The sequence below is a fragment of the Myripristis murdjan genome, chromosome 24 (genome assembly GCF_902150065.1).
Source record: "Myripristis murdjan chromosome 24, fMyrMur1.1, whole genome shotgun sequence".
NCBI classification, from domain to species: Eukaryota; Metazoa; Chordata; class Actinopteri; order Holocentriformes; family Holocentridae; genus Myripristis; species Myripristis murdjan.
The window spans coordinates 25,113,589-25,185,677 of NC_044003.1; the positions used below are offsets into that span (position 1 = coordinate 25,113,589).

The window sequence follows — 72,089 nt, forward strand, 5'->3', positions numbered from 1 at the left end:
TCCATACAGCCTGGAAAACAATCAACGAGGGACATGCGGCACGCAAAGCTATGATTGAGACATTAATTACCATGCAGCGAGAGAGCCGTTATAGACGTCTGCTTTATTTACCTGTCAATAATGAGACTGGAAGCCCTAAAAGCTCCAGTGGCTGCCACTGTTTGTCATATGTGGGCAAGTGTGACAGCTTTTAAAGCAAAGGATTCCTGCACTGCGTACCATCCTATAGAGAGACGCAACAACCCATCTCAATAATTGGACTGCAGAACGCCATCTAGCAATGTACCTTCCAACTAGGAATACAATTTGAGGGTGATAATGACTTTTTCTTAATGGCTCTCACTTGTCCTCCTTGATTATCTTTGGTATTATCCACAGACGCAGGCAAGAAATAGCTCTTGAGATGATAAAAACTGACTAATCTTGAAGGAAACCCGGGGAGCCAGCTGTCTGACAATATTGCTGTGAGTCAGCATCGAAATGAAGTTAAAATATTTCTATAACTTCAGCCAGATGGTAATTTGGCAATTTTTGGTTGCTCTAACTGGATGAGGATGGAACACATTCATTTTAGCAAAGGGAATTAAAAAAAAAAAAAAAAAAAAAAAAAACTGTTTCCAGAAGGTGTAGAAGCCTGTTTTTGGGCATTTCTTGATGAGACCAAACTTTATAACTCATGGCCTTTGCTGCTATGTTGTGGCCTTGTCCTGTTTTGCATTCTGACTGCTATTTTGATGGTTCCCCACCTTTTTTTTCTTTTTTTTACTGGGTGCTTTATGTTTGTCAAGTCAAAAATAGTCCAAAAATATTTCTACTCCTAAATGGCTCAAAGCGTGAGACAGCTCTGTTGTGTAACCAGAAAATGGCAGGACCTTTTCTTCCCTGCAAACTATGACTGAGGAAAACTTTTGTAAATTCACAAATGATTTTTTTTTTTTTTTTCCAAGGAGACAACTTGTGCAGTTCCTCTTGCACAGTATCAGCTCAGACAGGGCACCGGGGGATGAGGCTAAATATTTTCCTGCTCTCTGTCTTGTTTGCTCAGGCAAACACACTGAACGCTGGGAAACACAACAATGTTCTTTGATCTTCCATGCTTATTAATTCAATCTGCTGCTGTGTCTGCTGTTGAGCATTGTCTGCTTACCATATGTGGCTGGAAAGAAAGAAAGAAAAAAAAAAAACGGAGCATGCTCTTATGTGTGTTGTTTAGGGGACGGTTTTTCCACCCCTGATGACTCAGTATCTGTGATGAACATTGTGCTGCAGGAAGTTCACTCACAAAGACATCAGTGTGTGACTCACTCCAACTCCTGTAAGAAGTGCTCTTACCCAGCTGGTGCTGCAGTCCCTCCCACTGGCCCTGCATAAACACAAGCATCGCCCAGCCATGTTAAACCTACAATACCCACAAGCTGTAAGTGCAGCGTGCACTGACATACACACATGCACACCCTCGAAACAGAGACAGAAAAGCATTGTGGACTGCACGATAAGGTTCAGTCCATTCAGGAAGTCCTGGTATGCGATGGTTTTGTGGCAGATCTGCTGCGGATAATAAGCCACATACCTGACAATCCCGACACCCACAGAAAGCCCAATTGCTGTTTTGTGAAGACTGTGACTATCAATATGACACGGCATGCCGTGAAATCTCATTTTGTGTTTTATCTTTATTGTTCAGCGCTGAAACACTGAGCTGGGGGAGATGTGTGTTTAAGCCCAATAACCAGAATGGCAACACCGTTCTGAGAAAGGTGTGCTTTCTTGAACCTGATGATGAGAGCACCAAAGCTACAAATTTCTGCGCTGCTGCTCCATCTCTCTCTGGCAAAAACACCCACACTTTGTGACTCAGTCCATGTTTTCGCTTTAAGAACGACTCAGGCATCTCAATTATACAGCCTGTTCTTCTAGGTTATGAGATTTTTTTTTTTTTTTTGTTATACCTTTGCATCCATATAACTGTGTATTTTCATGTTATATAAAGCACAGAGAAACAAGGGATTTCCTTTAAGAAAGGTCATCCTTCCTTGTTGCTTTATTTTTCATTACATTTGAACATTTCTTTATTTGCACTATGTACATCTTGTCTTCACACATGATAAGAAACTTCAAAACCATATATGGAACCAAAATAAACTGAATTTTTTTTTTCTTCAAATTTTGCTGAAAAGCACGACACAAAGAGAACACTACCACCCTGGCATTGAGGAATGCATTCAGCAAACTTCTTTGTCACATGGATGTGTACATTGGCCCATTACAAAGAGGAGAAACAGCATCAACAGCCACAAACTGTTGTAACACATTGCACAATACCAGGTTGCCAAAAAAGCCAGGTAAAAACACATCATCTGAATGACACGCTATGTAACATAAAGCATTTTATCATTGTCAGCGATGGAGCTTTCCTCAAAAGATGAAAACATACATTGCCTTTCAGTATAGTTACAGTGATGGTCATGGTGTGTGTGCACACAGACATTTAATCAGGAGCCCATGGGTTACCACTGGAATGCGTGGTCAGAGTCTGTAAGGCCAAACATATATAATAACCAGGAATAACTGGAGCTTCAGATGATGGGAAGCTAAATGAGGTAAATCCTAGGGCCCCACACAAAATACATGAAAATCAATCAGCACTCAGCACTTAATAGTCTTTGTCTGACCACCCGCTATCAGGAGACATCTGAATGTTTACTGATAAGGGGAGTCAGAAAATTACTTCAAATAATAAACGTGTAGTCTTAGCTGCATTTGTATTTATTTAAGCAAAGCACATTAATTTTCCCTCATGGAGAATATGGGCAATGTTCACTCTTCATTGGCACAACAGGACTGTCCTCCATGTTTATTTTAAATTGTTCACAGAGTTGAGGATGTATAAATGGTTTGTTTACTCGCAGGGCTTGACGGCAAGCAGGAATGAGCAAAGTGGCTTATTAGTGAAATTCATTTGGTTGTGCTATTTTAGGCCTATGCTCCTGAGAGGACAGATTCTTTCAGGAAAAAAAAAAAAAAGAAAAAAAGCCACAACGAAGAGCTAATTGTGCACCCATAAATGTCAGGTGTGACTAATGCAAGACCTGTTTGGGGAAACTAAGTGTATGATGTCAGCTCTTGAGGCTCTGCTGCTTACTTGTCTGTGCTTGGCTTATCATCGGCAACATAAATAAAACCAGCTGAATGGAATCCGCAGGTCTGAAATTGGACGGATCGGAGATTGAGTGTGGTAGCATATGTTACACAAAACGGCATTCTTTATCACCGGAAATGTACCGCTTGTCAATAGTTGATTTGAGGAATGTGGATAAAAGTACTGCACATGTATGCCCCCTTCACAGTTTGATCAATCTGAAGTCACCAATTTATTATTATTTTTTTTTTCAATCTTACAAAAAAGCGAGTTCGGAGAGAAGAAGCCAATCAATCATGCGTAGCAGTACACTGCCGGCATAGCTAGAGTCATGCAAAGAACAATCGATTACGGCTAAGTTCAAAACTGTCAAACTGAAACGCTTTGTTTGTGTGTGTGCAACCCTGGAGGATATTTAAGGCCCGCCTCTTTCAATATCTACCTGATTAATAACTACACCGGTTTTGCTGGTGTAAGCCTGACATGTTAGCGCTCGATGCTGCCGTGTTTGATATTGACTTCGGATTCCGTCTTGACGCCAAACTGCTAGAAAGCCGTGTTCGTTGAACGGCAGATGCTTCATTTCATACTGCCTCGCTGGATTCAGCAAACCTTTTTCTTTTCTTTCTTTTTTTTTTTTTTTTTTTTTTTGTCTTTTAGAGATATCGGACTGGACGACTGTTCCCTGGACGTCCCGCTGCACATCTGTGATTCACTACAAAGACCAAGTGAATTTTCCTTAAAGCAAGGTTGGGGAAGGTGCCTTTAGACAGAAGGGGGACATAAAAAGACAAACATCAAAACAAAACATGTTTGAATGTATGCGGCAAAATCCCTTTTCTGGCGTGAACAGATTTCGTTAGAATTCGGGGGTGCAGGTCTTTGATGGATCGACGGTGGCTCGTTTTCAGAGGTAAGACGCGGGGCCGCTCCATCGCTAGATCAACCCGGAGCTAACCAGCACGCCTGCTGAGTTTGATTCTTTTAATTCATGCCAGTGCTTTTGCCTCAGTAAGAAATAAACACCGACACCCTTTGTCTCTGATAATGTTCGCTTTGTACACCCTCGCGAAAGCTTTACTCTTAAATAACAGAATCATAATCAGCAGTTCCTCTGTAGATGAAAGCTCTCCCCTGGCCAGGATTTGGGGAACTGTGGCTGTGGTCACCTCTTCTACCTCGTCCGCTGTGAAGCAGTGAGCCCGCAGGCAAATGCAGTCGTGTTCTGAGTCGGTGGAGAATGCGTGGTTAACTACCTGTGCCATTAAGGAAAGCATTAGGTAGCCAATTGAGATGAGAGGAGTCTACATTATTAATGGCAGCTCAGGTGACAGCAACAGAGATGGGGAGGGACGCAGATCAAGAGCAGTGTCAGTATTGAGTCCTCTGCTGCGGTGACGTCCGTTGAGGATCGCTTAAGTTCTAGCAGTAGTTGAGCATGTTTCTTTTTTTTTTTTTTTTAATCATCTCTGTCTTCTCTCCTCTAGGTTTCTACTGGGGTTTTGGATGTTAAAAACACCCCCGAGAACGCCGGTTTAGGTCAACAGGATGCAAACTGGACTCCGACACGGAACGATTCCATTACTGAACCCAACAAACTATCTCCACCAAAAAAGATTCCGCATTTCCCCTTTTTCTCACGCTCTTTCCCGCTCTCTCTCTCTCCTCCAACTTGACCTCTCTCTCTCTCCTCCAGTCACGGTGGCTAATCTTGGCTGACAAAGGGCCTGTAGGGACGGAAGGCTGGAAAGAGAGGAAGGTGGAGGAAAACTGTACACCCCCGCCCCAAAAAAAAAAAAAAAAAAGAAAGAGAAAAAAAACCAAAACACTTTCCTCGAAATCTGCAGCAGCAGTTCTGTTCCCAGAGGGGTTTTGCTCTCCCTAGTCTCCCTGGCGGTGTGGCAGGAAGGTGCTGCTGCTATATGTGTCCTGGTTTAGAAAGGTAGGCAATGAGGGCTACCACAACCCCCACGTACACACCGGTGCCTATAGTGATGGAGAGGGCAGCCAGGAACAAAGCCCTTCGGGAGGCGATGTTGGCCAGCGGGAAGTCACCTTTATTCACCGCCTTGGTGGTCTGGAAAAGAGAGAGAGAGAGTAAGAAAGAAGAATGTAATGAGATATGGAAAGATCCAAGGAGAAAGAGTGACCCATTTTCCACAGGACTGATAATTACAGAAGCTGGTGTTGTGAAGAAAAGGGATTGGAATGGGAGGGTGGGACCATTGACTGAGGGCACAATGGAACTAAGGAGTACTCATCATGTATTGTTGGACTGAAACGTGGCAGCTGGAAAATGTCAAAAATTGGAGGTTATGATTAAATCAAAGGCCAGCAATGAACGAAGAAAGGCAAATTATTCAAGTGGATGTGTCACAAACTTTTGTTAAATTAAATTAAAAAGGAAAAAAAAACACGGCATAACACGGAGCACTTCTTGTCAGACTGAGTAATGACAGAGCATTTTTCAAAGGAATTTCATTTTTCAAAGGATGGAGCACATTTTGATAGCAGCAGTGTTCTTTGTGTTCATTTTTTTTTTTTTTTTTTGAGATGTGAGGTAAAGAGATAAACAAACCATATGTGTAAAGGCAAGGAAAATATATTCCTCAAAACATGGGACCTTTTAAGAGTATGCATGGCATATCGGCAACTTACATCAGTAAATAGTACTGACATTCTCTCAATGAAAGTCTTGGGGCGGTAATATCATTTTCTCTCTAACGTGGTTTTGTCTGCCTGAAACACACAGCTTTGGCAGTTGTTTCTCCGTACAATCAAGTGCAGAGAAGCACCACCACATCCGCTGCTTTTGATCATGTGAGCCACCTCGCCTCAGCCCCTCCTCTAAACAGCGCATTGTGTCTCCGCCAATTGTTTGAATTAGGCGGCTGAACAAGAACAGAGCCATTATGTTTTTTCTTCTCTGCTTGTTCTTCCCCCTCGTAGCTGGCCTTTCGCCTCGCAATCTGCCTCCTCTGATGGCTCTCGCAAAAACTGATTGGTGCCACTAACAGACGTGGAGCTTCGAAAGCCTTCACGGTGGAAAAACTGGCAAAACTGTAACAACTGTCAAATGGTGAAGTAATTATTTAAGATTTATTTATGATTACTCAGTGACCAACAAAAAAAAAAAAGCAAACTGATGACTGGTTAAGTTTCTAAATTATTGGCTAATTTATGATAAACAATATATTATTCCATGGTTGAAATGCCGTGTATTGCCCTGACCGCCCAGACATGTGCTGCTGCAGATTCTGGCTGTGAACGCACTAATGCCTTCCATCAGGGGCGCCGTATGTGGGGGAAAAGTTAAGACAATTCCAAGGGCCCTTGCCTGAAAGGGGCCCCAAAACATAGGTAAAAACTCATATAAAATTATTAAACCATCATCGAGTAAATAGATATACATATATTTTTTTTCATGGGGCCCAAAATTCCTGGCCGCGCCCCTGCCTTCCATACACTAGAGGACTTCCACAAGACCTTGAAAAGACTCAAGTCTGACCCTCTCACATCTACAGACAAGGAGTCACAGAGTTTTCAGTCACAGTCACTATAATATTTTGCAGATCTTTTTGTAAGACTACAACTAGATTCCTTTTGAGAGTGTCTGACAAATATTATAAGAATATTATAGGAATATTACAGTGATGCTTCTTCAGGTAATCCGTAAGGGGTGGCTTATGAGTAATACTGGTGTGTGTGTGTGTGTGTGTGTGTTTGTGTGTGTCTGGGTTACCATGAATACTGGTTGAACAGGGTACGGAGTCTGATAACAATCCTGGTTATTATGGATGCAGCAGCATAACATGACAGCTGGAGGATGGTGGGAGCCTTCAGTGACTTTAACACACACACACACACACACACACACACGAGACGTCTTCACTGAGATTTCTTCATGTTCTTGTGCCTCCCTTGAGGTACCTGCCATGTTTACTATCTACGTGGTTAACCTGTTCCCTGTTTGGTGCTGGAGAGAGCGCTCCTATTGGTTGTTGACAATGTTCATGTCATTGTCCTTGACTGTTTGCATGAGCCGAGACTAAAGACAAGAAAAAGACCGAGTCGGAGTGACTTTTATGACTACCTTCCACCGAGCAATTGAGGTGATGAAATGAAATTTGTCTGTGCCAGTGAAATCGCTTGAAAAGTCGTTTAGTGTAAAGCTGGTGTGATTCAAATACCTTTCATTTGAAGCTTTTCAAATTTGCCGTGCACATTCAGGGCCCCGAGAGGACGGTGAACCCGTGACCTTTCCTCTAGACTTTCTGGTGTCTGTTAAAAACACGCTTTTCGCAAAAATATGAAGACTTTAATTCTCTTTTTTTCTTATTTCATCCGTGATAAACAAGATGAACACTGAGCTGCATTGTCCAGCTCGATCATACCCATCACTCAAAAGCAGGGAAAGTGGGTGAAATTGGCAAGAGCACAGCAGCTTTCACATTACAAAAACAGTGCTCTACTCAAAACTAGTGTCAGAAATAACAAAGAACAAAACTCTCCAATAAGTGATGTTAGCTGCACATCACATAACAAGATAAAGTTACAAAAGAAAATTCTACTCTACCAACTAGTTAAAGAGCCTTTTCATACCTCTGATCTAATGTTCCCTCAGCTGCTATCATAGCCAGCAGCGAGTGACAGAAGTTTAAAAGGATGTTGAAGTATTTTTTTTTTTATATAACATTTTGAGGGATTATTTTGTCTTATTGGTTAAGGTTAGGGTTAGGCTTAAATTGGTTATGTAGAGACTGAGTGTAAGTCAATTAGGTCATGCCCTGGCCATCCTAGGAAAAAAATATTGCTTCAACTGTGTACTCTTCCCTGGCCTGGTGGGTTGGTCAAATGGCTGTGATTGGCCGGGTGGCCGTTCAGTCAATCTAACCTGACCAATAGGTTTTCATATCTGGGGAGCTCAGTTTGGTGACTACCTCAGGACTGGGGGGGATGGAGTCAAACCACGCTTCTGTGAAAGTGTGTCGCAAAATCCATAACAGCCTGGTTGTGACCAATGTTTACAATGCTTGGTAAAAACTATTTTAAAATACAAATGAAAATGATTTGGGACCGTTTTATAAAGTTGTGTGTGAGGACCGCTCAAAATCTCAACAGGCGTTGAGAAGGACAGAAACAGAACAATAACAAGTGATTGTTGCTGCATTGCCTTTTTACTTCCATCTCTCCCATATCGGCTAAATGATTACTATTACTATTATCATTGTGATTGTACTACTACTATTGCATTAACAATAGACTTGATGTGATATGTTTGCGGATGCAGTTGTACGCAGCCAGAATGAGGATCAGCACCACCACATCTCTCAGGTGGCGCTTCTCATCCAGGTGGGGAGTGAGCAGCTGCAACAAGTGGAGGACTCAGGCTATCTGAAGGGGAGGGTAAAAGGGACGGGGACACTCAAGTGCAGCGGCTACAGTAGTGCTGAAGCTGTATTTGACCATGGCGGTCAGATACAGCAACACAACGCTGAGCAACAAAGCACAGCTCTCATTTCTTGCCTTGACCCTCGCCTATAGTCACCAGCTCGGGGTGGCAGAGGAAAGAATGAGATTGCGGACACAGGCGAATGAAATGAGCTTTGTCCGCAGGGTCGGCGAGCTCACTCCTCCTGACAGAGTGAGGAGCTCAGCAATCTGGGAGGACCTTGGTGTCAAGCCGCTGCCTCTCCGCATTGTGAGGAGCCATTTGGTCAGTGCTAGCCTCATGAGCTTATACTTACTACAATAAAAAAAGAGACCAACTCACTGAACTGTCTGCAAAAACACACCCAGAATATAGCTTACGTACACACGTCTGAAAGTAAGTCAAATAAATAATCAAATAATACGTTAAATAATCTGAACAGACTATAACACACATGGCACCCACTGAATATTAAGAAGTAAATACTCAATAATTATTGATTCAGCTTTAATTAAAGTTACATTATGCAAAATTGCTGAGGGTCAGCTGAAGTGAAGACAATTTATCAGTGAGAACTATGTAGACTCAACTTGAAATTATGTGCTTTTGTGTTTGTTTCACGTCAGTCAAAATTTGCATGGTCAGCCTTTGATAATGGTCCCCAAATAATATTCACAATAACAATAAACCCTGTAATGTATAACCGTATAAAAGTATAACAGAATTACACATGGAGTCATTTTTCATTTTTCAGCACTGTCCTTTTTAATCTTCCTCCAGAGGTTTCATTAGTGCAGAAAAGGTATTAGCAGACAAAACATCCAAGACAAAGACACACATGGATTCTTCAGACACCTTCCTGTTGAGGCTAGAAAGCAAATCTAAAAGGATAGGAAATGTATTCACGACAAGGCCACTGGCTTCTGTGTCAATACAGTAATTATTGAAACAAAAGCACCGTTACGGTGGTCTTGGGGGAAATTAGTTTTGAGTTTGCTTTCAAAAACAGACAGAATACATACTCCTTTGGAGGTTGTAATATGCCCTTAGCAAGGTCTTTTGGGAGAGAGACTCTTAAAAAGAGTCTTAATGTGACAGTGGACGGCTTAATTAAGTCTCTCCATCACAGGCGGGAAACTGAGTGAAGTTGAAGGGCATGGGCTCAAACGGCGAAGGGACTGTTATTTAATTTCTTCAGTGAAGACATTTGTTAAATACACCATAACTGATTAATCAATCAATTGCTCCGCTTCACACCAGTAATTAAATCAAAGCATGTTTTGGGCCCCTCTAAGGACTGGGATTCTGATGGACTAAATATAATGCAACTGTGGAGAAAATAGAGGAGAGTAGGCATGTGAATGTGTGAGCCTGTGTGTACTCATACCTCTCTGTGCAGGAGTCTGTGTGTATGTGTGTGTGTGTGTGTGTGTGTGATAGCATAACAGACCGTCTATGTCAATGTGAGGATTTTTCCTTGAATCCCCTTGAGACGAAAATGGTTAGAAGCATTAAGGCTTTATCTCCACAACCTTGACAAAATGATTGAAATGTGGTGTCATAGAAAAAGATAACATCTCAGACTTAGCTGGATGGAGACTCATTTTGAGATGTGCTCGCGGAAGTCAATTCAGCACCCTTAACAGGTTTTTCTTCCAAACAAACAACGGATACAGCGCCGACTCCCTCTCTCCCTCCCTCCCTCCCTCCCTCTCGCTAACAAACACACACCGCAGTGCACACACAATCAGTATCTTCTAGCACACATCACAATAGTTAGTCCTTTCATTTACATCCATTATGTTGACTTGTATGCTGTACAATAACTTCAGGGGAGGCTTATTTGCATAATCGTGAAAGGAATCGCTAAGGCTTCTCAACTCTACGCTCTCTCCAGCACAGATGTCTCAGAGCTGACAGAAACATTTATCAACATCCCCAAACAAAGCACTCACCCTATTAGTGGCAATAATTGAAACTCAATTCCCCTTCCCAATCTAATACTCAAAGCTAATTCTCCCCAGATATTCATGGTATTCCGAGTCATTATCAGTTTTGTGTGTGGGTGGCGGATGCTGAATCTTTAAAACTGCAGAAGTTTTCACGGAGACAGTTGCCACAGAGAACACCACACCGAAAGAGAGATTGAGTCCTCAGCAAGTGGGATGTGCAATATAAAGGAGGTAAAGTACATGTGTGTGTGTGTGTGCGTGTCGAGTGTGTGCTCTGTCTGGTCTGCTGGTGCACATGTGTTCCTCTGTACTTGTCTGTTTCAGTGCGGGTTTCCATGATGACACCCACACTCAGCTCTCTCTCCTTGGGATGCTGCGCGTTCCCTCTGTTTGACTGGGCCTGACCTTCCGACGGGAAGAAAACACTATCGATCTGACGTCCGCGGACTCTATTACAGTCACTAACCTGCTCCTTTGTAAATGTCCTCAGAGTGAGACGCGAAGCTGATGCGCTATCATTTCTAAACTTTTCCTCTTTGGCTCTTTTCTGCTGCCACTGCAAAAAAAAAAACTGCTTGTCAAATCCAGCTATGCATATGACTACAGATTCTTGCATACTCTCTGTCTCCGTGGAGGCAGAGATGTGTTAGGTGCATGCAGATAATCAAATCTGATTCCCTGCTCAGCTAAAAAAAAAAAACTCACAATATCCATGTGTTAACTCCTACTTTGTGCGGAATTAATTTATGTAGCTGTGGGCTTCTTGAATGGCTATATATGAAATGAAGACCAGCGAAGTGGGTTATTGAACTATAAAACGGAGCACTCCCACCCTCCCACCATATCTTATCCTGACAGCTCCGGACTGCACTTTCTAAAGGAGAGAGATTGGCAGAAGAGCCATCCATCCCTAAACACAGCCATCACTTCCCCATAATTACCCAGGAAGAATCAAATTAGCTCCTGACAAGATAATTCACTGACTACCTTCATCTGACTCAGACTACTTGCATCCACAGATAAGACAGCTAAATGCTTTAGCCTTTGATAAAAAGGTATGGCCAGACAGAGGACCAATTTACTAAAAAAAAAACCTCAGCAGTTGTCTATATTTAGTGTGCAGGCCTATGTGCACATCTGCATGTCTGCATAAACATGTATACTGCACGTCTGGCTTCTGTTGTGCATTTTCACACATTTTTGTATGTGAGTGTGAGCCATAATGGTGCATTTCAGAGGGAGATTAAATTGATTGGTGGTAAGACAAGTGAAGATGCTGTGCACTGTGCCGTGTGTTTGACTGACACACTCATTGGAGCGTTTTTTGTACAGTATCGGCAATATGTGGAAAGCAGACCCGGAATCAGTTAGGCGTCCATTATGTTCAGTCTGTCGATGTTAGTGGCTAGGAACATATTGATTGAGGCTTCAACATTAACAGCGCTGCCCTATTGTCCATTGACTGAAAGCAGTGAACTATTGTATGAGCTTGTTCTCAGCGGGAAGGAAATGCTGTCATTTTGAAGAAAGGCTGTATCTCCATGGTTCAATAGTTAAAAAAAAGGCAAACATACACAGTGTTATTTGACATATAAATGGGTCACTGAGGCACTCAGCGACACACATTTCCTTGAAGTGTCCACACACAATATGGAACTGTTCATCTCTAAAAACTAGGAGACACAATATTGTTCTATTCCTTGTCTCTGTATTCTCAAGTGCCAAGATAAATGTTGGGATCCATTGAAAAAGCTCTCAATCAAGAGTCTAATATTCATATTGCAAGGCCATCAGACCCCCTTTACAAATGATATTAACATGCATGGCGAATCCAGATTGTATCTCGATATTTTACATTTACACCTGGTATTAATTTGAGTCTTCAGTGTCCACGTTTAGATCCGATGGCAATCTAATGACACTGCACCACACGTGTCACATCCTCTGGTCAGGGCTTATGTATTAATTTTCTTTACACACAGTGACAGCAGCAGCTCTGTGTCGAAAACTACGAAAACTACGTGCCTGCTTGTTAGGGAAACACTCCTATTTAAGTTTCACTTTCATTTTCACCGTTTAGATGACATCGCTCTCTGAAAGGAGATAGCAAAATACAAGAGATCGATTCCAATCAACTTTATACTTTATACATGGACGCTGTGTGTGTGTGTGTGTGTGTGTGTGTAGTAGTAGTAGTAGTAGTAGTAGTAGTAGTAGTAGTAGTAGTGGTAGCATGGAGGGGTGGCAGTGGCTGCAGAACAATATACTGTTATGCAGCAACATGAGCGGCAGCAGAAATTAAAATGTGGCGTCCTGTCACAGTTAAACACATTAACAGAGAGCCCTGCATGTGGACTGCAGACACATGTCCATTGACACTTGTGTCCAGTGCAGCCACTACGTGTCCCTGACCGCGTCCGGAGGCGGTCTGGGCGATTGCATCACAATCCATCCTCAACGCGTCTTTGGTGCATTCACGTAAGTGCTGTCCAAATGAAACCTGATCACCCAAAACACATTTTAATTCAGGGTGTAAAGGGGGTCTTAGCTGAATTCTTAACATTAAAAGTCAACCAAAGTATGCTGGTACATGGCAACAGTGAAGCAAGATGATGTACAGTAGATGTACAGTTTTTATGAAAAGCCTCTTGTGTGCCTTCCAAATAGAAAGTGGACATAATGAGTGAAATATTCAACATGGAACGGATTTACAGATTCAAAGCACAGTATGCATCTAGGTTCCCAGGAAGGTCCACTGATACAGAACTTTGTGCCCAAATATGGACAATATGCACTGAATAGCAAGATTCAACAGATTTACATAAAATTAGACATTTTATTTAGATGAGGACTAAAAAAGGCGGTTTTTATTTGGTGTTTTTTTTTTTCTTTTTTCCAAGTTCTCCTATTCAAACACCAAAATTCATATTCAGCGAGGTGCTTTAATGTTTCTGGGAGCCTGAATGCTGTTTTCAATTATTTTGTGCATGTCAGCATACCTGTTTGGGTTTACCTTCAATCCCCGTGCAAACACAACTACTTCAAAGGCCCGTTGGCGTGTGAGTATTTTCGAACGCCTCCCTTCTTAGAGTTTACAGATGGAGCCTTGAGTGTGATTTATAAGCCTTTCCTAAAGGCGGCTTTCAGCCTGTTTACAGAGCATCGAACAGCCATTAGAGATTGGCCTTGAGTTATTGATGGGTAGCTCAGTGAATAAGTGGCCTTGACTGGCCGGTAAGAGAGTCAGTTATCACTGCTGTTTTAGATGTGATAGCACCTGACATTTCGGTGATGATTCATACGCACAGAGTATGCGGACACGAGTGTGTGCACGCACCTTATGTGTGTGTGCAAGTGTGTAGAGCTGCATAGATTAGTCAAATAATCAGTTAGTCGCAAACTATTAAATTAATTGCCAACCATTTTGTTAATCAATTAACAGCCAACTATTTTGTTAATCGATAAATCATTTTTAAGAAGAAAATTTCCAAATTCTCTGATTCCAGCTTCTCTGATGGGAGTATTTTCTGGTTTCATTATTCTTCTATGACAGTAAACTAAATATCTTCAGGTTGTGGATTGTTCGCTGACATTTGAGGATATCACCTTAGGCTGTGATCAACATTTTTTACCATTTTCTGACATTTTATGGACCAAAAATATCAATAATGAAAATAATTGTTAGCTGCCGTTCTGAAATGGGTATTTGAGTGCTGCTTGCTCATTTCATGGCTGTGTATCCAGCCATGAAAACGGATGTTTCTGGATGCACCTGTTTTATATTACTCCCAAAAACAGATGCGATGTCACTCATGTGTCATAAACAACTGAGTCTGAGTGTGTATGTGTGTGTGCGTGTGTGTGTGTGTGTGTGTGTCCTTACCCCCTGTGAGAAGTAAAAGGCTGCAATTCCCAGAGGCCAGAAGCAGCAGAGCATAGAGAAGATGGCCAGACCCAGGTGGTCTCGCGGTGGGACGACTATGAAGTTATCCTCACTCTCGCTGTCACTGGAGCAGTCTGTCTGCAGAGAGAACAGCAACTCAGCTCAAACCCTCATTATGCGCCGTAAACATGGACAAAAGTCTGGAGTCTAGTCATCTGTATCAGAGGCTTCAGAACAAAAAGGAACGGCATTTTGCAGGGATCAAAAACATAACCAAAAACAAAATCAAATCCCATTGATTCAGAACAAGACCGTTACTTTGAATTCTGTATCATCAGTTAGTACCATCTTTTTTTTTTTCGTTTTTCATGCCATCTAATATTTGAGAAAAAGTTGAGCTTGTCCTCTAGTTTCTGTTTGGTCGCCTAACTCCCAAAAATTAGATAAATATCATAACTCAAGACAGGGAGTAAAAATGTGACAGCTAGTTGCCATGGTGAGATGTTTTCCAATCTATTCATTTGAATGTTTGAATACCAGCTTAATGAGAGAGAAAAGAAGCTATTGTTTTTTGCATTTAAGTGACGTGTGGTTCTTTACAATGCATGAATCTTATCAAATTCCAACCTTTTGAATAACAAATGGAAAAAGAAACCACATTATTTTTTTACTGCCCAGGCTTTTTCAATTAACCTATCTGTGTTGACAGTATCCTTAATATGATTTGGAAATGAAACATTTTTATATGACTATGCTGAAAATTAATGTGAAGGACACTAAATCTGTTTTAGTTTTTCTTTGCCCAGGCCTGCCTCTGCAACACAGGACTATGCTAATCTGATTCCTGTTAATAGCTTCTTATAGAAATGATAATGCGTTTTAGGCTTATTGCATAGATGACTGTAGGAAAAAACAGTATTAAGCAGTATTAACTGGAGAAAAAAAGATCTTTTCCTAAGCCCTGATTTGGATTCATCAAGTCCTTTTCATGTACACACACTGATAAATTAAAAAGTGGGTAAACTATGGATACTATGTTATTTTCTGAAAGCCTAAGAGAATGTTTTTTTTTTTTTTTTTTTTTTCCCCAAACACCCTCATCTCACATAGCTTCACAGTTTGACACAGCTCACTATAATGTATGATGTATGAATCTGTGGCACAAAGATTATTGTCAGTATAAAAAGGTGGATATTGTACAGATAGCACATGGATAATCTGGCTTTGGATAGCTTTATTCTTCAGTATAGCCAAAGAACTGACTTGGTCTTATTCATTTTACAGGATATATTGTCAGGCAGGATGTGCTGTAACATACAGACAAAGGGAGAAGTAAAGATTATAATAGTTCACAATACATTAAAAAAAAAAAAAAAAAAAAAAACAACAACAATGGAAGTTTTTGTCAGTGCTGTACAATAACAGACAGAGTGAGAGAGTGACAGTGTATATCTATGTCCAGGTCCAGGCAAAGACTCATACACACATAGACACATATAGGCATACAAAAGTAGGTCTTTATGTGCAACAGCAAAATATAGAAGAATAATGTCACCGCTCCTGTCTGCAGCCTTTTGGTGACGGCCCATTAGTTTCTCATTAGGTTTGAGCTATGCATTCCTACATTTCTGCATCTGAACAACAGATGGCATGAATATATAAAAAAAAAAAAAAAAAAAAAAAGCTCGAGTTGAACCTACACTTCATTTCGGATGTGAAATAGTTATGAATCAAACAAACATCCTCCCCAAAGCTTTATGAAGCTATTTCACGCTCCACGCAACATTCCTCACATGCAACTGCAACACCTTTGGAAACAGAGTGGCAGAATTTTCATTTTGCCACGCTGGTACGCCGATGTACTGTTTAGCCAGCACTGAACCACTGCCAAAACACCAGTGCATTACATTTTAAAGAAGCTTTTTTTTATGGTCGTGTCTTGGCTGAAACCCTTTTCATAGAAGGGCATAATCACACACATACATTTATATCGTCCCAGCAACAAAAGGGCACAGTGATCCTTTGTGGTGAGATACGCCTGTAATGAAAACATCACGGATTCAGGGCACGGTGCTTGTACAAACCAATGAGCTGCAATAATCCTGTGTGAAGGATAATGCTCAGGTAATAACAACGATGTAGTCTGAGGTGGAACATGAACAATAAATGAAGAAATGGAGACTAAGAACAGTGTGTGAAAGAGATGGGAGATAGATTTTTAGTCAGCACGCTAGTGCTTAGTCACTATGTAATCCTTATTTCCAGTGGCCTGAAAACACTAAATCGTGCATTTTCTCTATAAGATGCTGCAAGATGCAAAAAGTATCCTAAAACCCAGTAGGTAGACAGGGAGGGCAACACTGCAGAAATCTATTGTAATCTGTTGTAATCTAGAGATTAACTACAACTATCAACCCTTAAAAATAAAGGTATGAAAACCCTGGATTAAAACAATATAACTAGTGAATTTAAGCTACTTCCTGTAAAATGAGGCACTAGGAACATTCTCACTCCTCTTGAGGCAAAAACGGAGCCACTCTATGCTGATGATTTTGTGCTTAAAAACATCCCCAGCCGAGGAGATCTATATTTCGGTTTTCGTTTTCTACATAGAGCAAGGCTGAGGCGAAAAGGTCACAAGACATGAACATAATGCAGCCCACATTCTGCATAATGACATTCTGCTTTCATGGCCTTAAGCGAGGACTGGGGCTCCATGCTGCAATCTGTACGCAGCCAGGCCCGCTCTGCTATGCCTTAGAGCTCAGTGATAATATCTGCACAGCATTCTGGCTGTTTGGAGAATGAAAAGGCATCAACCATGGATCCGAGCTGTTTGGCTGGCCTAGGCTACTAAGGGAAGAGGGAAACAGGAGTTGGAAAAGCAGAGATAGTCAAACATGGAACCGATGTGGTCGAGTGGAGCCGGGGTGCACAGACAGACTCGGTGCAGGCTCCGTGCAGACCGGCAGGCGAGCCCGAGTCTCAGGCTGACTGGACATACGCAGAGGTCATTAATCATAAATTTCCCAAATGGTTGTAAGAGATCCAAAGATGATGAAGAGAGGAAATTCATAATAGTCCACAATCCCTCAGAAAAGCTGTCTCATGCAGCAATTATCATAGTTTGATTACAGCATTATCTTTTTATTACTCCCCATATCCATGTAGGGATGGATGAGGAGGACAAAATCAAATATCACAATATCGTTGACTGAATACCTCAATTTTGATGCTGCTGATGACAAGTTGTTGTTTTGTTTTTTTTTTAAACCAAGAAAAGACAACACTTATGCAATACAAAAATGTAGAGTCAACTCAATATTGTTCACAAATTTGCTACTTCGGTTTTAATACTGTAAGCACACGTGTGCTGTCGTTCATTCACAACCTTCCATATGCTAAGTCCTAATGACTGTGCACTGCTTGTGCTAGCCACTCTCAAATATGTCTTGTGGGGTGTACATCCTGTCAACATGAGGCAACAGGCTGACAGGTAACGAAGAACTAATGGATGGTTTCGCCACTTTACCATGACAACATAACCAGGAAGAGGGCTTGTGTAATTTATTTGTTGCCAAATTGCCTTCACAGCATGCAGGAAATGAGCCCCAGTCTCCTTTTTATACCCCCTGTTCTCCATTCTCTCCACCTCGAAATTTCTCTTTCCTTCTGCATTCTCCTTCCCTCATTTTATGTCAAGAAAATGTTTGTGTGTGTGTGCATGTGTGTGTGTGTGTGTGTGTGTGTGCATTGCTAATTCATGAGGCAGCTGTAGAAACAGCACGATGGAGACAATGCCTATTCATGCTTCCCAAGACCACTGCTCATTTGTGACAGATACTTTCACAATCACACTCTTGCTTTGTGTATGTATTTCTGACATGCTTATAAATGCAGACTCATGTAATGAGGTCTGACCTCTTGCACGAGACTGCAAAAGTATTTGTAACGCTTAAATGTTTGAGGGAAAGGGGTGATTTTATCATTTGTTATTGTCATGTCAGAGCACAAACAAAGGTTGTATAGTGGAGGCAGCCAGTTTCCAAGCTGAAGGAATGCAACTGCTTGCCTGGATGCCTGAGAGAAAACTGCAGGTGAAGCTCATGTGGAGGAAACACCACATCACAAATACATTTAAAAAAACAATAAACATACAGGATCAAAACAAATCACCCAAATAAATGATATGATGCTGTCTTTTCCTCTTTTTACTCTCCCAGCACTTTCCATACAGCCAAACCCAGAAGTTGAGATTACATAATATTCATTGCATTGCAGTGTTATTTTACTCATTAGTTACTCTCTAATATTCTGCGGTTGTACAAAGATAAAGTGGTACAGAAGGGGGGTTTGGCTGCAGAAAGAGGGAAATGACTTAACAACCCAAGAGAATTCAATTACTTGCCTGAATGCATAAGCAAAGTTAATCAACAACAGTCATTTAGAAGAATGCAATACAGTTCAAAAAGACACGCATACATGCACTCACCACTCCACAGCTATATATAAATATATTTATGTAAAATGACTAAAATTATGCACGATGTTATGTTATGATTCCTGGTATTTTGTCACGGTGTCAAACCCATGGGAAAAAGTGTCTGTTAAAAAAGGGAGATGGCAGAGGAAGAGGTCATGCAGATCTGTGCCCTGTTAATAGTCTTCTCTCAGCTAATTACATTTCTACAAAACGGGGCGCATGTTCCCTCAGCACAAGAGTCATCTGCAGGTCATCTCGTCACAAGGCAGATCCAGCCAGAACAACAGCCAGTCACACCTTCTATGCATCCTAATTCAACATCAGTGCAACTTAGCCCCGCTCTGCCTCGCTCCCTGCTCCAGATGGCCGTGTTAAGTTATGCCAAAGCAGGTGCCCGTGGCCCCAGATGTGACTAGGGTACTGTCTTGAGGGTTTATAATTTATCAAGTAGTGTGATAGAGTGCTAGCAATAGGGATGGCTGGGATAAAAAAAAAAAAAAATACAAGCTTTACTGGGCTGTTAATAAGGCCGTTTGATTTACAGGGTGGCTGGGCTCGGCAGCCGTATGAGGTCCACCACACTCAAGGACCTCAGTGGGACACTCAGTCACCGAGTGTGTGATCACAATGACAAGGGCCTGCTCATGATACACTCCTCCTGAACATGTACTACAGCCTTTATAGCAATGCACTCCCTGCTGCGAATTAATGAAGAAAATATTTGCTTTTTTTTTTCATTTTGTGACGGTTATGAAGCTTGCTTTGGACCTTATTTTTGGTGCTTTATCAAGCACTTTATCAAGTACTTTGGGTACTTCACTTTATTTTGGGTACTTGAAGAAACTCTTGCTTCTTTTTGATGGCAATTAAGCTTTTTGGAACTTTCTTAATCCATAACTCAAAATGGGACTGATGAAAATATTAAAATTGTAGGTTAAAAAAAAGGAGAGAAAGAAAGACTTACTGAAGCAAAGTAGATTTAAAGCTCAATTTTGGCTGACAGACCCTGTAAGTTCTTCCTTCAAAATCTCAAATGCTTAAATTGAGCATGGAAAAAAAAAGTTTTCTGTCTAATATAACTGCTGTTAAAAAAAAAAAAAAAAAAAAAAAAAGCCAGTAACAGTGTTTCCACGGTGAGTATACGGCATAATGCAATAGATCTTTTTCGCAGCAGCCATTTTGACATGAAATAGCAGGGTAAACACAGTAACACAGTTGGTACAGTTTCACTCAGCTAGAACAGAGAAGAGGTCCTGGTGTTGTGTACACTTAAATAACACAGAACCGTCAGTAGTAACGCCTGTGTTTACCCTGCTATTTCATGTCAAAATGGCTGCTGTGAAACACGGTATAATGCGGTTTTTGTCTGCAACACCGAAATAAAGCACCTTTTTTCCCCAAACTTAAAACCTAAAAAAACATGCACACAACCTTGGGACTACAAAGACCATGCACATGCAAACAACCCACCGCAGAGCAGAGCAAGCAAGCCCTCACTCTTGAAAGCATTTAGCAAGTTAAGACCTGAAAAGTGAAGCGATTCACACAAAGCAGCTGAGCAGAAGAGAGTGAGCCTCCGTCTGAGTCTCCTGGGATTTCAAATATATCCAGAGCCAACAGCCCCCTGCATGCTGAGATTAGTGTACCACCGCTCTGACTGAGATTGCAGCAGCATTAGGGTGAAGCGGCTAGCATCAATAATTTAGCGGGTAATTGATTAGCCTGTGGCTGCGGCCGTTTAATATGGGATATGGTGAGGCAGGGCGACCGTATTACATATTCACACCCGATGAGATGGTGTCAAATCGGACCTGCCAGGCTAATGGAGAGGGACAGAGCAGAGATGGGAGGCTGACAGGCCCCAAGGCAGGGTCCTTTATAAGATAAAAATTCCCACTCCCCTCTCTGTCAGCGAGTGATGTGAATCAAAAAAGAAGTGAAGGAAACCTAAAGGCCATGCGATGTCAGATTCAGAACCGAAATTGCTTGTAACTGCTCATTATTTCCAAATAGCGGAAAGAAATCCAGCTCTTCCAGTTCAGTTTTGAATACAAAAATGATCAAATAGACGACTACACGTAAATCCGAGAGACTGATTAAAGAGAATCGCTGCATGTCTGTTCCTTACATACAGCTCAGATTTGTGATAGGTAACCAGCCAAGAGGGGCTCATATTAAGCAAAACTCGTTGCATTATGGAGGCATCTTTCTTCTCATTATTTACTTTTTAATACTCTGAGCTGCCATTCAGGCAAGGATTAATAAAGCACGGGTAGAGTCTGGCAGGGAGCCGATATTGTACTGCTTTATTCCTCTTTCAGGAGCTTTATTCAAACCCAGTATTAAGAACATGTTTGCTTGTCTGCTAAAGAGGCACTGACAGTAGGGTTGAGGTGTGTCATCACAACATTAGAGGTCAAATAGCGGTGAGCCAAACAAACCCAAAAAGTGCGTCAAACACTTTTAGACATCCAATTTAGACCTCCAAATATTCTTTGACCATATGTAGCAAAGATCTAATTTTCTGTTCTCTTTGCAATGAGTTATTCTCATATTTCTAGCATCAGACTTGTCAGAAAAGTGTTGCCTGGATGCTCAGATCAGAAATTTATACAGGGAATATCTATGCTTTTTTTTTTTTTTTTTTTTTTTTTTTACAGCAAATAGCCCAGTACCACACAATAATAGTTCCAGGGCTCATACAAAATAAATCTGTAGTCATTTTCATATTAGCATGCCATTTACTTTCTTGACTGTTATAGCACCAATGGAAAAAAAAAAAAAAAAAAAACAGTCAACATTATAATGATCAAAATTACAGCAGGGGAATGTTTTTACAAAAGTAAGTGAGGCATGAGCCTGCAGCTGTACCCTGCACACACTACAATAGCTGATCTATTTAAACTACTTTTAGTAACTATTTGATTAATTGACTTGAATATTATTTTCTAAAAGTGCACACCATTTTTACTCTTGGGTGCGATGATGTATGTGAGCGATTTCAACATTACTGTCTGGACTCTCAAATCTTACCCATGCCACACAGAAAATGGCCGGACCAAACGATCAGATATGAACATCATATTTTGTCTTGGGGCTTGGCCTACTAACAGTGGCCGCACAGGGAGGGTTTATAAGGAAACAAATGAGCAAGGGCAGCTTTGGTACCCTAATATGTTTTACAAAAAGCTGCAGAGATGAAAAAAATCCTCATAACAAAGCCCTGCCTGGATGGGTGAAGTTCAGCTGAGGTGAGGTGTGAAGTTGCTACAATCAGGCGGTAATTTTAGAGTGTTTGAGGTATTATTTATGCAGTATTTTAGTTATGTTTAAGGCACCAGTGGACCCCAGACCCATCACATCTATGAGCTATATGAAATAAGACCCATTTAAAAAAGAATATAATAAGAAGAATTACTTTTAAACCGATAGTTCAAAGTTAAACTATTCTCTCATCATCCCTCTGGCAGTAACATGAAATGAAAACATAGCAGTACGCTCTGTAATTTTGGCTGAAATTCTCACCAAAGCTGTTTGACATGGTTGTTCCAGATAGGATTAAATTGGTGGATGTGCTTAGGGAAAAAAATTACAAAGGCCAGATCCCCTAGGAATACTAATGCCTCATGGAGCGGGATATACAGGGTATTTTTGTACAGCACACTCTTTGTTTGCAAATAATACACAACTTAGAGTAGATATATTTCAGTAAGCCAAAATTTTTTTTGCATCTCTTCTTATGTGTCCTTTGTATTATTTGCAATCCAAGACTGTATAAAACATGAGATTATTTTCCAATACAAAGAAAACTGGTCGAAGACAGAACGTTCCAAGGATCCTGTTTTCCTTGGGAAATTTTTCAGTATTTATTGAGCAATGGCTTTTTTTGGCATGTTAGAAGTCGTATTACCTTTTCAGAGCTACAGAGTGCAGCTTAAAATTTCTATGGATCAGGGAGACAAGCCAAACCTAGGGATGAATAACCCCAGTAAGCGCAGCAGAGCAGGCTTTGAAATCCAATGGACAGGCCTGCCGACTGCTAAATCAAAATGATCCGAGAGATTGCTTTGTCGTTTAATGCTAAATGAGAAACGGGATATCCCTGTATGATTTCACTAGAATATGGCACAGGCTCATATTGAGTGCAAGGCCCCTCAGAAAAGAAACAATATGTGGGTACTGGAGCATGACTACATTTTAGATTCAGTGAAAATCTAAGGGCTTGTGTCCCCTCAGATTTTCTGAGGATGGATTACCCCTCTTATCAAACCTGGATTGATCAAAAATGCTGCCAAGGTGAGGCAGAGGGCAGTTAATATATCTGTTTTAAAACTAATCTATCTACTGACTTCATTTCATTTTCATCTCAAGGGGTTTAAGACTGTGCCTGTGCTGAAAAAAAGATACAAAGGAAAAGGTTGGGGAGACACATTACTGCATTTGGGCAGGACTAGCACATGTCCACAATATAATCTGAATATGAAATGTACTGATAAATGCTAATTTCATGCACTGGAGATGGAGTAACAGATGGCAGACAAATAGAAATTGCGCTCCTTATCCCTAGATCAAGTGGGATTTTTTATTCAGGCCAAAATACATGGCATGTTAATGTGCCAAATGCATACCTGCAAGATCAAAGACATCCAGGGTCAGCTCAGCCGAGGAACACTGCACAAATGCTGAACCATTGCTCTGCACTGCGGATCAGCCTAACATTTAAAGGAAATCTGGTCAGCTTCAATATCTTTGCTGTCCTTATCAACAAAAGCATTGAGGAAATTCTATTGAAATTTGCCGTCTTTTACAGCTTTCATAATCCTAATTTACACAAAAATGTTTGAATGGAAACCCAACTCTGGGACCAGGTCACGATCAAGGTAAAGTCAGTTCTTATTAATTCCTTCCTGTGATCTTTGCCTGAGTTCATGAATGTTCAACCCAGCAAACCCTAGAATCTGAGACCAGCACCGCTAATTTTCTTTTCTGAAATTTAACACAGAACACAGATTTTTTTTTTTAACCTGACCTGCACCACTATAACCCTCACAGTACATGTTCTGCAGATGTCAGATGTCTGACAGAGGTCCACAAGGCAACCAATATTAATGTGAACCTCATACTAGAATTGGCAGATGAACAGAAAAAAAAAATGAGCAAAGCGGCTGGCAGTGACAATAAAGGCATACAAATTCCATGTATGTATGGCTAACAACACATACAAGACCCACACTGGCAGACATAATGCAACAGCATGCTTTCATTTAATGGTATCTTTCTAATTGAATCAATATCATGGAGGTGCAGGTATAGAGACCGCTGAATCCATAGGTTGAATGATCATGGGTCACTTAATGGTAATGTAACACGTAGATTCAAGAGTTTACCTTCCTCAAGGCTATCTTCAGCCACATCTAAAACTACTGGTCTAAAATGTTGTTGGTACTCCGTCCTTTCTGCTCCACATATCTCAGTTGAATACAGGGGTAAGGGATAAGCTGTTTCAAACAATGGCACAGTGCCTGGTCTCAGAGGACCGAGCCTGTTGGCCTATCTTGTACTGTCTTGCACGTTCTGGCACTGGGCTGTTGTTAGATAGTAGCATCTTTGTCAGGAATGTCTTAAAGAGAAAAGAAGGGTAAACCTGAGACACAACTCTCCTCACCTACAGGAGCACAGGTCCAGAGCGACAAGCAACCAAGCTCACTGTGGTTTAGTCAAGATCCATCTTGTCTCCCCTCAGCCAGAACTGTGCCAAAGGGTCTGAGACCCTTTCCTGGGATGACAGGAAACTCACACTGGCCAGGCTGATCTGGCAAACCTCCACTGCCTACTGTACAACTGCCTGTCTCTTGATTCCACTGATTCTCTTAATTACTACACCAGCAAACACACTGCAACATGAAAAGTGAAAGAAAAAGTCAACCCCTGTTTTCGACTGTGTCTTAGGTCCCTTCTCCACCAAAACGTTCAAGGATGTTGAAAATGAAATCAACTTTGACATTTCAGTGTTCACTCTCACTTACTAGCTGAAAAATCTCTTAATAAAATTATCCTCTTAAAATTTGTGGCTGTGGTCACTCACTCGTGTTTTTAAAAATGGCATTGGCGACACTTTTATACTGCTTGTGTCATACCTTTAACCAATCAGGGCAAAAAGAGGAACCGGTTCCTCTGGTAGAACTAAAGGGAAAGGTTCCAGGTCGCTTAAAAGGTTACCTGTCCTCCAGCCACGCTTGTGGTGGAAAAGATATCATTAGGCTGATTTCAAGACCCCATCGATCACACTGCATGCAATCTAGCAATGTCTTTATCAGAGATGTCCCATGTATAAGCTAAGACCATTACTGAGAATTAAACCAATCATAGTAGGTTAAATGATTGTGTCATCAGGCAAATTACAGAACAGCTAATTGTTAGTGTCTTAATTTACTGATGCCATAACATTTCACAAGACATCTTCTGAAGGCATCATCAGAGAATTTGCCAATCGGCCAATGAGGCATCTGAAACAGATTCTGGTCAAATCTGCTCCCAGGAATGAGACCAGTTCAAGACCTTAGGAACTGCCATGTAATTAAAAAATGTGCGCAGGGCAATTCACAAGGGCTGGATCCAGGCCAAGGCATTAATCTATTGACCAACAAAGGCTAAATTCTCATTTTGCTTGTGACCGCCACAGGCAGGAGAGTATGCAGCTGTAGTCCTGGAGCTGGGCAGGTTCAGTGCCTTCCTTTCTGGTTCTTGAGCACAGTTGATGCTCACACTTATGGCGGTTTGAACAGTCTTTATAGTTAAAGGCCAGTTTTATTACTCACTACACCACTGTTTCCCCGATGGATCACATAAATACAGAAAACATAAATGTATGCAGAGGTAGAAAGGTAGTGCTAAACTGGTGTTGGCAGTGTCCTTACTGGAGTGAATATAGGTGAGCCCACTGACTAAGAAAAGCGAATATTAGATGATGTACTGTAGGGCATGGAAAAGCACTTGGCAAATAGAAGAGATATACGAAACATTTTTGGTGAAGCACAAGAATTGGATCTCTCAGTTTGCCAAGGACGTTTGCCCTTTGCAGCTACTATGGTGTTGTAAAATTGCTGAAAAGTAAGAATGTGAGGTTCAATAATACTGAGTTCACAAAGATCTCAAGCAATAGTCAAGAAAGTTTCTTATCGCTCATTTTACGTATGACAAGTAGGGACATTAAAAAGATGGAACTTTTGAGTTCCCTGATTCCTCTTCCAGTTTACCTCTCCCCAGTAGCTACCTGTTTTTCAGTCATGTGTTTTCATATGCTCAAAGTTTTTACCTATATCACTGCATAATATCACTGCATTTTAATTAAAATGCAAAGCTTTTTCCATTACCTTGCAGAAATATAACTGTTTGATTTTTCACACTTCTACAGTTAAAAGCCTTGATGAATTAGTAAATGAAGTAAATGAATTGGTAAATATTAGAATTGTAAAATTTCCATTTCACACAGTTTCTAATAATATATGTACCTTGCAGGCACTGCTATCTCTCATAATACTGTGCACTTCCAAACCTCATACTTCATACCCAACATAACAGAGAGTGGAATGCTTGCCATGCGGATAGTAATAACGCCGCTGCCAGTAATCACAGAAATTATAGTTATACAGCAGGTAGCTCACACCGTGTGATTTGATCAGTATTGCACTCAGAATTGTTTGCTGAGATTAGCTAGATGATTACGTCTGTAGTATTTTTCCCACATGCAAGAGACGAGAGCAATGCTGATGACAACTTTTAGGATTATATGCAAATATGCAATGTGATAACATGTAATTGCAATGGCTGCATCATTTTGCACCGAGGCAACTCTTGATCATGATCATGGGTCATTTAATGTTATGCAACGGGTAGATCAGTTTTCCATGTGCACAACGCAAAACTGCTGAGGGTCGACTGAAGTGAGGACAAAACTGACAAAAAATGTGGAATAAGAAAGTAATCCATCAGTGACTGGGTCCAGTGATGAGAACTACACCATCAAATTACATTCCTTTTCCTGCCTTTTGACTGTGGAGTCAATCATGAATAGTGCACATTTAAGCAATGCAACTGGTAGGAGATATACTAACAGTGCTCATAAAACCAGTGCCTTATCAGCTGCTCTGCCAACTCCTGAGGCACGCTAAGCAATGAGCTAGTAAACAATCTTTCTTATTTGTCTGGTCCTGATTTTTATTCATAGGCACTACTTTGAAGAGAACTCATGATACAACACAGGCAACCGTATAAGAGCACTAATTCCCGTGAGGATGTTCTTAACTGTGATTGTGTGTACGTAAATGATGCACTATCATACCCGTAATAGTAGTAAAGGATCCCCTTTAGGGTATTTTTGCATAAAACTGACTGTGCTTTATGAATGTGCCTTGCACCAATCCATCTCACTGTCATGGCAATAATCAGAGTTAAAAATTGGGTATCACTACTCGTACAATAGTCATCTGTTTTTTTGTCCAAAAGAGGAGGTTGCTCACTTTCTTCCATACAGCAAAACAGTCTCTTTTATGACACAGGCAGCTATTGTGCAACTATGAGGGACTGAGCAGTTTAGATTATAGCAGAAAATTGCCTGCATATGAAGGTATCAAGTTCCATCCCTTTTCCACACTCCAAGTCATAACCTCCACTGAGGAAGTCTCCATTGCCTTTTTTTTCTGTCTGCCTAAAAGAGATTGGATTCTATTTTGGAGAACTTGAAACTGAATGTTTCCAGGGGATAAATGTGTTGTTTTCGGCACTTGTGTAATTGAATGTACTGCCTATAATGGGCCATTACAGCCCATAAACACTACGGTGGTGTATGCTTAACTTTGGGACACACAAACACAGACATACATATTCATAAATGAACCACTTGCCATTTTCTTGAAAAACTCAGATAACTAGTGTCCATTATACCTTACAGGTAGCTTAAAAAGTTATTAAAAACCCCATTACGATCTGTGAGCCACTGTTTCGACTGATACAGTTTGAAGATGATTCTATTGGATTTTCAGATGCACTCTCCCTAAATGAGCAAATTACTCTGCCTGAAAATCTAAATTCTCTTTCCTTTCACACAGCTATAAAAATAGCAACATTTTGAGTGGTGCTGTCTCTACAACTTTTGACCAGCTGAAACACTGAGGGGCCTGTGCCTCTCTGGCCATGGAATTCCATGTCTGAGGTCTTCACTTTGTGTCAGACTGTGGATAGGGCGGTAGAGGAATCCCACACTTTGTTGTGTCATTGGTCTGCTTCTCGGAGGCTACACTAATGAGTCCCACTGTGTATTTCTCTTTGCCTCTTGAAACTGGCTACAGGGCTTGGTGAGGCTTCTTTGCACTTTTGTTCATTTGTGAGCAGGAAGCGTGCGGAAAACTACAAGCAGTATGGTAATGTGTTCACTTAACCTTCTGAAGGCCTAAGATGAGCTTCCAGCATGCTGTGCTGTAACACTACGCAGCATATCCACCTACCCTCACATCCAAAAAGGCGTGATGCGACAAGACATTTTGAGAGCATCACACCGGGAAAATAAATACATAAATAAAAATTACACAGTGTTTGCAGAATGCATGTTCCTCTGCTGTATGTGAAAAGTGTGATATCTTCAGGCATACAGTGGGCCATCTGCACATGAAACCCATACTGGGCATTTTTTCTTATCTCATTCTTGTACTGAAGCTGAGGAAATCTAGTTAGTGGAGATCCATGTTTTTGGCCCAGAGTATTTCTTTATTCATGCCTTGGAATGCATCACCTTCCTGCAGAGTGAGATCCCTTGCTGTAAGTACCCCTGTCACATTGCATTTCAGCCGTTCTACGTTTATCAGAGGAATTCAGGTTAATTCTGGTGGACCCATGAGAGCGTGGCGAGCAGCCAGTCCATTAGGTCTACAGTACTGCAGGACACTGGCTAAGCCCCACACACTCTTCTTTACACTGCTGCCCACCCAATCCTCTAAGTTATCTGGAGTGCTTTGTGCTGTTGGCTGTGCTAGCAAGAGTGAACATACTGTATTCAATTCTGTTGCCCCTGTGGGTCCTAATGTCCTGAGGTGATGCAGGCATGGGTGATTTATTATTATCTAATGATGAATTTAACCAGAGTTCAGAATTGAGGCCAAGGTCAATAGATCAAATGGGATTTGTGGTGAGTAAAATGGGATCCGGGCATTATGCCCAATCCTGTAGTGTGATGACAGAAAAGGTACACGACCACAGGCATACAAACACTTTTTCTCTCTTTATCTAGGCGTACACACAGAAAAAAGCTAGGGAGGCTAGGGTTAGACCAAAATATTGGTGTGTTAGTGTTTATTAAAAAGTCAGATATGGGCTTGTCTGTGTCATCCAGCTCCAAAATGATGGACCTTCTTGCCTGACTCCTCTACTCTAAACCAATGAAAATACTTTACTATTTTACTAAACTAACTTCAGTTTCAGATTTAAATTTTGCAAAGAAAGGTAGTCGAACCAGAGCAATTCCATTTCTTTGGGTTTCAATGTTGCACGGTTTATATCAGTGGTTCTCAGTTGGTGGGTTACAGTCCAAAAATGGGCCGCAGGTCAGTTACAAGCAGACTGCAGGTATGTGGGTGCTGTTTGTCAATAAATACATAAATAAATAACTTGTAATGTAGCCAATATCTAGTACAGCATTTTTATTTTGAACTACAGTTTTCCACTGGAGCATGTGGGTAAGACTTGCTTCAACAGAAAAAGCTCCAAACTTGGTTTTACTTTACAGAAAGACAAAAAAAATCACTTTATCCTCTACAGAAAAGCAAGAAAATATTTTATTGTCCTGTTGTTTTTTTTAGTCCTCTAAAATTATTGTTGCTATTCAGAAAAAAAAAAAAAAACAGTTTTGGAGGCCTGAATTATAATCTGTAGGTGTTGTTGTGGTGTTTAATTTCAGCTCATTGCACTTTCTTCCTTATGTTTTGTGCTTGAACAGTGTTTGGAAACACTGAAGATTAACGCACTTTTCATTTTGCAAAATTAAAATTTAATGGCTCTTAGATCATTTTCATACCTAATAGTGTATTTGCAGGGTTTGGACTAACAATAAGTTTGATACTTACTTTGTTCATTTGGTTCGGTTGGTTTCACGGGGCAAAAAAAAAAAAAAAAAAAAAAGTGATGTGCTAATTTGCTTGGAGAGGAAAGCTTGTAAAGAGAAAAGGTTCCATTCATAACACAAAGAATATCCTTCACCATGGAAGTTGTTTTTGTCATCCTCCTTTTGTTCAAACATCAAAAGAGGATTAACAAAAGAGAACATGAGAGGCCGATACGACTCCAGTCAGAAAGGATACTGGTCTGTTGTGTTTTCCAGTGAACTGAAGCCCGGCACTGAGGTAGACGGCTGCAGATGCTACAGCGGTGTCATGATTTCATAACTGCGCTAGGGCTCCCAGTGAGACGAACAAAGTAGCCCATAGTCAACCATGTTTCCACGCTCACACATATGGCTGCTATTTCCACTTCTTTGCTTACATCGTCCTCTACTCTATTTTCAACTACAGTAACTGTAACTTCTTTTGATGGACTGTAATGCCTTGGCTATATTTCCATAAATGCAAATTATGCATTTGGTGTGGTTCCCTTCATCACTTCAAATGAGCCACTCCAGTTGGCTTGAAACCGGCCTGAGACCAGCTCTTGGAAGCAGGCGGGGATATCTGGTGTATGCCAGGGTTTGCAGCTTTCTCTCACCTGCATAAATGAACTGCAGCAGGGGGGTAAATGAGCCAGGGTTTGATTCAACCCAGCAAACCATGGCAGGTGTGAATGTGACCTTAAGTTAGCCTATATGTATGCTGTGACTTAATAACTAAGGACAGCTGTGGGCCCTGAGGCTAGAGCAGGTTAGAATCACTGAAATAAATAGAGTTTCAGTGGGTTTTTCACCGCACCAAAGATACATTTCTGGGGGGAAACATTTTCAGCAATTGGCATGGAAATTTTAATCAAGTTTTATATTGAATTATCAGCGAAAAATATTAGTCATCAGCAGCTACCCCCCATATGTGCATTTTCTCTCTTACCTCATACTCCACGTACTCTTCCTCCTCGACTTCATAGGAAACAGTCTGGATCTTGACGTGCTCTCCGTCCTCGAGCAGCTTGGCCTGGGGGTCCTCGGTGGCAGGCGTATCTGCCCCCGCCGTGCTACACACCTCGTTCCCTTTCTTCTCCATGAAGGTAGTCTCGCAACATTCGCTTTTGTATTCCTTAGCCTTGATGCTGCCACTGTCCTCCTTGTACAGGATGAAGTTGGGCCTGTAGAAGGCCTCCACTGCCAGGTGCAGAGACGTGGCGTCCAAAAGCTGCTGCGATTTCGTCTTCCCATTGGTGCTGTAACTGCCTCCGCTGACTACATTGCCATTATTCATTTTTCCTCCTCCTCCTACTCCTCCCTCACCTCCGCCACCGACGAAGTAATTGATGATATTCTCCTGGTACTGGTTGTTAGGGAAGTCGCCTCCATAACCGTTGACCACATGCTTACTGTTCTTGTCCAGCAGGGGATTCTGGAGCTCACTTAGATTCTCCATAGCAAAAAGGGGTCAAAGGGTCAGTGGGAGGCGGCTTTTTGTGGTTATCTCTAGAGAGGAGACGGAGGAGTGGAGGCTGTAATGGGACAGGATATGCTCTTCGGTGGCTTGCGGTGGATGCCTAGGAAGGCGCTAATGGCATTCAAAACTGTGATCTACAGAGGAAGACAGAATAAGAGAGAGAGAGAGAGAGACAAGAGAGAGCGTGTAAGGATTAAACGTGAAAACTAAAAGAAACATTCATTTGACAGCAGGTAACCGTTCATAAACACTTCCTCATACCAGATCAAAGTTTAGCTGTCGCTCCCGCAGCAGCAACAACTTTTACAACGTCCCACTTGTCAAGAGTCTCACCTTGCAGACGCTTCAATTAGCTTTAATTTGCATCCTCACTCTAGGAGCGTATAGTAACACACACACACACACACACACACACACAAACATCCCAGAGCACTACCATACATCAAAGCTTTGCCATTTACTTGAAATGGCGACTGAATATTAACCTTCACCATATTTGTGTGTGTGTGTGTGTGTGTGTGTGTGGGAGTGTGCACATGCACTTGTGTGTTTTCCATAGACCCAATTCATTTGTTATCACTACATTGGGGTAATCAGGTGACATGGAACAGTGGGGGCAGACTACACAAGTAGCAGGGTCAGGAAACTGAAGTCTTCCATGGTGATGCCTTTCTGTCTCCTGTTGATGTTTATGGGGAAATCAGTCTGACATTTGCTGAACTTTTAGCCACAATATCCAAATACTGACAAGCTGATAATCTATTATGAGAGTAGAATCACTACATAAAATAAAAGCAATAGTGCAAAAATGTCTGCTAAGGTGCTTTTCTTGTATCAAAAACGTGTAAGACAATACACAGTATGTAAACAGATTAGTCCTACTAGTTGACATTAGTTTGCCAGCACCAACCACATACATACAGGACTTTGTGGAAAACGCTATATAGCTAAATAGATATCTGATTATACAGCTATATAGCCGACATGGTTCTAATAACCAAATCCTGAACAGGCTGATAATAACACAACACTTATCTCTCATGTTTCATTATGTGATCACAGTGGTGCAGTGACTGGCTGCTTCAGAGCCCCTGACTTCTCCATCACACTTTGCGAGGACCGTGACTAATTCAAGTCGATTACAAGAAAGATGTGCTGTTTACTCACAGTAGGTATGAGTTTCCTTCTTAAAACACCATTCACCTAAGCTTTCAGATAGTAAATGTTGCATACTACTCAGATTTGGACAGGAGGCCCTGGTTCCTCTGACGAGAGCAATTCATCTAAAATGTTCTTGAGATCACAGTTTGGCCAACTGCAGAGTCCAGATTGCATGAGCCACATTATTTATTTATTTATTTAAATAAAATGTTACAAAAACAGCTTTATAAATGACTGTGGTGCTACAGAAAAGCCTTGGCCTACAAATCAGATTCTCCAGACCTGGAAAAAAAAAAAAAAAAAAAAACATGTTTCTGGTACAGATCTCAGCAAGAAATGACATCATCATCATTTTCTGATTATGTTAGATCTGGTCTATCATAGCACGCTGATGCTTGTGAGTGGCTGTAAAGCTCTCATGCATCACTGTGCTCTGTAAGCCAAGACTAACTGGCCTTTATTATCTAATGGAGGCAAACACACTGGCTCACATTCATTTGCAGGTGATTCTTGGCCTGCCTCGCTTCCATCTCTGCACATAAATACCAACAACAGCAGCAGCAGAGCAGTTCCAGCTCACGTTCCTGTGACCTGTTCTCACTCTCTGTATCTGAAGTCTCTGCTTGGCAGGAGGGCCTTGAGGTGCGCAGCTCCTTCTACCTGGAATAGACTTCAAGCCAAACTGCAGCTGGAGTATTTGGTTCATTTGGGTGAACCGGACAAAGATTATAGGCCTACGACTGAGCTGAGGGTGAAATCCAAGTTCATAAGAACCTGGCTCTGCATGTCATTTAGTGAACCTGTGAGCTGTGCCAACACTTTTGAAATAAATCCATCAACAAATTCAATATCATGTCTGTCTGGCATCGCTGGAAAACAACAAAATAAAAAGCCATACAGAGGAGGAGAAATGTATTTCATGCAAATTGTTTTCAGGTTTGATTTTTTATTAATTTCCTTAATGTATATTTCTGCAGCTGTGACAAAAGGAACCAGTGAAAGGAATTCATTAGTACATCTGCCGTCTTTTGAGGTGAAAACATCACAACATGGCTTTATGTGCAGAGCAGGTCTAGGGTCCAGGGTCAATGGTTATTTATTTATTTAGTTATTTTATTTATTCATGTATTCTAAAGAAGTCTAAAGAAGCACGCAGTCATCAAGTCCTACAGACTACTATGAACATTAAAGAGGTACATTATATTATCAGTGGTGAAACAGTGCCTGTCAGACACCATCAACCTGAGACATTCAACTCTGCCAGAGAGAGAGAAGTTTCTTAGTTTGAAGTTTGTTTCAGCACAGCAGTCCCACTTCACACAAAGAGTAAAATAATAAAGAAGAAAATGAAGAAAGGAAAAGAAAAGAAAATGAAAGAGAAGAAAAGAACAAAAGTGCTCCGATAAATAAACAGCATTTATAAGGCCACAATCTGATCAGCTACCTGATCAACTCTCCTGCTGGAAGACTCCGCTCTGTACTCTCAGTGGTAAACACTCTATCTGCCTGCATTGCATTTGCCAGCAGTGATCCCACTGCTGTCCTGCTGTTTGTTCCCAAGCAATCCCACAATGCATTTCGCACATCACGTGGCAAGACGTCAGGCAAGACGGTGCAACAGTGGAAAATGCTTCAGCTGGTTGAAGAAAACCAATTGTGTCGCCGCTCAAAATCATGTTGTTTTCCAGTCTTCATCTACTCCATGAATTTTGGAGCAATACACTCCCAGTGAAGCTCTCGCTCTTGCGATATGGAAGGACTTAACGGACCAAACCTGGTGGATGTAATACACTCACGCACAGCAGCAAATACTGATACATGGGTAAGAATTCAAACTATCACTTTAAAAGTGGTGCAGTAGGCCCCTACTGATGTATATACACTATATTACCAAAAGTATTCGCTCACCTGCCTTTACTCATACTATGAACTGAAGTGCCATCCCATTCCTAACCCATAGAGTTCAATATGATGTCGGTCCACCTTTTGCAGCTATTACAGCTTCAACTCTTCTGGGAAGACTGTCCACAAGGTTGAGGAGAGTGTTTATAGGAATTTTTGACCATTCTTCCAAAAGCGCATTGGTGAGGTCACACACTGATGTTGGTCGAGAAGGCCTGGCTCTCAGTCTCCGCTCTAATTCATCCCAAAGGTGTTCTATCGGGTTCAGGTCAGGACTCTGTGCAGGCCAGTCAAGTTCATCCACACCAGACTCTGTCATCCATGTCTTTATGGACCTTGCTTTGTGCACTGGTGCACAGTCATGTTGGAAGAGGAAGGGGCCCGCTCCAAACTGTTCCCACAAGGTTGGGAGCATGGAATTGTCCAAAATGTTTTGGTATCCTGAAGCATTCAAAGTTCCTTTCACTGGAACTAAGGGGCCAAGCCCAGCTCCTGAAAAACAACCCCACACCATAATTCCTCCTCCACCAAATTTCACAGTCGGCACAATGCAGTCTGAAATGTACCGTTCTCCTGGCAACCTCCAAACCCAGACTCGTCCATCAGATTGCCAGATGGAAAAGCGTGATTCATCACTCCAGAGAACGCGTCTCCACTGCTCTAGAGGCCAGTGGCGGCGTGCTTTACACCATTGCATCCGACGCTTTGCATTGCACTTGGTGATGTGTGGCTTGGCTGCAGCTGCTCGGCCATGGAAACCCATTCCATGAAGCTCTCTGCGTACTGTACTTGGGCTAATCTGAAGGTCACATGAAGTTTGTAGCTCTGTAGCAATTGACTGTGCAGAAAGTCGGCGACCTCTTTGCACTATGCGCTTCAGCATCCGCTGACCCCTCTCCGTCACTTTACGTGGCCTACCACTTCGTGGCTGAGTTGCTGCTGTTCCCAAACGCTTCCATTTTGTTATAATAGAGCTGACAGTTGACTGTGGAATATTTAGGAGCGAGGAAATTTCACGACTGGATTTGTTGCACAGGTGGCATCCTATGACAGTTCCACGCTGGAATTCACTGAGCTCCTGAGAGTGGCCCATTCTTTCACAAATGTCTTGTTTCACAGTCTGCATGCCTGAGTGCTTGATTTTATACACCTGTGGCCAGGCCAAGTGATTAGGACACCTGATTCTGATCATTTGAATGGGTGAGCGAATACTTTTGGTAATATAGTGTACATGGGGCTGATAACACCTGATGTCCAATACAATGCAGAGATAATCAGGGGTTCTGTATGCATTAACTTAAACTGCTACCACAAAAGAATGACTATGTGGTGCCAGACTGGCCTATAAATCAGATTTACAGGCATCGATCAGCTCTACTAACACATGCCTACTGTACGTAAGAATTATTAAAATTATCATTATGTTGCAAATCAGCCTAACTTGTTCTCACATTCATGACTGCCAGTCATGTTTTCCAGTCTCGATCAGGGGATCAAAACAACCTATAGGCTACATGAATTCTGTGTCTCATTTGCCACCTTTAACCTCTATGTGATTAATCTGCGATTAAAATAGAAATACCAAAAGGAGATTATTTCTTGAGGCCCTGACCCAATTGTGTACGGCTGGCTTACTGCAATACTGTGAGATGCAGAGAGCGAAGGTTATTGTCAATGGAGGGCAACGTGAAAATTCATAATTCAAACTGGCAGCGTGGAGTTTGGCTATGGATAACAGCTTGTTGGTTCAGAGATTAATAATGTGCACAATAATCATCCTGCGGAGGACCAGCATACTTATTCAACCTTGGATGGAAGCCTCTGCTAATTCAGCATCAGAAAACAACACCTTATAATACAGAGTTTCTTTTAAGTTTTATACCATACAGTCATCAGGGAAGATCACACATTCTCTTCATACAGGAGGCGTTCCTCAGAGCTCTAATGAGAGGTGATGGAGCATCAAGACCATATGTCCCACCACTTTGGACATCTTAATTCATTAAGCTCCATGCAATGATGTGTTCAATGAAATGGAAAATACTATGAGGATAGCACACCAAAATCCCAGTGGATCAGTCTCAAAAAGAAGCAACTGGTTGGCTATCCAGTGTGTTATCACTCCTCCTCCTTGCCCACAAACACCTTATCTCCCATGTACGTGCCACTGCATCACTTCTCTTCCAATCCTCCTTGAATGTGATCACTTACTTTCTTGAACTCTTCCAATCCATGTTGGTGTCTCTGTTTGCCTCCCTCGCCCAGCCTCATCTCCCTCCACTTACACCAAATGATCCTTCATATCTTTTGCACTGCTTTTCAATGTATTTTCTTTGTTTGCTATAAATTCCTTGGTTTCTGAGCCATGAATAAAGTACAAAGCCCCCGTGCTCTCAGGCTTCCTGAAGCACAGGACATCCAACAGAGTTCTCAGGGTTTCTCCTCACCTGACCTACTCCATCTCAACATGCTGATATTGTTCCAAACCAATGATGCCTTTGGTTTACAGCTCCTGAGATCCAAACTCATGTGATTCTTGAGCCAATTAACTGAGAGGATGAGTAGTTTGGCTATGGAGGCACTTTGCCGAGAGCAAATACGAGTGGAAAGTAAAAGGTGAAAAGGTGCTGAAGTTGCTGTCCACTTAGGACGCTCTACCTGTTGTGTTAAACTCTGTCTGCTGCTCTTCTGGGGCAAAGTAAGAGACTTCAAGTTCCATCTGCTTTCCCTCAACACAGGGCAGCGTCTTTACCCTGGAGCAAGATGCTGAATCCCTGCTGGTGCCAAGTGTGCTGATCTGTAGCTGAACCTGCGCTTTGACCTCCCTTAAGGGTTGCAATGAGAAACTATTGCTATTATATATTTATTTCAATGTTTGTTTGGTTTTTATTCAAAGGTTTCAATGGATGTCAGTAACAACAACAACAAAGTTTGTTCTCTACTAAAGAACTTCGCCTTCTAATGTTAAATGTGCTCAATAAATGAGTACCACATTCTGATGCAGTAATATTATTACCATAAACAAACAGCAGAAAACACTGCTCTTACAAAGAGAGTGAAAGCATTACACGTTTCTCACAATGGCAGATGGTGGAATGTGTGGAATGGAAAAATCGCCTCCAACATTTGTGTACCCCTCAATAAGGCAAACGAAAAAAAAAGAAAAGTGGAGTGACGCCAGAGAAGCGGAAATGGGACAATCAGTGACATCCTCTTTGGGCGATGGGATTTGAGGGTAATGTGTCAATTTTGATAAATAGCAGCTCTACCAATAACAAGTGACTTGAGATAGAAGCTGCCAACCAGTGCATAAATTTGCTCATTAGGTACTGCCAAAAGATTGATGCTAATGAACTGGAAATCATGGAAAGACATGGTTTGAAAAGCAAGATGCAAGGGCCGTCATGCATGTCGGGCAGGTATAATGCAGAGCCTGTGGTGTGAGCTAAGTATTCAAATGCCTTTCATACACCCATTCACATGCTTTCCCCTATCTGCCGCTGTGCCACTCCTACTATCTGCCAATACTAACAAGCAGACGCAGCCTTCCTGCTTTCCTTTTCAAGTCATTATTTAGGGACAGACTGCAAAATCTTTTGGGCTGTCATGCTTCCAAATAGGGTCCTGTGTTGTAGGTGCAGGTTTTTGTTCAGGGAAATGGGAATTTGGAAAATGGGAAGTGTGAATAAACTAAGTCTGTGAACCAAGCAATGTAGGACACCTCAGAACCAGTGGGGATGAATGTCATAGAAATAAACATAGCTATGCGCGTGGGTGGAGGATGTATGTTTGTATGGACAGAGTGGGTGGGAGAAAGAGAGATCATACTTTTGTGTGTTTGTCTAGTTGAGTGAATTTGGACATGTTGGTAGAAAGTAAGGGCTAGGAGGTAAAAAAAAAAAAAATATATATATATATATATATAAAAAAAATACATCATCGAGGGAATGAGGCAGAGAAATGCTGTGGTGAGCAAAACAACTCGGAATGCAGGAGATCCCACAAGAGCATGCCTGTGTGCCATGCTGCGGTGCTGTTGTCTGTTGTGTAAGACAGCCCAGGGGTGTCTGACAAGGGGATAATAGATTAGCGAACAACCTGTAAGCGTGCAGGTGCAGGAGGGTAAGAATGAGACTGTGGCATCACTAACATGCCAGCCACACTGATATATCTGTGTGTTTCAACCCCATTAGACTCCAGTCAGCACACTCTATTTCCCTGTGTCAGCCCGTTGCCAATCAACCTCAGACCTCTCACCCTGGAGCCGAGAGCGGGTATTATCAGCCGGGCCTTGAGGCCGCCGCTGTGAGAGGCGGCTGAATACCAATGTACAAAAGCAATGACAGATGGGAGATAAAAGTTGTGCACATGCTGCGTGCGCTGTTTCGCGACAGCCACAGAAAGTTTGGTGTGTCATATCTACAGAGCAGACAGACAGATGAGCGTTCCAGCAGAATAGACAGACAAAATTTTAATGAACCAGCTGCTTTTTTTTTTTTTTTTTTTTTTTTAAAGGCAGAATGAGTACAATTCTCCTGTAATGTACAGACTCATACAAAAACGATCCGTCTCATTCATCACTTAAGAGCCACTAGAAGTGTGTGGTAGTGTGTGTATCTGCAGAGACCTTGCCATCTGCTTGGATTTTCTTGTTTTGGTGAACTTAGGGCTTTGGACAGCATGATATCCAACAGGAAGCTATGAAAATCACAGATGCAGACTGCAAAAACAGGAAATGTACCAAGGCATAATGCCAAGCAGACAGCGAGAACGAATCTGAGGTTGACTTTCACTCGCTGGTGAGAACTGAAGGAGAGGATGAGGATGAAGAGCAACGCCGTGCTGGCCTGTTTTCTACTGGGCAGGTAGGTGCAGTTAGTCAGGAAGCAGGAGCCAGCTCTTATTGTTATGTTTACAAACTGCAACCAACAAATCCTACTTATTCTGCCTTCCTATTCAGTCAGTGTTGTGCAAGTTACTGAAAATTAGCAGTTATATATAGCTACCTAGTTACTTCTGTCTAAAGTAATTAAATTACTTTGGCAATTACTGCATATTAAAGTAATTAGTTACAAAGGAAAGAAACTTTTGTGATTCTTTTAAGTATCTGCTTCAATTCTCTTTCTTTCAATTCTCTGCACAAAATGGTTATTTGTCACTCTTATTTAACTAATTGATTGTCTGAAGGCAATGGACTCAGCTGTTGAAATAGGTTGTCTGTCTTGGACAACAGACCTGGCAATCAGTCTGTTTAGTTCTGCCTGGCTAACAGACTGAGCACACTGGGTTTAAAATCAATCCCTAGCTGTTTGGATGCAGTGGCTCCTCCTTGGTGAGTGCAGCAAGCACTGGGGTCTTTTATGATTAGCTTTGTAAAAGGGTGTTGTTTTACTAGGTGCTTCAGAAAAGTAGAATTACTACTCTGTGATGTGGACAGTCCTCACCCCTGCACATGCAGTAAATTACAACTCACCACCATATTTGTGTCCTTGATCTCAAGGAGGGGGAAGTAATGTTCATATTTCCCAGACAGAAAGCTCAAATTTGCCTCAGCTGTCAGTGGCATCGCCATAAGATCAGGTGAAAATCCAGGAAATAGGTTGCGTTTGTCTGCTATCAACAAAAGTATCAAGTCACGAGACCATTTCAGTTTCAATAATTGTAATTGTGTTATTTCATCTGCAAATGTAATTAGTTACATTTCTAGTTCCCGCCAAAAGTAGTGGAAAACCAACACTACTTCAAGCTACATCTACACAACCTGTGTAGCTATGCCTAAGTCATTGACTCAAGCATCTAACCTTTGCTTACACTGGAATTTAGTTTATATGTGTTAACTGAGGGGCACTGACTGTAATGAGGCCTTGAGTTAAGTCAGTCATTCCCTCCACACTGTTGCTTGCTAAGTGGACCATGTGCTCATTAAGAAAGTATCACTTCTCCTGTATCATTTTCACTGTATTTGTTACTAATGCCTACACATATGTAAATGAGCACTTATCATTATGCAGCCTAGCCCTGTTAATTCATTTGTATGCTTTGATGCACATGCCTGAGGTGTTATTATTAAAAACAATGGCGATGTAGCCACATAGAGCTAGAACGGATAGAATGGACACTGGAGCTCAGCAATTACCTCTGTTTATTTCATTTAAATCAATATGAATAGAGCTGCTTCTAGTTCAGAACGTTTAGAAATCTCAATTTTGTTTGTGCAATTTTTTAAGTAGATAAAACCATGGCGATGCTCGGTAGCAAATAATACTTCCTCCACCTCAGCCATGCAGCAGCGGTGATGGTTTAAAATGCCACCACCACAACCACTGTGTCTTATCTGTCGGCCATGTTTACCAATCTTCTTTATCCTGGCGGTGCCTCAGAGCTTTTCCCAGATACTGCACACTTGGAGATTTGCTCCCGAAAAGTTTGAAGTCGCAGTGGAAAATTTGTATTCTGTGATTTTGTTTGTGAAAGAGTGGCTGGTGCTTGGTATATATAATAAGAGAATGCCAGGTGCTTACTGATTTTCACCGATCCAGACTGGTTCATGAGAAGGTATGGAGATAATTTACTCAATACATAAAATGCAAATGAATCCCTAAGTAAATTTGACAGTGCACCCCACCCCTGGCCTTAGCAGATGAAAGTCCGCTGAAAGATTAAGCAACAGCAAGGATGAAGTGAGTAATTGGCTTAGCACCGTGTTGACTGATCCTTTTAGGAACTATTATCATCAAAGGAAACTGTGCAAAATGTCATAATCCACTTGAACTTAATCTGAATTTCATTCCTTTGTCGCCAGCCACTGCTGATGGTCTAACCCCTGTGTCTCATGTCTATCTGTGGAGCTGATAAAACATTAAAGCATGATGCCTTCCAAGGGGTGCAGATTCCACCTCCGAAACCTTGTCTCCTTCCGTGTAGTGCTTCACTCTTATCACTTGGCTTACTGTTTTCCTCACCTCCATCAGATGATTTAAAGTGTTCCTTGACGTGTAAATCTTCTATTGGAAATTTCAGCCTCAGCCTGTGAATAATTCAAAGGGAGGATGCTGTCAATAAATAGCACCCATTCACGTGGATGCTGTTGCTACAGGGGGTTGTTACTTAGAGGCAGCCTCTGACTGACTTGTCTACACTGTCCATTGATTATAGCCGCATGACATTAACACCGGGATTCAGTTTGTTTTTCGGCCCTCACGTTCATGCCTGAATGTGCTTTGTTAAAATTCCCATCTCGCTGTTTACTGGAGCGGTGTGGTGGATTAGGTCTACATTTGTTTGAAAAAAAAAAAAATTAATTGTGATCAACCAGCCACCCTTTCAGTTAAGTTTCCCCGGCTCATCTGTTAGGACTGGAATTCAAGCAGTGATCAGACCTGACTTCAACGGTGCAATCCCAATTGTTTTAGGCACCAGTGGTAGATCTGAAGGAGATCAGAGAGAAAAGGTGGGGATTGATGGCTGTGCGTGTGTGTGTGTGTGCGTGTGCATGAGTGACTGAGAGAATGGAGAGCTAGAGAGCTAGAGAGCGTGCAGACTTGCACATGCCTTGGATTTTACCCAAACTACTACATTTTTCATGAGACAATTATCTGTGTTTGCACATTAAACAACGAATTAATGCACATACTCTCCAAAGAAATGAAAGAGGATAAATAAAATTCGCTGAAATCCACGCACTGTGCCGATTTTCTAACTGGGCGGCGTTATTTTTTCTCTTGGTTAGGAGGGAGGCAATGATGTTTGCAATGCACAGTGTCCGTGTAATCACTCAGTTGTGTTTGATATCATAAACAATCAGTGTCGCTGCTACAAAGAAGCTCACTCAGACCACTTCATGCCTGAAAAGCACACCTCGCTCAAAAAGACGTGATGTGGAGGAACAAAAAAGGGAGGAAATGCTGAGCTCCGGCACTTGTTTGCAGGTGGAAACTGTGCGCAGAGTTCTTCATCAACAACACGCTCCTCCATCACAGCGCACACATTGCAGTGCTCCACCTCCCCACTTACATCTGATCAATACAGAGACTGAAACATGTGCATTGTTGGACTATTTCTAAGAGCAGCATTCTTTAAAAGACAATCTGCCACGCAACAACACCGACCCCGCGCAACACAACACTCAGCCAAGTCAGAGGAAACAAAAGCCACTTATTTACTAACACTATATAATGTAGAAAGCCTGCAACTTCAGGAAAAGACACTGCTATGCCGTTAATGGACGGCACTGCTGTCAAATGTCTTACCTTTGAGTTCTTGTCAGTCCAAATATTGTTTGGCAGACGCAACGACTCGCTTGTTTTCGCCTGTGCATTATGGCAGGGGTGCTGATGGTATCGCCCAAAGAAAAACACTGAACATTTTGGAGACTTTATCATCTGTGGACACAGCCTACCGCCACTTCTGTGGATTTTTTCACAGGTTTCCGCTCGCCAAACACCGCCGCCGCTGCCTCGCAGTCTTCCCCCTCTTTAAAAAAGAAGGCTCTGTTGAATAGGGTGGCATGAAAGTCGACATAAACGTTGCCGCGTTGCCTTTTTGGAAAGTTAAAACAGCTTCCCTCACAGATCAGTCCCGGTGTGGGGTGGATCAGAGAGGCAGACGCGGAGGAGGGAAGAGGAGGAGAGCAGCTCAATAGGCTTCCCTGCGTGCGCAGAGCGTCCACCCTCCCTGCGTGCGTGTACTTTCACACCAGCCTACTTCACAATTCTTAGAGCATCCTTCTTGTAAATGATCCCTAGCAAGAAACTGCCTCCAGCCGTGTCCGACGGGTCACCAGAAGCCCGGACAGTTTGTAACTCACTAAGGACATCACACTTGAAAAGACTCCTATAGGCTAAAACATGTTGGAACCATGCCATGGGCTATAGGCTACCAGTGTAAAAACCTTATTACACTAGAATATGATCGCCACTAAATAGAACTGAATAGGATTATTATGGCCCAGTGATTTCTCCAGAGAGTGGGCTGTCATCTCGCGTGAGTTAGACTTGCAAGGCAATTAGCCAGTGTAAAGGTAGACTACCCCTCTATAGCTATTACAATTACAGTGAGTGAACCAATGACGTGTGTGCTGCTATGATTAGTACAAATTGGTTACAATAACGGCCAGCTACCCCTTAACAATCAGCACCAAGCTGGGTCACTCCAGCTGCTTATAGTAATTCAGTTTTAGTGGAATTGATCAGCTTATAGGAGGCTTTAGATAATAATATTGAGAAATCATTTTGATAGAATCACCACTGCTCAAAATGCTCAAGATGCATTGCAGTATGAAAGCTACTCAGGAAACTGTTATTTTCTATTACTTGCTCCCATTGCACATTTATTGCATAGTCCGGGCACATCATCATCTTTTTTAGCTATATTTCTGGGGAGTTTATATGACCCAGAAGTTAAAGTAATAGATTAAATGGGGTTCTTATCGTTTAGGAGAATGGGATTAAAAAAAAAAAAAAAAAAAAAAAAAAAAAAAACATCACTGACAGAATATGAAGTGATGATAGAAAATTCTATTATTGCTGTGAGGAGAAATGAAAAGTGGGGAGGGCGCAGCAGTTTATTACTGCTGTGTTGAAGGGCTGTGATCTGTGTAAATTTACGTGTCAAAGATAATCCGTGCTTCACAGATGTACCGTTATTATATTATCTGATATCTATTTAATAGATGTGCTGAGAAAAAAACAGGCTAAATCGTTTTTCCTGGTATTTATCATTTCAAAAGCTTATATGATTATATTTATTAAGCCAGAACTGACACGCCTGTTTTGACACTGGTCGTGGTTTGATGGTAAACAGTGCCTGTTAAATTTTTGATAAAGCCAGTTCCTTAAAAGATTAAACTAATAATAATAGAAAAAAAAAAAAAAAAACTCCATTTCTGATTTATAGGACATAACTCCTCCATGAGCCTGGTTTCTATTCCTACTGTTAAAGGACCAGCATTATTCAAAGTTCAAGACAGCCTCTGTGAGGTTAATGTGAAGTTTAAATGGCTCACTTAAGTGAATGAACTTCAAAGGGAGCGCTGCGCCGGGTTTGAAATCCCATATCATTACCTGGGATCTAAATCTTCTTTTACAGCTCCTGATGCACCAAAGTGGAGCCCTGGCCACAGTCTTGTCATTTTGATCTGTGAAGGAAAAAAGGTCTCACGTTTGTAGTGAGGGATTTGAGGTATTGACACGTCCCTCCTTTCATGTACTGTATATGGCAAGTTTGGCATTTAAACCTGTGCCTGTGCTAGAGGGAGGGGGGGACACAAAAAAAGGCGATCAACAATAACCGCAAGGTGGGAGGATCAAACATTGTCTTGTAGCTGCAGTGATCATTGTTGAGGATGACCAGGGGACAGACAACAGGGGAGAGAGGAGAGGGCAAGAGTAAAGGGAGGTGTTTCTGACAGGCTGTATAATAGCCTTACTGTTCTGAAACACTGATCTTGCCTCCATATCGGCACTATTGTTGAATCCCCCTCTCGCCTCATCCCATACTTTTATCTTCTCTTTCTTTTTGTCTCTTTCACTTAATGTTTAGTGTGATCCAATCTCTTCTTCTCTTCCTCCTTGCTGTTATATCTTACCTCCCACACTCAATATCAACTTTATTTCACATTACAGGTTGTTACCACAGTCCTGATCCACACAGCATCATTGCAGTCCAATCCGAGGACAAAAAGAGACATCACACACATCTTTTCTCCATTTCTCCGTTCCGCCTTTCACTCTCCTCTCTCGTCTCATCAGGTCTCTTTGAACCCGGCTTGACCACTGCCCCACAGTCGTGCCACTGACTTCAGCCGCCTCCTCCTCAGCTTGTTGGAGGAGGTCATTCTGCTCACCACCTGCAGGTATGCCTTGCATCGCAGATGAGCTGCAAGATCCAATTTGTTTGTGTTGAGATGACTTCAATTCCTTTGCCACAGAACATTAGGGCTGCAAATTAATATCCCTGGGCTCAGCGGCGCACAGGCCTGTTTCGAGACAGGAGACAGGCACGCTGGGATAATGGCAGATTCATGTAGAGAATTCTTGAAAGCCTGAAGTGCCTTGTCGCCATAAAGCCATGCCCCCCTCCCACCTTTTCTCTACGTTTGCTCTCGCCTGCATCCGTCACCTTCACAGCCCTGCTCCCAAATGAGTTTGGAAGGGTGCAGGCTTTTCTACACCGTCACACTCAAGGGTTACAACACCTCAAGTCAGTCTTACCTCTGAATTGATGAGAACAGAAGAAAATACAAATGAGCCACAAAATGAAAATAAAATTGTCGAGTTTCTTCTACATAGATGTGCCAATGCAATGCTATCTCTTGGAGGGATAAAGCAGGTGATGCCAGACCATCCACATGAGATATAAACCACCATGCTGGTTGGTAAGCATTAGAATACAGTGATCATAAACATAATACTGTTGCTGTCTTATTACATTGAGCTGATGCAATAAGTGTTTTCAGCATAATGCCACAACTACTATGCACCTCTCAAAATCGCGACACACAATGCCATCCAGCATTAAGCTTCAAAGAAATGCACCTTATCACCCATCATTAATATGTAGCAACTGTTACACATGGTCAGATTCATTTCATAGACCGATTAAATGCGAAAAATCACTGCTGACAAAATGACAGGCCGACTCATTTATTGTATTTAAACATTAAATTTTGTTTGTTACCTCAAGGTGGTTGTGCTGAATAACAGCACTGTTATATGGCTGTTGCTTTGTGCCATATTCAATTAGCAGCCCTGCAATAAATGCATTGAGAAAAATGTCCTAATGGCAAGGTAAAATGCAAATACTAAAACAAAGCAGGGCCTGTCAACATATTTTGTTGTATAAAAAGACATGATGGATAGAATTCTGCCTAAAATGATAACAATATGCAAAATCTTTTTATGTGTAGAAATCAAAGTTTCAAGTCAGAATAACAATAACCAGTTCTATAAGAATGTGTGCATTATGCTTTAAAAAACAATGTGTCCATTCTGTTTTTGCTTGAAAGAAGATGACAGCCTTTTTTTTTTTTTTTTTTTTTGTATATAATGCAGCTCAGGCAGAAATGCGGATGGTTTGTATGTGGCAAAGCAGGATACCAAGCTAAAGGTAGGTAAAAAGGAGCGATGTTTTTGCAATTTCCATATTCCCCCCGAGCCCTCTGCAGAGGGTAAGATGAACAACGCCAATCACATAAAATCAGCTATTGCATGGATCCTGAACAGCTGTGTTCAATTTACTGCAGACCAATGCTGCACACTGACAGAGAACCTCAAGCTGTGAAAAGAGACTGAATCGGCGTCCATGTTTCTTTATGCCATAAAAACCACAATTCTCAACCTCATGAATTTAGCACTCACAGTTCCTGAATCAACTGAAACTATTTAGTAGTTTTTCCTCTCTCTCTCTCTCTCTCTCTCTCTCTCTCTCTCTCTCTCTCTCTGGCTCTTGCTCTTCTTTTTTTTTTTTTCCCAAATAAATGCAGGGCAGTTTAAATTCAAGCCATTTGTCACAGTAATTTAAATGGAATCACATCCATGTTTGGGATTGTTCTGTGTTTAAACATTCATGGGCTTTTACAATGAGGATGAGAGTAGATCACAGAAGCAGCCTTTCAAACAAGCTTTTTGTCCGCCCAACAAACAAAATGGGAGAACAAAAAAAGGCCTGAAATCAATCAAGCTAGAGGTGGAGCTATCCTTGGTGCTGAACGCACGCTGGACCAAATAGACTTTGAAGGTCTTTCATGATTTTGCTCTCTTTTGAATATGAAGAGAGTAGTCATTGCAGATTATTGGAAAAAGCATTGAAGTTGTCAAGCCACACTGTTTCCAGACATATCTCTCCACTCCAGCCCTGTCTTTAATGTGCATTCCTAGCTACAGTGTGATTTAAAGGCAGGCCTTCAATAACTACTCTAAAGTCTGCTGTTTTGCCTGCCCCCACATCAACCAAGAATTGTTTTTATGCTCGTAAGCACCATCTCTGTTTGTAGAAAATGGGCTCCTTCAGAATAAACTTCACGGGAAGCCATCGAGCCACTCATTTTAATATTTTTCTCTTTGACTTTTGTTGTTAAGGATGACATTTTGTCTGTTTTTTTTTCATTCTGCCTCAAAGGATATAGCATTGTCATCTTTTCTTTTTCTCCAGAGATCCTTGCATTTTGTTGTTCTCCTATGATACTGCTATACTGGGAAAAAAAACACTCCATTGTCTCCTCTGGAAAGATCAGCACCTCTTGATATTGATTTTATTTCTTTGTGGCATGTATAAGGGGGGAAGCAAGCCTCATTTAAGCATTTTAAAATGCATGTGAATATTTGCGAGTTTCTATTTGTCTCTGAACCCTGTGAACTGTTTTTTGAGATGTTGCAGCTTAAACAGAGGTTTGTTTTGTGCTAAGGAAGTGGATGCCAGATGTGTCACCACAATATCCCAGAATGTGGCAACTGTGACTTGAGATAGTGAGATAATGCCTGCTGGGTGTTATGACAGGGTGCTATTACTTCTCATCCGAGCCCCATTATCCTGTCATCCACATTTGTTAAATATCATTTGCAACATTTTCTCTAATGTCTTGGCTAAGATGACTCCAACAGAAAAATAGACCTAAATCCCCAAAGGGCAAACACAGAGCCAGTAATGTTCATCATATTGCTTCTAAATACTAATTTAGTCTACTGTCCCTTTATGGAAGTTATGCAGCTGTCTTCATTGCACCTACAGTTATATCTGGGTTATTCTAACTTAGATGTATTTTTCAAGAGAGGAATGAAGGCTGGTGCATGAGAGCAGAAGTAGACATGAAAAGAAAGAATGCAGAGACAGGTTAATGCAGCCATGTAGATCTACACAAACTGAGAGTCATCCTTTTTCCTCAAAGTTACTCATCAGAGAAATGAGCATGGGGCTCACTCAGCTCGAGTGTTTGCAGTAATTTGTCTTTTTGAGTTGCATTCATGGACAGTCTTCCAGTTGAGCACGTTGGGTGAGGTGCATGTTTGCGCAGTCACGAATGGAATAGATCTTCAAATAGCTGGATGGTCAGGCTCGCGAGGTTTTGAATGTTGAATGAATGGGTGAAGTAGCTAGTCAATGTTCAATTTTGAGCGTAATACAAGATGACAGATATTCCTTTATCGATAGGAGAAAGGTTGGTCTGTAAGTGAACCTATGAAGCTCTTGGATTGGCCTGAGGCTTCCTTTGTGTGTGTGTGTGTGTGTGTGTGTGTGTGTGTGTGTGTGTTTGCATGCATTCAGCTATGTGGGTCCATAGGCACAGAGCACATACTCCTGCTGAGTGCTGCATCTACTGATGTATGTACACCACAAAAATCTCTTTCTTAGGAAGTTATTCAGTCGCATATTCACAATTTGCCGGTGGGATGAGATAATCCCACTTGCTCCCAGTGTCAATCAACCTGTCTCCAGAATTTTCTTCAAATCAAGTGTCATGATCCTAGTGGGCTGATCTGCCTTATTCTCCCTTGTTTTAAGATATTTATACTTGTTCTGTGTTGTTCTGAAACTGCACTGGAAACAAGTGGGATTACCTCATCCCACTGGCAGATTTTTTTCACTCATTTCAGAGTATTCAGAGTATGAGACAAAATAACTTGTTAAGTTGGAGATTTTTTTTTTTTTTTTGCAGCATATGTATCTTAATATTCTTCCCATTCTAGGTATTGTGAATTAATAGTAGGGAATACATAATCCAAGATACTGTGAAATATTCTCAAGTCTTTGTTCATAGGACTGCTCTGTGGTATTACAGCACACTCCCAGCTCATCCACCTCTTTGATCAGGACCCTTTTTTAGCCAGGAGACTCCATTTCTTTTTGCAGCACTGCCAACCCCTGGGTGTCCCATTAAGCTTCTCTCTGTGACTCTTTGATTCCACCACCTGCCTGCGCTCTGCTGTCCCTGGACATGACTGTTGCACCCGCCCACCACACAGCCAGCACTATTGCTTTGTATGACCATGGTTAACCACTCATGACTGCTTTCACCGCCAGTCAAAACACTCGCCGGCCCATTTTCCAGACCACTTCTACATCAGGGGGTGAATGCTGAACAACATTCAGAGCCATGTTTTAATGCCCCGACGATCTAACCAGCAAATGAACTAGCGAGCATCGTGGTAATTGTAGCAGCACAATCTCCTTAGCTGTTAACTGAACTGTTAATTTAATTATCTTAATGGAAATAAGATGGAGAAGCAGTTGTGCAGCTGGCTAGAACAAAGTGTCCTCCTACAAATGAAGGAGGGGGGTCTTTTTTTTTAAAGCCTGCTATTCTGTAAAGTAAAGAGTGCTTCAATTTCTTATATGCACAGGGAGATAACTGAGATTTCAGCTACTTGTGAGGGAAGGAAATTCTTCTTCATTTGGGGATAAAAAATTGACATGGAAGTGAAATAAACCACAAAACCATCTATATTTACATTTACAGCTGATAAATTTGGCATCATAAAATAGGTGGGTGCCTGTCAAAACGCCACTCCTAATTTCATGACCCTTAGTGCTCAGCCAATCTTCCCGTGGCCGCCTCATACTTGGGGAGAGCCTGGATTCGTGACTGACAGGCATTTAATGAGGGCTTCTGTACCTTTGATTACAAGGCCCAACTAATGAACAGCATGTCAGTTTTGCCCTATTAGAGAATACAATCCCGGGTACCCTGAGTAATCGCAGGAGCAGTGTGTCCAAATGCCAGTCAAAGGGCACACTTGATATTTCGTGCAGATCCCTGTGGAAAATTATAGTCATCACATTTGGACTTACATGCTATTTGTCAGCGGTGACTTCACCTGCTTTATGTAAGAGGCGGGAGCACTACCAATATTTTTATACACTAGAACAGCCTTGGTGATTTTAGACATTTCATATTTCGCATTTTATGTTAAATGTTTATATTTACACTTGTGTGGTATTGAGAGGACATCAGCCAAACTGTCAGAATCAGACAGACACCGGCAGCTTTCCAGCAGGACGGAAATAGACCAGCATATTTATAGCATCTTCAGAAACAAACAAGAGCTCCCCAACCGACCGTGCAAAAATCTTTTTCTTGTGCAGGAAGACAGTCATTGAAGTCACCTTCAATGTGGGCAGACTGCTGAGGAAATCTCTAGAAGCATCACAATGAGCGACGAGGGAATTCTCACAGGTGAGTGCTGAGTGGGGGTGGGGGCAGGGGGCAGGTGAGTCTGCAGGCACTAGACATGAGTTAGTTCTGAAAACAGGCACATACACACACATTACTGTATATCCATGTTCCTATAGAGATGCATTCACATATTTCAGGTGACATGAATATCCTCAAACATGTCTATATAATAATCTATTTAATAAGCTTTTGTTGCAGTGATGTTAGACAAGGAAATGATATCAGTTTTGGGGTTGAAAGAGAATTCAACATTGCCACTGTACAGTGTGTGTGTGTGTTTGTGTGTCTTATTTAAATGAAAACTTCACCTGAAAACTATATGTTGTGTATCATTTACTTATCCCAACTTGTCACAAATGTTTGACAAAAAAGTTTCCAACCACATGCCTCATGGAGAACAAAGGGTTTAAAAACTGTAACAAATGGAGTGTATTGGCAACTTTGACAAACAGCAGTGCAAAGGATATGTTTCAAAATCTGACACCCTTTGTGCAGCATAACACACACACACGGGTGTTACGTGTAGGTAGGCGGACCCAAATGCAGGAGAACAGAAGTGAGCAGGACTGAAGATAACGATGTTTAATCAATTCCAAGAGGCGATAACAAAACTGCAGGAGCTGAGGCACACGAGGAACACAGGAACATAAACTGGTGAAACAGAACAATGAACCGACTAAGAACTGAGGGGTATTCCACCAAGCAGGATTAGCAAGTTAGCCAGATATCTTAAAAATGTGTCACTGAATCTCTTCTGAAATTTTGTCTATTGCTAGCATCTGTCACCAGGGATGACTAGATCATTACCCTAAACTTAACAACCTGTGATTTACAGATTCAGATCACTATCACCTGGATGTGGAATAATCTTCTCTAATGCTGGTTGGTGGAATACCAGACACAGGGGAAGGACACAAGACTGGAGGGAACAGCTGATTGGCTGAAATGACACAGTGAGGATAAGTAACACAGGGGCAGGGCGAATAAAACAAAGCAGGGCAGGTGTGGGGGTGAACAAGCTGACAAGACTTTGGAACAAAAATATGGACAAAATGACCACAGAAGACTAAACCTGTGCGACTGTGGGCTGTCCCAGATGAAAGATGACCACTGTGGAAGAAATATGGTGATATCTTTGGCCATGACTGGACAAAGGTTGTCCTATGTCACACTCTGACACAAGTTCAAAGAGGGATGCTGTCACGGTCTTGCAACCAAAGATAAACTCAGACAAACTTCAGACAAACTGTGACTGCTGCTACGACCTACGTCTACTAACCAACCAACCACCATGACGCATTGATCAACACAACACTGCTACACAGAATGATGGAGAGAAAATGAGCAAAATGAAATGTATAGGACGTATAGAAAAAAACAACCAGGTCCACATTATCCTCCTCCTCCTCTTTGGATTTTTGTCCAAGGATTTTTTTTTGCAAGGATTCTCGCTTCGCTTCATTGTTTACCATTACAGCAGCGCAGATGGATGACAAACGCTGATGAGGTTTTCTTGTATACTGACTTGCAACATGGCCTATAAGAGTCAGTAGGTGTGACCATCAGTACAGTCTATATCCATCAAGACTGATGTCGCACCCAAGTTTATTTGTCCTGGTCACACAGTGTGATTTGCAATAAACTTACAAGATTGTTGAAGTCTCACAGTGTGCGGGTGCTAAAGGTACAAGAATCAATAGGAAAAACAGAAAATACAAGTCACAAACATGAGTCTAAAAGTCCATAAACCACCGAATCCTAACGATGGACCAACCAAGAGTGATCCAAAGCAAGCCACAGAATCAGGACCACGCTTGATTTGCTCAACCTATGAGCTCCTTTTGACATTATTGCATTATTTATGTCAGATTCACACAGGCTCAGATGGTTTCTCAGTTCTTTGACATTTTACATTATTTGAGTAACATTACCGGTATAGCGATTGTAGGAAGCTTCACCTTTAACATGCCTGCCGTGCTGCCGCTGACCTGTTGCTTCACCCTGAAAACATTGTTGGAACAAATCCTCTGTTGGGACACATCTACAACATTGTTACCATGGCAATTATGAGGACTGTACACCTCTGTTCATTTGGGTAACTGCTGTCCAGGATTACGAGGATATAATGCTGCTACAACAACACATCAGAATCAGTTTAGTCCTTTATTCCTGTTATTTTCCCTGGATTGAAAATGCGACGGCTTGTTCTGTGGTAAAACACACCGTTCAGCCATGCCTGTATTATTTGCATGTTAGTCACACCAGTGAGCACCAATTTCATACTTCTTTAAGAATTATTAGCCAGATTTTTTTTGCTCAAGTCTGTGAACTTACTCATTCAAATTATGGCACATTTACATCTCTTCATTGCACTCTGATTTCGTGGTCCACAGAGCGGTCACAGTTACCACAGCGCTTCACACGCAGTTGAATTGAATTAAATATGGGGTGGATGGGAACAAATAGCTTTGTGGACATATGCATCTTGTTAATGCTCCCATTCAATTAAAGCCTCATTTAGCATGTCTTATATAGCCTAATCTCTTTGCAATAGATTGGGGGGTGCGGTGGGGGTGGGGGGTTATGTATGGAGCGATGAATTTCGTCTCACTTTCCAGAAAGCGATGATACCCTCCAGCTTGCTGAGATTATGAGTGAATGACTCGGCTGGAGGTGTGTGCTGAAATAAAACCAACCTTGAGTTGCTATATACCATGCTGAGAGAATCTGGCTGTCAAGGGCTTTTCTTGGTAAATTCAATTAAAGTGTCAGACTTGGTGCTGGTCCATGCATAACGCTGGGCCGTATTGTATTTCTTCTGAGACAGAGGAGGAGAGCGAGTTGGAGTGAAGGGCGGAGAGTTGAATGGTTACCCTGTAAGGTAATTTCATTTTTCCATCGAACAGTTTTCAACAACATGCTGAGAAATATGGAATGGCCAGCGAAGAAGCTGAGTTTTGTTTAAATTGGCTGACTTCTCATGGTGCACTGGGCATTTATGACGGAGCAAACTGTTCTTGAAAAATGTATGCAGAGGAAAAAAAAAAAAAAAACCCCGCAAGATCCTTAGACTCCTAAAGGAGTCTATGACTTTTGCTGCAGGTTATTCCATCTGTTATTTCAGTTTGTCCCGTCTCTTTACCATGCATCAAGGAAATGCCAGAGAAAATTTATCTAAAAAAAGAAAGAAAGTTAGGCAAGTTAAGATTGAATTAAGTTGAGTTACACTTTTCAGACAAATAGCCAGACAGACATTCACAGGGACAGATAGCAACGGATGCGAATCATGTCTTGAAATGGTAAGCCAAGGCAATACTTTGTAATTAGTCAGTGGCTTAGAAGCTTGGATGTACTATAGAAATCAAATGATTTGCAATTTCTTACATGTCAGCCCCAGTTCAATGGGTAGAGCTAGAAGAGACGTTGCATGAATCTTTCTTTTACTCACAGAGACTGATTAATTCAGCTGCTTACCCATTAGTCCTGTCAGAGGGAAAGATTTATTCATCCACGTTGTTTCTTTTTTTTTTTTTTATTTCTTCTTTGTTTGTTTGTTTTATAACAGTCAGAGGCTATCAGTATTCCAGGACCGCCCCTTTTCAGGCATGTCATACTTCATCACCAAAATGATGTTGAGCACTCAAATTTAAACAACACCGTTTCACACAATTATATACTCAGATGACAGTCTGATTCAGTGTCTGACAGAGCAGGATATGCGCACGAAAGATAAATCCCTGTACTCGACATTAATCATTGGTCATTAGGGGCCCTGTGCAAAATCTTTACACTGCCTATAGAGCTGCAGCACCTGGTCTAAAGTCTGCTTCATTATAGTGGGGAGAAAGCATGCATGAAGGCATGAGGAACAACAGCAATGCCAAACTATGTGGGAATAATTTGTACCAAGAGCGCTGCTGAATCTGAGACCTCACTAACTAGGAATACATGATGCTGCATAATGCCAAAAGCCAAACAGTAAATAAGCATTTTTTTCTTATAAGATTAGCCTCAGTTTGGCAGAATATTGAGCAGTTATTATGCATTGTTTATGAATAAATATTTGAAAATGTCTTTCTCGCTCTAGGTCTCCTTCTGTCTGTATGTGTATGTGTGTGTATGTGTGTGTGTGTTCCTATTACTGAGCTATAGCCCTGCTGCATGTGCTGCAGCTGCAGTGTGGTAAAACACATTCTATAAAACATGAACAGTGTGAAAAGACCACAGTGTTGATATTGACACATCAATATCATCATGATTCTTTTTGTTTTTGTCAACTTCCTGCCACCCTGCTCCTGCCCTCCAAAATTCTCATCCCTCAACAGTGAAAGGCAATTTTCGTTCCATTATGCTCTGAAAAGCCGAAAAACGCTAAATGAAAAAGCACAGAATAAGCCCAGCCATTTAAATGGATTTAGCAACAGGCTGGTCTATTTTTTACAAATGGCAGAACATTGTACACCAAATTGCCTGTTTAAATCAGCTTGTTGTGTTCTCACTCTGCATTTGGGCGGCGTGCTCGTATGTTGCGAATGCATGTGACTGTTTAAGCCCGGCGCCAGCCTGCCTGCTATTCAACACACTCCAATGATTCATAGTAGCCAGTAAAAGACACACATCACTCCAGGCTACAGTGCAGCCTCTCTGAGCGGTGGGTTAGAGATCGACTATGTATGTTAGGATCTGCTTAGACCGGCATGTGGTGAGAGGTAGTAATTTTGGCATCAAAGTTTGATGTGTTTTGTTTTCCTGTCTGTCTTTCTCCTCTCTGTGGCTTTGTTGAGCATGGCAGCTTCTTTTTCTGTCTTTCTTTTTTTTTTTTTTTTTTTTTTTCTAAGGCATGCTTTTTCATTACAAGCACAGAAACATCTCAAGGGAATTCCCTCTGATGCAAGCTGTACATTTTCACAGCCCTTCAGCTGACAGTGACGTCCTGGTACACATACATTCCTTGGTCTTTGTCTTGCTATTGAACATTGTACACAGTTCCATCATCCGTATGGATTCTCTATACTGATGATGCAGAGCAAGTAAACGAGTGAGGGAATTGCTGATGTGACGGGCCTTTGATGAACTTTTATTTACTCATTATCATAACTAGCATTCCTGAATAATTTCACATACATTACAGCGCCGATACATTAAAAATAAAACATCCAGACTAGTTTCCCTGAAAGCAAAGTTCATCACTGAATGCAAAATAATCAGGGGAGCATTTCATGAATTTTAATTATGGCAATAAATCAAATGATAATTGTTGACACAAAATTTCCATTTCATAGCAGCTACTCAACAGTTGTCTAATGACTGAAATTTTATGCAGCGTGTATAAAATCTGGCATCCTAAAGGAAACAGCGGTCTCCTTAATTACCAGTTCTATTATCCAACTAAACAGATGTTCTGTTTACTTTGAGTAGAGCTGAAGACATACATCTTTCAGAGGAGATATTCATGGATTCAACTATTATCTATGGGCCTCAGAAACTAAGCTATGCATGCAGCTTTTTGCTCCTGCAGGAGTGAACGTGACCTGCGCTGCTCCAGTAAAGTCCCGGTTTAGACTAGCAAGCCTCACATTCTCGCTCTAATTTTCTTCACCTGACAAATCAATGAGACAAAAAAGATGGCATCTCAGAGAAGTCATGAGGGGCCGAGTTACAGGAGCTGACAGACTTCTGCAGAAGTGAATGAGCCTCCAGTGTTTTGTGTCTGGCTCTAGAGGGGGGAAAACTCTGTGCTGAGAGATACATTTCGGAGAAGAAATGTCAGCTCAAATGAAGTGTCTCACTCTGCTGTGTGCTGGAATGAAATGCACCAGAGACGTGAAAGTGAGGCTGCCGCCGCACATCTTGGTCAGGCTTGCACGCACGCACACACACAAATAATAGATAGTTTTGCCGCAACACAACCTCCCACAAGGTTTAACAGTGTAAGGCATATACTGACATTATTGCATCAGTTTTTTTTTTGTTTTTTTTTTTTACATTAAACTCATGCCATGATGCTGTAATTCAAAACTACATGACAATGATTAGAACTGGTACTGCTGTTGTCTCATATTTCTATAAGGTATGCATCTTTGCCTGCGACACTAATGACAAACACAATATCAGGTCATCAATTAACACATTATGAGAGGATTATTTGTTTCAGACAAAAGTGAGAAAGGATTATCCATGCTAGCTACACATGAAGCAAGATGTAAAAGTGAGCCGCTCCCGTCGCTAGCAACATGTTCCAACCGGAGCAATTTTCATAACAACAGTCAGCTTGCACCCATACGGAGCTTGCTGATTGGTTTTATTGCACTATTAGCATAATGCAAGGTGTCAGTGTCCCTGGATGAAATTGTTGTTGTGATAGTGGGGAAATATGTTTTGCACTGTGATTAAACTGCGGGGTCTCGCTTGATTCATGAAGCTATTAAGCGAAATTTGTAATTAACATATTTTAAATCAGGAATTCATCAATTAGCATATCATAAGAGGGAACTTTATGAGTTACTGGGCAAAGGGTCACGGGCTAGAGCCTGGGTGTTATGCATGCATCCCCGGCTCCCTAAGAATTGACATTTTCCTGGATACATTTCTGCATTTAAAACAGGTCATCACGGCATATCATGGACAGGTAGGGGTGCAGACCTACTAATGGTGATGATAGATTGTTGGTCCTTCCCTGTCTGATGTCTACATGTGGACACACCGAACACGGCATCCAATACATCACAGTCACACGGCAACTGTAATATACCCCAAGGCATTTTTTTGAGCTGCAGGGACATTTAGCAGGAAATTTGACTAAGCTCACAAATCATTTTTAATGAATCCCTGTGCATCCGTCTTTTCCTCCTCTGCCTCCTCCACCTCTTCACTTTCCTCCTCCTAAAACACCTTTCAAAAATATGCAAAAAAAAAAAGAAAAGAAAAAAGAAAAATGTAAGAAAGAGATACAGAGAGGCAGAAAGATGCTGCTTTCTAAGTTTCTTGGCATGCTGCCACTATTATTTGTGTCAGAGAGGCAAACCAGGAATATGGAGAGTAAATGTAATATTTGCTGAATGACTTCAATCAACTTGCGGCAACAGGGAACAGCAAATTCTAAAGGCTTAGACCTATTCTTTGAGGAACTATTGACACACACACACACACACACACACACATTCCCGCACTTACAGAGAGAATATTGGAAAGTTTGCAAAGTTTATTAAATGGACCGGTTGTACTCTTGCCTCTGAGGCAATTTTGGTACCTCACAATGTTAATGGAATAATAATACTAGTAATACAAAAACTCTGGGTGGTAAACTGGCTGGTATTACACTGCTTTGGAGATAAAACAACAATTCATCACATTATATGAAAGTAAAAAATATTAATGTGTAAACGAACCCCCGGATGATGAAATAGAGGAGCCACAGAAGAAAAGAGGAGGATGCTGAATGATGCTGCTGCTTGCCACAGACGGATAAATCCCTCCTTTAGAGCCACTTTCCTTGAAAGTGGAAAAAGACAAAGGTACAGTATTTTGTCCCTTATTATCATTTCACAAGTGAGTTGGAATATAATCTATAATACACAAATGAATGCACACATGCCATGCTCACATGCTCAGTGCACTTGCAATGGCCCAGAAACCCAGCAGGAGCGACACACCGCCACTTTGAAAACATACAACACATGGCCTGTGATTCATCTCAGGCATCTGGGGAAAGGGGGATGAGTCTATTTCTTAAATCCTAGTTTTCCCATGAGGAGTCTTAACAGATACTTCATGTGCTCTTCCACAGATTCCACTCATCACCTTGATCATAATAAGACGGGGAACAATACTGTGCTTACAAATGCACAGCTGTGCATTAGCTTTGGTTATCTTAACTTTTGGCCTGCCTCCACTAAGAAGCACATTGTTCTCCTCTGTTCTGCAATCCTTATCACTGTATGGCTTACTGGAGGCTGTGCAGTACACCACTTAAGAGAATCACCATTAGTCATGTGCACTTAATTTAGTTCCTTTTTCTTTTGTTTTCTTTGCCTTTCTCCCTCACTTGCTCTCTTTCTGCTAGTTTCACTCTTGTCCTGTGTTCCCTCTCTCCACCTCTCTCTCTCTTTCCACATTCATCCAGCATGAGTAGCATACCTTATTGCAGCTGCATTAGGACCACTCTAATCTGTGTGGCAGGGTGGAATGGGATGTGCAATGGCTTTTTCTCGTTTCCTGGCTGAGAGGGCCGTGTAATGTGCTAATGGACTCCGCGGCAGCTGCCTGACCCCCTGGTAGAGCATGCAGAGTCAGGGCTCACAGCTGTGACTCCCCCCTGCTACTATCTCACCAAAACAAGCACAGCTCCACTACTATCTTTTTATAGCTGCACAGAGACTGACCCTCCACTTCTGAGGTCATTAGAGCCTCCCGGGTGAGGCATCTGGGCTCCTTTTGTCGTGTGTCCAGGCACTGTACTGGGGGAGATTTTGATGGAGATTCACTTACATATTTCAGATGACATGAAATTCTTGAACACTGGTGCATTATCCCCCGGGCATGTGAGCCTGGGTGGTGGGTTTCTGTTCTCGAGTGACGTTCTAGACAGGAGGAAGGGATATGAGGCTTGTGCTGAAAGAGCATTTGACATTGCTTCTGCACAGTGTGTGTGGGGGGCTTATTTAAAGGGGTATTTCACCCAAAAGCTATATTTTGTGACATTTTTTTCACCCTGAATTGACTTGATTATGTAAGGAAAAGTTGCTGATATGAAATCATTTGTTTCAAATTCTTCAACACCCAGTTTCACAGTCTTAAATCTCTGTTTGAAGTGTCGAAGTTTGAAGTGTAGCCAAAGGTCTTTAATTTGGTGTCACACACATGACAGCATTTTGCAGAAGTGGTTTATTTAGCAATTTTTTTTATAGCCAAATTGGTTTGGGACATCAATAGACAGCCAAGACGTCCATCACAGAGCACAAGAGTTTGAGAATTTGAAACGTTTGACATTTTCTTAACCTTTGTCCTGCTGTTTGTCAAAGTCGAGTGTGAAAATGATATAAAATCTATAGTTTTTGTGTGAAGTATATGAAGTAAAAAAAAACAACAAAAAAACATTAAAACAATGTCACACTGTCACACAAAAAAGTACACTCACCATTCTGTTCAAACATTCAACATTCATACACAGACAAAAACCAATGACAAAAAGGACAAGATACTAATTTCTTTACTGACAGGAGCCTCCCAGGATACCAAAATGGTGTCAGCCCAAAAACGGCCCGATCCCATATCTCTCAGCAACGTGAATTAGGCCAGCTGCTGTAGTCGCTGATCTTGGCCTGTACTTGATTTGAAAGATGGCTGGAACTGAACCTCCACTCCACTTATTCATTTCACACTTAAAAAGCTTTAAAATCAAAGAACAGGTAGAATAAATCACACACGGAAGAAACATCAGGGTAAACTGCAAAATCTCACGCAAGTACTTTATGGAGCTCCTGCAAGAGCAGAACTGCGGTTTGCATTCTGCCCCCATCTCTGTCAGTGGTCAGCTGAAACCACCGCTTCGTAGCCTGTTTTTCAATCTCCTCAGCCATGGCCCCTGAGCTTACAGGATTCCTTTAAACAGGCTCTTTAGAAAGAGAGAGAGAGGGAGAGAGAGAGAGAGACTGGACAGTGGCGTCAAGATATTAATAACACCACACTACTTATGAGGCAAAGATAAACACAGAAGTAATATTCGTATGCCACCACTGTGTCCACTCTCAGACACAATAGTGGTGTCCAACATGCTGTTTTGGGATATTTCTCACCATGAATTTAGTGACATCTTGCAGTCTGAATAATTTAGGGTTGAGGCGGCAGCATCAGAACAGGTTTGCAAACCTCCTCAGCATCAGTTGTCTTCACTTCCAGTTGAAATACACCACAAAACATGGAAGTGGCACAAAGTGGTCGAGTGGACCGATCACAGATCTTGCAGTCTAGCATCGCCCTACTTGTACTTAGATTTCTGGGGAGGTGCACCTCTGCAAGCTACGCCGGAGCCACAGACACCTATGGCCTAGCTAAGGCAGCATTTTGAAGCAGAAGTATAAATTGACCTTTATTGTCAACTGCCCTGATGGCAAGCAGCTCAAACAATATGCTTACCTCCTTAATCCCTCTTCAGCTCATCCACAATTTGCCACTTTGTCGCTTAGCACTTTGGCCATTCCCTTCACAGCGTCTCTTATAGTCATCCCCTCAGCAACACCTAAAATCTAAAAGACAAAATTGTAATAACTCCATTCCATTTTAGCCAATGACTGCACTATGCCACCACTATGACAGATTTCTTAAACTTACCATTAGGTTACCTTTATAATCTTAAAAAGACATTAACTGCAGGCAAGTCATTGCGTAATCAGTCATTTTAACATTAACATCCAGTATCAAAAAACATACCAATTAACATCAGGACTGCTTATTCACTTATTCAGCCTTTATTTTTAGATTTAAATGTTAAGGTAAGATAGGAAACAAAGCTAGATTTACTATATTTAATACATTTGAAGGCTATGGGATTAAGTCAAAAGATAAGAAATTTGAACTTGTTCTGTTGTAGGCTGTCAGATAGATAGATAGATAGATAGATAGATAGATAGATAGATAGATAGATACTTTATTCATCCCGCAGGAAATTCGTAGTTTTTCAGCAGTATCCACAATAAAGCACTATCAAAATAAAGTCTTCCTACTGATCAAACTAACATTATGACAAAACATTTGACTTGGCTAGAAATAGCAGGCTTGAAAAGTCTGACTTTAAATAAATATCCTATTCCTGTTGCCTTAACCCTTTTTTTTTTTTTTTTTTTTTTTAAGAAACTAGCTGGCTATCTTGATAGGAACAGTCATCTTATCTTTATGCTTGGCAAACCTAAATAAAAAAAAAAATATTGGAGGCTTTTTTGAGCAGGCAGACAGCTTTTATCACCATTTATCAAGGCTGTGTCCTCACGGCAGCGGCCCAGTTCAGTTCAAGCCCGAGCTCATTGCTGTGTTTCGTCCCCCTCTCTCTCCCCTGCCTGTCCTGTCTCTCTCCACTGTCACTACCAAAATAAAGTGAAACACCCAAAAAAAAAAAAGCACTGGACCTATTTCAGCAATCCTGGTTTGTTCCATAATCTGCAACATACAAGTCAACCCAATTTTATCACTGCAACATTGAACCAATTATGGCTGCTGGTGCTGGCCTGACACTGGCTGAACTGACAGCAGCCAATGCTTCAAATCCAGGTCTGGTTCATAACTGGCAACATGTAATCGGCCCAGTGCTAAAACTGTGACACTGAACCAATTCTGGCTGCTGGCCTGATTCATATTGTTATCTGGGTCAATAGTCCATAATACAATGCAGTCAGAAGACATTTGCCGTTTTGAGCAAAGAGTGCAGCTCTCATTTTTTTTTTTTCTCGATGGGAAAAACACACTCTCTTGCTCTTCACTATCACTACCACTATTACTTTCTCCACACACACAAACACACAGTAAAACCCTCAACTGAATGGGACAAGAGCATGCAAGTTCTTTGTGTTTTGTTGAAAGCCATTCTGGGAAACAGGAAAATCACTGGCTCAAATAGAAGGAGACAAGGCAGGTTGAGAGGAAGTGGATAACGTCAACAAATTAAATTACAACACAAATTACAACATGGGAATGCTTTGCAGACGTTCACAGATGATAGCATGGTGATACAGTGGCTAGAAATGAGCTCTGCCATTTTTGAAGCAAGGGGGCTGAAAAGAGTATTAATATGATTCACTGAAAAGCTTGTGTATCCTTCAAACCTTTGTTTTTTTAGTTTTGGGTAAAATTGTGTTGTCCACTGATCTATATCCACTTAATTCATTCATTTTGGAGAAGCACATTCCCAGCGTTCTCACAGCAGTGAAGAGGTTGGTGCTCTAAACTTGGAGGATGTATCGCACTGCGTGTAGCAGCAGATATGACTATATAGGTTAGAGCCCGAACTATCACTTTAAGTCTGTACAGCAAGTAATGATTAAGGTTTGTGACCAGCAATCTGTTACCTTTTTATTGTTGTAATAATGCTCGCTCAGAGGAAGTGTCAGTGGTCCTTTACCTTAACAGCTTCCTCTAATGTCCATCATCACCTTTAAAGAGCTGGAGGAAATTATCATCACACTTCAAGTCTGCCAGCGCTGGATTTCTGCTTGACTCTGCTTAACCTTGGAAATAACATGCTATCAGGGGGGCTTTCAAGCACCAGCGCGATGCCATGCATGTATAACATGATTTTTATAGTTCTCTGACTTTTCTGAAAAGTGTCCGCACTATTTTAGCTTGCCCCTAAAGCCACTCTTGTCTCCACACACAGCGTTAAGCGGGATGGAGACAGCCAGGGGCAGCGTGACATTTTGAATCAAGATACATGCTGTAACACTCAGAAAATCAGAAATGATTCTTTTCTTTTGAATTGGACTTTCATTTCCAGCAGCAGCCGCAAATTGAGCCATTGGGGCTCTTTGCTTTTATCCAGCAGGCTTTATAAGTGGCACCCAGCAGCAAAATGTTTTCCGCTTTCAGTGCTCTTGCTTCACTGACCCTGAGCACATTACAGCGTACAAATGTGACAAATAAGGCCACAAATTACATACCAAATCTAAGCTGTTAATTTGTTTATTTAAAAATAATATGTGTGAACATCTCATTTTAAAATTAAAAAGACAATTGCATTGCTTCTGCAGATTATCTGCAATACTAGAAAATGGAGTTGAAAGGGGGCCACAATGTTTTTTTTTTTTTTTTTTTTTTTTTTATTTTACTTATTTTTATTTTTACAGAAACATTAATGAATCATTTTCTACTAAGCTACAAGGACCGCCAGGACAAAATACCAACACCAACATCATGTTTTCAAATCGGCCAACCAAAATTCATGGGGGTTGGGTGAGTGAAGAAGGGGTGCACTGATGCATTCCCAGGTAGCTACAAATATGTGACTATTTCACAGTTGCTTGCTTCCACATCTTAATTAAAGACTAGCTCTTGGCTATTATTCAGTTAGTAGTCTTTTCAAAGATATGCCACCTCTTGGCCCCATTCGTTGTGAACTGAGACGATGATTTGCCTCCTTTCCTTTGTTTTCCTTATCATCCTTGAAATCACCTTCCACTTCTTGAAGCAGTGTTGTAGAGCAACACCCAGTGAGGCTTCCTGAGGCCTGCCTGCCCACAAAATCACCTAGTCTCTTGGGAACTGAAGAGGAGCTGATGCAGAAGAAGAAGAAGAAGAAGAAGAAAGAAAGAAAGAAAAAAAAGAGTTAGAAAGGAAGAAAAGCAGAGCAAAGAGAGTGAGCGCACTGGGAGATGCTCAACTGCATAAACAACGAACCGCTCCCTCTTGCTGTGTTTGTCTCCCTCTCTTTCCGTCTCTTTTCTTTGTCCACAAGCTGTTTATAAGCCAGCTGAGCTTCATTAGTGATATGGATCCTGGTTTGTATTTCAAAGCCTCTCTATGCTATGATGACCAATGGGTGTGGGGCAATTGAAGGACATGCATTCATTTCTTGCTTTTGATCATAGCTCTCAGCATCTCTCTGTCCTTAACCCTCCATGCTCAGATTTCGGGGCCCCTCGCCAAAGACAAGCGTGGGGCCAATTGAATCCCAGCCTTCACCATTCACCATAATTATCTTCAATTAGGGGCTGTTTTATTCCATAACAGAATAACATCTAATAATAGCATCTATTGAGTATCACTCACCACTTTTTGATGGGCTCCCAGAGTTCATCGGTTCATGATGATCCACTGCTTTCCCCGCACTCTAGCCCAGAATTTGGCGCCCACAAGTCTGGAAAAAACATGTTGTTGTCACCCCTCTCAGTTTATATTACCCAGTTGTGCTTAGAGACCAGGAGAGATGAATTTATGTTTGGTAAAGAATGCACTCAGAGATTGTGCAAAAAGTCTCACCCTCCTGTCAGTGTCATTCTCATGCTATCTGCATCAGTGTATAACTGTATGAGCCAAGCTCGCTAATAAATACCTGAAATGATCTACATGTGAGAGTCTAATTGTCTTATACATACATGGAATGAAGCTATGATCTTCCTATAGATTCAGTTCCATGACTATGCTGTGGTATTAACATCCTTCTACTCCACCCTGACAGCTGCCTCTAAGCACCAGTTGGAATGGCAGCACAGTCGGTAATATCGCTAGCAGGAAACACTGGTAGAAACTCTTTGGTGAAATAAAAAAAAAAAAGTTGTCAACAAATCATTTGTTTGTGAGTAAAATATTTGTGTGTTGAGCTTCAAGGAAAATTCCAGTGTCAGAGGTTCTTTTGTTATCATTCATACAGTTTCTATGATGTTTAATCGATTAAAGGATTGTAACTGGCACATTGCCGTTCACAGCTGTCTTTATCCTGCGTCACCCAAGTGTCTTTCAAGTGTCCTTCACTGCGTCCTGGTCAGAGACGCATCAGGGTGGATTAGCGTTTACCCTACAAATGATACATGCAACTAAATGCTTTGCAGACCACCTCGGCAAGCGATTTGAGTGACTGGATCACGATGTGTCTTTGCGGTCGTTCGCTCTTAACACTGTCCACTTGTGATCAGATTGCCTGAAATGTAATGCTAAAATCAAGTGTAAACAGGGTCTTATTGTAGGGCCAAAGGCTGGTGCACTAAGACTGCCTCTGTCCATGCAAATTGACAGCATGGACGCTATTTCTTTTTTTTTCCTGGCTGACATACGCTCATTATTATTTATAGCCTGTGCACCATTATTACCCTGTACAGTGACCCTGTAGTTACTGGGATGCAAAAGTTACACAGTAATTACACTAGAACTATTTTATAAGTCCCTCAAAGTGTTATCCCTTAGTTACTGCAAATTTAATTTTGTTAGTACACAGCATAGTCATTTTCCGGATGTAAAATCAAGTATCACTGACATCTACATAGATAACTCATAGAAGGTTGCACTCGACTGGAAATAAAATGTCTACTCAATTGCTCAAATGTACACTATAAACGAAACTGACAAGCGTGAAGTCTAAAACCCTGAGAATCAACTTTATTTTGTGATCCAGGGCTGCAGACAGTGACTTGACTCTCTAACATTAACTGTCTTTATTTTCCGTTACTCCTTGTCCTCATCTTTCTGTCAGCTCGGAAAGTTTTTTAAGACTAAGGTCTGATGGACTCGGGCGAGACCGTCTCTCACTCTGTCTCTGTCACGCTGGCACATTTAAGCTGTCACCTCAGGAAGAGGCTGGAGGTGTGAACTGGTCCTTTTAGAGGAGAAAATGGCGCTCATGTAAACCAGCTGACATTTAAATTCTCTGAGGGTCTGAGCAGAGATAGTTTCAAAGTATAACATACTTTAAAGGGAGACCATCAGGTACGAAAAGGGATACTTTGACATTTTGAACATTTGAAAGTTTTTTCCTTTGTCAGACATTTGGAACATTAAGAGGAAATGTTTCTATATTTACACTTTACTTAAATTTAATTCCAGTCCTTTCAATTTCCCTAAAAGGGTCACATTGTGTGAACAAAACGTTTGGAGAGAAAATTAAATATATCAGTGTGTCCCTTTATTTGATTTGTTAGAAGGATTGCGGGCACATCATGGTCTCATAATGAGCTTCTCAGTGCTTTCTCACTCCACAAGGAGCAATATTGAAATTGTACCTCTGGAATTTTGTTATGTGCCCTGTTATTTGTCATCATGGAAAGTGCAATGCGCTTGGTATTCTCCTGGCTTTCTTCATGAGGACCTTTATTAAATTAATGCTGCCTGCTCTGTCAGTGATAAAGTACAGCAGTTGTGAAAATCCAAAGTCCATTTTTTATATGTGGATATGTCGTCCATTCTAATGTGAATATAAAGCATTACAATGAGCAGGCTTAGACAGCTTAGACTACCATTTGGCGACATACATGAAAAGAGCATTTCAGTGAATGTGTGCTGCTTTCAAAGGACTAATCCTGCCGCACTACCTCTTAGGCTTTTTCTCTGTGGTTTGAAAATACAAAGCCGATTTCCAGAACTGAATATAGGCAAATGAAAGCCTCTAGGTGGACAGACATTTTGTTCAGCTGTACTCATTGGTTCAGTTTTAGGGCGCTTCGAGGAAACTCAATTCCCTAAAAAACTTTTCCAGTCAGTTTTGACTTGATTATTCTGAGCAGGTTTCCCTCCTTTGAGATGATATGGCAACTGACATGTTTTTCTACTTCTCTTTCTTCCTCTGAAGCCTTCTCACTTCCTGTCACCCTCCTGGAAAACACGGCCTTCTCTCGGTTTTGTTCCCTATTTTTCTCTTTGTGCGTTCTTTTGTCAAGCCTTGCTCCTTTGAGCCCCCTCCCATTTCACTTTATAAAGCCGTGTATTATTTTCTGACAACCTGGTAATCGCAATGCATGCATGTCACCTTTTGTCTCTCTCCCCCCTCTCTATCTTCGTCATTCTTTGTTCTTCTGTGTCCTCTGGCAGGACAGATTTCTGCTGCTGGGAAACAGACTTACAGGCAAACATACACACATAAATGCATATGCGCTTGTCTAAACACACACACACACACACACCCTGGGAGTGTGTCATGCAGGCTGCAGTAGCTGATGTTGCACTAACGCGAGTGACGGCTGGGTGAGAAAGAACAATGACAGCTTGATCGACTCTGAGTGCGATGTAAATGAGCCACGAGCGTGCCTGATGAGCATGAAGTGTCACACTCAGCCCTGCTGCTGTCTCAGGAAGACAACAGCAGGGCTACTTCCTCTCAACCTCTACCTGTTAATGTGATTAGAGGCTTTAATTAACCCCAAGATGCCCTCCTCCACCCCCCATGACTCTCTAACCACAGCTTTACAGGCCTAATATCTCTATTCCCTTTATATTAAATATTTCCCATTACTCTGTCTGTCTGCGTGTCTCTCCTTCTGTCTTTTTCTTCCTCTTTGCTGATTCTGCCTTCATGTTTTGCAACCTTCTCATTTGTCATTCATGAGACCTGGTTTTGTATTTTTTCCCATATCAAATCAACTTTGTGGCTTGAAGTTATTTTATGCTCTGATAGGGCGTCTTCTGTGCTGTCTGCATGAATTGAGTCTGACTTAGATTTAGCATGTCTTTCATCCTGTTTTTTTTTTTTTTTTTAACAAACATAACACAACCAAAGAGCACAACACAAAAGAAATTAGACAGAGATGAATCCAAAAAAAAAAAAGTCTGATTTTCCATCAAATTGACAGGACTTCTCACTCAAGGCGTCCAACTGAACTGGGAAGCTTCATCTCCTGTCTAGATCTATCTGATGTTTGGCTGATGTATGCCCTATTTGTGTTTGGCACTGAGTCTTGCATTGTTTGTGATGTTTGTCTGGGAAAGAACTCTCCCAGAATGGGATTAATAGTACAAAAGTACAATGGGATTAAAAGTACAATTGCTGCTATCACTACTGCTGCTAATAATTTGACTCTAACAGAAGAAACAGCATATTGCCTATGTTTACCTGGTTGGCTGCAAGTGCAGTGCAGACAGATATCATTTTTTATTGATCACCTTTAGGGTACATTTAGGACTTGTACTAAGCTGTAGCATCTGTGTGTGCTGAGCCCCTAGAATGAGCTCAAAAGCAGCTTGGAGTCCTTGGGAAGCTTGCTTTAGCTTTTTCTGATGACTAGGAATAACTAGCCTTTAAAGTTCAATCTTTAAACTTCTTCATGGTTGATTTATGGTTGTAATAGATAAACACAAACACATATTCTGCTAAATATGTTAATTTGACTTTATTATGTGTATTAAATAATATTCACATTTTGACTTATTTTCTCTTCAGTATTATGCTGCTAAGGGGAGTTGATTGACACGGCGTTGAACGATGCAGGAGTAGTAATCATCTCAGAACTGCTGTTGAAGATTGTACCATGCACTTATGGCCACTTTTAGGAGAGAAAGATACAGTAGTACCATCAATTTAAAATGACAGATTACAGTCCTCAATGCAGAAGCATGTCTCAGGTAACAGTGGGGACCTGTGACGTCTGGAAGTGAAGGAAATCCCCCTGTAGATCAGACAGAAGTGGCTTCTGACTGTGCCAAAAACATTGGTGGCTTTAGATTCTTCAGAGACATCAGGAGCACTACGGAACAAAATAAAATTACAGCGGTATTATCCTTTAATCCCCAGCTACTCAGTGACTACGGGTAAAAGACTGTGCTTGTACTGGACAGCTCCCTTGTGCCAATATGAACTGCTGCTGAAAAAGAGTAAGTGTGCTTCACAATGGAGTCTGGACTGTAGAGACACTTTTTTGTAATAATACATTTGCTTGACAATACCTCATTGTTCAAGTCAAGTCACAGTGATTTGTATAGCCCTTAAAGGAATACTCCAATGTTTTGGGCAAAATACCTTTTTTTCCAATGTACCCAGACTGAGACAAGATGTTTGATACCATTTTCACCTCTGTGCATCCAGTGGGTCAGTTCCTATGGGTAGCATTTCATGTTAGCTTAGCATAAAGACTTGACGTCTATGGGAGTCATTAGCCTAGCTCGGTCAAAGTGAAAAAACAAACCTTCCAGCAAATCTTAAGCTGTCTCATTTACACAGTGTATAATGTGTAGTTGAAATACATACAATAAATAAAAATCAAAAAACACTGAACACACAGAGATGAAAATGGTATCGAAAATCTCTCAGTCTGGGCAAGTCAGAGAAAGGTTATTTTTTTTTCCAAAACGTTGGAGTAGTCCTTTAATCACTGTTACAGTATTACAGTATCAAAGGACCTGGCATTAACAGGCAGTTTATGAAACAATAAATGAAAGCCAACCCAGCACCCGCAAAAACTTCATGTAATTGTGAAGGGATGAGGAAACTCAAGCTTTTAGAATTTCTCTGCGTGTGCATGCACTTGTGTGTCTTAAACAGTCATGTTTTAGGGACTCACCTCCCTTATGGGGACAAAGAGCAAGTTCTCTTAGAGATGTGAATCATGAATGTCAAGGTGAAGGCTTGGTTTAAAGGTAAGGCAACTTTAGGGTTAGGTTAAGGTAAGGGTTACGAATGAATGAATGTAATGTCCTCTGAAGTGATGGAAACATGACTGTGTGTGTGTGTGTGTGTGTGTGTGTGCGCATATAAGTTGAATGTGTGGGCATGTTTCAGTGGACCATTTGTACCGGCTTTATCCCTTCCAGCATCATGGCAACCTAGAATAAACAGTATTTGGCAGCGACAGTGAACTGGACATGTGGGCCGTCCCATCATGCCACTGTCTAACAAGCAGACAAGTGGCTGTAATGGCAGCCTGCCGAGATTTGTCCAAATTGGCTCTCAGACATGCACCTGCAGAGTGCCTTCACACCCACAGCTCCTGCATCACTAGGCACCAGATGGACGTCAGAGAGGGGAAGATAAAAACAAGTATGGCCCATAGCTCCAACCATCCATGAAGCCACCAAACACTAGAGAAAGAGGTTTTTCATGAGTCAGGCAGCAGAGCGGAGCCTCGAAAATACCCACTGAGGCTGTAGTATTATCATGTGTTGTGCATTTGTAATCAGATAAATGCATATAGCGCAGGGTAAAAGCTCCCTCTGTGCTTTTGGAAGAATTTTCCCTGAGAGTGTTCCCAGAGGTGATACTGATAATGACTGAACTTCATAGCTCCAGGCACGGCTTATGCTGCTGATTGTCCAAGGAGATGCAAACCCCATTACACAAGATCTCTTGCTGTAATGTGTCGGCCTATATCCTGTCAACATGAACAATGTATTACTAGGACTATCTGTCCCTGCACAGAGATGGGTAGGTGATGTTAATCTGAAAACGTCGCTGTCTACTGATTGTTGTGCTTCAGTCTGGCCACTGACAGTCCCAACAAACTGTATGATGAAAGGAGGCTGACAGTCGAAAGGGAGAGGCAGACATACACTTAAAGACAGAGTTTACAGATACATGGCACCATCAAAGCTTGTGATGGAACTGTGCCAGAGCAAATGAGAAAAATAGCTGTTTTAAGCATTGAAATCTATGCATCCTGGGTCAGCTGGCTTCTGTCCAACACTGAAATGGAAAACTTTTTTATGCTCTCCGTGTTGGTATACTCTGAAAAAAGTGAATTCTGCCTCACTTTGAATATAATAAAGCAGCAACACGGTATGCTTGTAGTAGATGTTTAATCCGTAGGAGGTATTACCTGCATAAAATTGTTGCCACAATAAACGCCAGACAGATTTGTCTCAAAGACATTGCATGGATAAATGTCCACAAGGATGCCACTGTAATTGTTTACGGAATCATGAAGTGTGAAAATACTGCAGCCAAAGTACTAATCTTACTGTCGCCTTTCATTTTCTCAGAATCAGATTCCCCATGCAGCCTCTATAGTGCTTTCTCTTTCTTCCTCTCTCTCTCTCTCTCTCTCTCTCTCTCTCTCTCTCTCTCTCTCTCTCTTCCCCTTTCGAGGAATTATTAGTGTAGTCTGCTTATGCCGACTACATAATCGTGTTCATATTTTGGAACAACTAGAGCTAAAGGGACACAGTGCAGGTCCATGCCTTAAATTAAAGCAGGCATCTTTAAAAGGCTTAAAGTGTGCGGCTGGAGTCAGGAGCTAGTACATCTGAGGCAGATGAGCTCCTGCCTTGAGTTCTTTTCAGCTGAGGAACACATGTTTGGAGTTTTGTTGACGTGGGTGGTACAAATCAAACAGTCAATAGTTACTAAATAAAGAGAGAGAGAAAGAGAGAGGGTGGGAGAGAGAGAGAGAGAGAGAGAGCAGCAGCATGTGAGAAATAGTTTGCACTCATACTAACAGAACGTGGGATTATAAGGTTGAGTGGATGATTAGCATTTGACTCTCGATATCAGTCCCAGTCAAAAACAATTTGCATTTTAGCTAAAACACTTTGATTTGAAAAATATTGGTTGGTGATCACTGATGTGATTCCATGCCGGGGGGGAATATTTTTTAGTATTCACTTTGTAACTGTTCTTGACTTGCCAAAATCATGCCCATGCCAGCTAATGTAGGTGTTGACTAAGCTCCCATTAACATTAACATTAGCTGAAGCAATGAAGAGTGACAGTACAACTTGGCACACTAATAAGTAAACACAAATAAATGTGTAATCAAAATGGGAGTGTGCCCAACATCACAGTGACATTTTTCATTTAGCTTAGAGTAGTCCAGTTAATCACCCTGGTGTGAACACAAACCTGCACATTATATTCACCAAACATGATGAAACACAGTGATGTTAAAATGATGTTTCAGTTTCCTAGCAACAGAACGTATTCTTCTACACTCTTCTCCTTTGTTCGTTGGCTCTTAATGGGAGCT

The 72,089-nt window shown here is 41.4% G+C and overlaps 1 protein-coding gene across 1 annotated transcript; it reads right to left on the reverse strand.

Moving 5' to 3' along the window:
• Positions 1-4,909: 4,909 nt before the first annotated feature.
• Positions 4,910-43,162, reverse strand: syndig1l (synapse differentiation inducing 1-like). The gene is made up of 4 exons (XM_030047952.1): positions 42,812-43,162; positions 30,969-31,633; positions 14,406-14,543; positions 4,910-5,216 (listed from the first exon to the last, which is right to left on the reverse strand). Exons 2-4 carry the CDS (start codon positions 31,476-31,478, stop codon positions 5,058-5,060), a joined length of 807 nt encoding a protein of 268 aa, XP_029903812.1. The 5' UTR covers positions 31,479-31,633; positions 42,812-43,162; the 3' UTR covers positions 4,910-5,057.
• Positions 43,163-72,089: the final 28,927 nt, after the last annotated feature.

Bases quoted from the DNA above. Each gene is read 5' to 3' on its own strand.
- syndig1l (XM_030047952.1), bottom strand. From the start codon at position 31,478: ATGGAGAATCTAAGTGAGCTCCAGAATCCCCTGCTGGACAAGAACAGT. The intron at 14,544-30,968 runs GTAAGAGAGAAA...TTCTCTCTGCAG, and splicing joins AAGAGTACGTGGAGTATGAG to ACAGACTGCTCCAGTGACAG. The intron at 5,217-14,405 runs GTAAGGACACAC...TCTCTTTTCCAG, and splicing joins CCTTTTACTTCTCACAGGGG to ACCACCAAGGCGGTGAATAA.